This window comes from Etheostoma spectabile, unplaced genomic scaffold (assembly GCF_008692095.1).
Source record: "Etheostoma spectabile isolate EspeVRDwgs_2016 unplaced genomic scaffold, UIUC_Espe_1.0 scaffold00569355, whole genome shotgun sequence".
In the NCBI taxonomy this organism is placed as follows: domain Eukaryota; kingdom Metazoa; phylum Chordata; class Actinopteri; order Perciformes; family Percidae; genus Etheostoma; species Etheostoma spectabile.
Window position 1 is genome coordinate 210,090 of NW_022605082.1, and position 72,089 is coordinate 282,178.

Sequence of the window (72,089 nt, forward strand, 5' to 3'; positions counted from 1 at the left end):
ACTTTTGGGTTAGGCCTTGCCCAGTCCGAGTACAGATACGGATACAGATAATTCATGTGGTAAACAGATACAAATACAGATACAGATAATGTACTCGCTCATCCCTAGTATAAAGGTTGTGTAATACAGAGAAAGACAGAGATGACAGAAAGACAGACTCAAACGGTACATGGGTTTTATTGGTTTTATTTCTTTAATGTTTAATTCCTTATGTAATAAAGAGAAAGGCAGACTCGAACGGTACATGTGTTTTCTTAATTGATGTGAATAAGAGTCCAAGGAGACGAAAGGTAACGTTTTTAAAAAATAGAGTCATGAAGGGTAGTGACACTGAGGGTGATCACGAAAGTGCCTAAGGAGTGGCAGACCAGGGTGGTGGTTCCCCTCTTCAAGAAGAACAGCATCTGCCCATTCCAGGAGTATCACACTGCTCAGGCTCCTTGGTAAACTCTACTCCAAGCTGCTGGAAAGGAGGATTTAGGCAATCCTCAGCAAGGAGTGTACCAATGTATGTAACATTTCAGCAAATGGCAGTGGTGGGATTTGAACCCACGCCTCCAGAGAGACTGGAGCCTTAATCCAACGCCTTAGACCACTCGGCCACACTAGCTATAAAAATCAGATCCCCACATTGTGACAAACACAGGGAACGTAAATAACGGATTACAGCACAGTTGTTCATTTACCATTCAAAAACAAAAGTGCAAACATGAAACACATACTACTTATATATTGCAGCCATCCTGATCACAGCCACGGGGGAGGGGATCTGCATGTGCTTTCTTACCAGCAAGTTTCTGGAGGTCCAAATGGCATCTTTCATGGTGGCCAGGGTGAGCCACTGATTTGCAAAGTCACATGCTGGTATCTGTTTCTTTGGCCTCGCCCCATATAGCACTAGCTGTGCTGTGAGGACACTGAGTCTAGTTAAGGACAGCATATTTGTTTTTCACAAGTACAAAAGGCTCGGCCATACAGCAAAGCCCACCAAAACTAGTTTTAGCTCATCTGTGTTCCCCTCCAAGGAAGTCTTTAGTAAAAGGCAAAAGACTTATGTGTTATGAAGAGAAACCAGAGTGAGTACAGCCGTCTGCTCGAGAGCAGCTGAAAACCCTAGTCGACCCAGTTAAAACCGTCGCGGTAAAATTGACTTGGTGTGCCGCTTTCCAAACTAAAATGATAAGAGGCAACTTGGTAGACTCCTTACTGATGTTTATATCTGTACTCACAATGCCCTGTTTTTAAAACACCAGCCAGTCACAAGTGTAACATGTCAATAATCAATTTGTTAGTAATCAGGAAGTTCAGATTACCACAGCAGAGTGGCGCAGCGGAAGCGTGCTGGGCTCATAACCCAGAGGTCGATGGATCGAAACCATCCTCTGCTAATTCCTATGCTTTGTATCAGCATGAAGTCTATTTCCATGTTTAACAAAGCATCTGTTGCTGCAAATGTCTGAAGTGAAATGCCTCCACCTGCTGAAGAGTAAACTTAATTGCATGACAAGTTGATTTTCATCCATAAATATGAAAACTACAGTACTGATACCTGCTGTAACACCTATAAAAACTGGAGCATTACAAAATAAATATAGTGCACCACAGTACAGGTACATAACAAACTGGAGTGTGATGCCATATACTACAGTACAAGTACATAAATACAGTGAAACTGTAAAACATGTACATTTAAAGTGCTTGTTGGGCTGTCTGATAGCCTGAGGTATAAAAAACCACTGAGCTACATCCCCGGAAGATTTTCAGTTTTTTTTGGATTGTTTTCTGAGATATACTTAGACTTATCTTTATTAATCCTTTTGGGATGACTCCCGCAAGGAGATATAAATATCACTGAATAAAAGAAGAAACTGTGGTAAAACATGTAATGGGAATGTTGTATATGGCTTCAAAACCTATGGTATGAATTATAGTCGAAAAGTAACACACTACTGTTGCCTTTCTGCTGGACAATACAACATTCACTGCAAATCTTGTAACACAAACTGAAAATAAATGCTGAGAGATGCATTGGTGGAGACTGGTGGTATCCAGTAACTATAAGACAACACAATATTGTTCATGAAAACAAATCCCCAGTTTGGGATTCTGTGATGTGTCTTTGATTTAATACTATTCTCGTTATCGGCAGGATTCGAACCTGCGCGGGGAGACCCCAATGGATTTCTAGTCCTTCACCTTAACCGCTCGGCCACGACAACCTGAAAAGCAGTGATACACCTGTTTGCACAAATGTTCATAAACTTTGCAATTGGTTAGTAGTAGTAACCAGACACGGGCAAAGTGCAAATCGTAGTGCACTGCCTGTGTCTGTGGATCCTCGGGGAGGCAGCTTGATTGATTTATATGCTCTCTTATTTGTTCCATAACAGATATCTAATATTTCATCAAATCGGGTTGGGTAGGTAACCTTTCTGGTTACTTCTTGACAAATAAAGCAAGTAACCACTGTAAGAATTTAAAGTGTTATATGTGTTTTAATACATGGGTATGAGTTGCAATATAGATTATACATTTAAGCCAAAAGGCAAAAGCATTATTTCAAGATAAAGGAAGACATGTTGGTCATGCATTAAGTTGTTTGTAATACTCCTTTTTTCTAAGATAAGGTGATCTGTTACATTCCATTATAATCTAGCCCCTCCTAAATGTGTGTGAAGTGATTGATAGTTGGGGACTCTTCCTGAGTCTGTTTTCATTCCATCTTTTACAGCTCACTCATGTGTTGCTTTCTAAGTCCTAAAAAGGATTCACACATCAACATCTGAGATTCTGACTACTAATTGGCTGAATCCTGAGACCGGAGCAGGTTTTAGCTCAAACACCACACAACGATATCTTCTGCAATAGCTGGGAATTTAACCCAGGTCAACTGCTTAGACGGCAGTGATGCTCACCACTATACCACCATTGCTGGACAAGGTAGCTGGTTTCTGTAAAACTTGTATTTTTCCTTTTTGTAAATGAAGGCATTAAGATCAATTTCCAAAAGATGACTTTTTTAATTCCTCTTTTTAGTCGTCTTCAGCATGGGTTCCTAAACGCATGCATCCAACTGTACGCGTGTACTGTATACCTGCACGCATTTAAAAATGTAGGCCAAGTATGTACTTAAAATGAAAAGAAACAGAGCCGTATCGACACAAAAAAAAGAATTTCACAGCAGACAGCACCATTTTAAGGACACACAGTAGACTTAAAATGAAATTGTAATTGCACTGCTTTGAAAATAGTAACAACCTTCTTCATCACAAATCTTGGTGTAGTCTTGGACTCTGACAACAGCCACATTAAGACAATTACAAAGTCAGCCAATTATAACTAGGGTTATCGTTGGGCTGCTCTATGGTCTTCTGCAGAAGGATAAACCCCAGAGATTGCTCCATCCAGGTTACTTAAGCAACAAACGTCCCTGGGTGGACTTGAACCACCATCCTTTTGGTTAACAGCCGACTGCACTGACCTATTGCGCAACAGAGACTGCACCAGTCTGATGTTTTATGAGCGGGAGCTCGATCTTTAAGCCACAAGCATTTGCATCATGGCTTTTTGAGGTTGAGCTGCACATGTCTGCTTATCAGGATATTTTCCTGTTACTCAGAAATTGGGGAAGCTGACTCATGTGGAAATGTAGAAGCTGGACGTGCATTGTATTGTTCGTACATGTCAATTGGATTCTGACTTTTAATTCAAGTATTTGGCATCCAACAAAATTTCAGAACTGATGATGTATCAGTCATTTTGCTGGTGGTTTCTTGGTCACAGCAACAAGCTTGATCTTTGACATACAGTTGCACGCCACGTATCACAAAACTGTTGGGGGGGGCCTTATGTATTCGCATGTATTACATCAAGTGACCGGCATATAAATGACCATCAGTGATGGCAAAATTACTCACTGCCGTACTCAAGTAGAAGTACAGATAATTGTGTTAACAAATACTCTGGTAAAAGCAGAAGTACTGATTAAACTTCTTTACTCAACTAAAAGTAACAAAGTACAGGCTTAGCATTTACTTAAAGAGAGTAAGAAGACTCGCCCCAATGGTGCTATTAAAAACCTCCTTCACCATTCTGGCAGGGACAATGTCTAAGGGACAGTTGGTAGGTTTCATGTGTTGTACAACCTCACTAAGTTACGTCAGAGAAGCGGGCTAAAAATTCCTCAAACACAGCTGAGTGTGTAGGAGAAGCAGATAAAAATACCTTAAAATTAGCACTGGTAATTTCCCTGATAGATGCTACTTTGTCAATAAAATAAGCAAGAAATTTCTCACGTGTACTAATTGACACATCTGTCGGAGCAGAGGAGCATTGATTTATGAAAGAGTTAATAGTATTAAATAACAATCTAGGTTTGTGGTGATTGCTAGCTATGACAGAAGAGAGATGCTGCATCTTCACCACCTTCACAGCATTCTGGTATGTGATAGACTGTTCCTTAATACACCCAGTGACACGTGTAGATTGTCTTTCCATCTTTGTTCAGCTTGTCTGCAGTGTTGCCTAAGGGCCCTTGTGGTGTCATTTAGCCAGGGGTCCACCTTAGGTTTAACAGCTTTACTCTGGGCCCTGAGGCCATTTTTACAGTTTAATTTTCGTCTGGATTTATTTTATAAAAAAGCTTGTAAAACATCAACCCTGTTGTCTACAGTCAAGATATCAACATCATTTTTTTCAGGACAAACTGGGTTATTGGAATATTTGGGTTGCAGTGAGGTCACTTGCATGTTAAAAATGGTTGTAGGGCCTTAAAAATAAATAAATAAATAAATAAATGAATCTTCCAGATATGTATTGATATCACAGACATATAAGTAAAACCTAAGCCATTTTCCATTCTAAAACACTTGTCATATGTCTTGGGAGTCACACTGTGAAGAAAAAATCATTATAACGTATACAGTTGACAAAATACATGCATTTTTTCCAAAAAGAGTCAAGACGTTTTGCTCTCATGACATTTACTTATGCCAATAATAACATAATAATGTCATATTTATTGATATTACACCCACAGCAATGTTATACAAGCAAATATGTGTCTAAATATAGCATTATTTTGCCTTCAATAGAGTATAAAGGCATATTTGTCCCCTCTGGCCTTCCATACAAAAGAGGTGCCTTATCTCCCATATATGGGCATGTACTTCCTGAAACAATAGACGGGACAGACAGGGCAGATGCTGAGGAGGGATCTAGCGGCGGAAAATGAGCCAAAACGCGATGAATTATGGATATAAAGTGGATCAATCTTGGATATAACAGTATGGATTTAAAGCCCAAAGAGGCTGAAGTTCCAGGCTGGATAGAAAACCCCCTGTAGAGGCTAGAAAGACCCGGAAAAGACCACCGTAAAGCCGAAAACGTCAGGATTCAAACAAAACCGAAAGTGAGTGAATCGCTTGTATGGTTCAAAAGTTATTAAACTATGAATCAGAGGTACTTTTTAACTCGTGGGCGAGTGTCTCGGGCTCAGAGGGTTAACGTATCATTGCACTTACAATAATGATTGTAGCTGTTCTCAGTTTAGGTCATCCTGTATGTCACATCTCCAGTTTTTCCTGCATCCACCATGTGTGTCACATACTGAGACAAAGTCTGGCACGTGGGACTGCTGGGATTAGATAAAGTTGTGGGAGACTCCGGTTATTTTTCAAATTTACGGAAAGGTTGAAGTGATTGGTCAAAATTGGGGGTCGCACCACAGTCATGGTGATTGGTTGAATTTGTGTGAATTGTATAATTGCGAAATGCTGGAGGGACTGACACATGTATAGTTATAATAGCAGTGTTTAATAAAAGCAAAAAATGCTCAAAATGATCCTCAGAATAGCTTTTATTTCGATAATATCAATGCATTGGGAACGCTGCACATTCAATTCCAGATCAATTCCAAATCACACTTACGGTATGAACTGAAAAATGTCACAAGGGTTTGCTTTACTTTCAATCTCTGCACCAATATTAAGCTGCATAACCATTATTTCTGAGAACAGCTTTACATCTTTGTTGCATGGAGTCGACCAACGTCTGAACCAAGTTCTAGACTGCCACGGGGATTTCCTTCCATTGATACACTAAGCTGCTCTCTCCTCTTCCTATCCATTTGTGTGCATTCCGTCCCAGAAATGCCTGTTACTAACCTAGTTATCTTAGTCCTTATGTTTCCTTTTCGCCCAGCATATTAGCCTGGATTAGGATGGCATCAAGATCTTGGTTGCAGCTGTCGCTGTGGTCCTGCTATGCCCTGCTGTTCCACGCTGCATACTGTAACAGCTTGCAGCATCCTGCTAAGACATGAACTACTACTACTACCATTTTCTAGTCACTGTTGCATTTTCTTTGTCGTGATTATTTTTGCCACTGTGCATCACATCCCCAACCTGCACCGTCAGACACTGCCTACCAAGAGCCCGGGTCTGACCGAGGTTTCTTCCTAAAAGGGGAGTTTTTCCTCACCACTGTGCATGGTCGCACTGTCGCACCACGCTTGCTCTTGGGGGAATTGTTGGGACTTTATAATTATAGAGTGTGGTCTAGACCTACTCTATCTGTAAAGTGTCTCAAGATAACTGTTATGATTTGATACTATAAATAAAACTACTACAACTATAAATTAAATCGAATTGAATTAAGGGCTTGGCAGAGGGACTTTCAGACTTGTGACGTGAACTGGGTCAGTGGGATACCGTAGAGGCAGAAGACGTGGTGGACAGTTTCCATGGATGTAGGCAGCTTTGACAGTGCACAATGTTCATGTAAGCTTGCAAATTGAATAGTGGATTCTGGTCAGGAGTTCTCCTCCCATGCTGAACACAGCCTGAACCAAGGCCCGCTTTACCCCCATTGAATAGTCCAACACATTTGCTGGGACTTCCTCGAGGCCTAAACTGGTAGAAAAATCTCCCAAGCAGGGAATCGAACCCCAATCTTCCGCGTGAGAGACGGAGATACTGTCCATTATACTAACGAGGAACGCCGTAGCTTGATTTTTGGCACATCAATCGATAGGTGCCGCTATTCCAGCATTTATGCCACAGTAAATACATATAGATATATTTAGGTTCACTACATATTCGCTGCCACTCAAATCCATGACAAAGCATCTGTGACTGAATCCAGTTTAAAATCTCTATGTGTCAAACATTAACATGTCTAACAGCGTTTTAAACATTTACAGTAAAATATGAATGGTGCATTTCCCCACAAACATGCAAAAAATCTTTTTTCATCAGTTTTAGTAGTGTAGTGGTTATCACGTCCACCTCACACGCAAAAATATGTTTCCACCCTGTTGTTTGCAACAGGGTGGAAACATATTTCTTTGTTCATGTTGACTTCGCACATTTAAACTCTGCTAAATTGAACTCTGAATAACTTACACGGAAAAATATTCCTGACGTGAAATCATGGCCAGGATTACTGAAATGTCCATAGTGCAGTAGTCATCACATTCAGGAAATCTAAAATTGATGCAGAAAAACTAGTCCATGCATTTGTTACTTTAAGCTGGATTACTGCAATTCTTTGTTATCAGGCTGCTCGAAAGAGTCCATAAAGACTCTTCAGCTGATCCAGAATGCTGCAGCACGTGTTCTGACAGGAACCAGGAGAAGAGACCACATCTCTCCTGTTTTAGCTTCTCTGCACTGGCTTCCTGTAAAATCTAGAATATAATTTAAAATCCTTCTTCTCACCTACAAAGCTCTTTATGTTCCAGCACCATCTTATCTTAAAGAGCTTATAGTACCTTATTACTTTCTAAAAAATGCATATATTTTGCTATGGTTAGGCCTCATATCCAAACTACTTTGGCAGATGTAGTAGTGTCGATGTAGCCTTGGTAAATAATTAGCAGCTGGTAGATAAATCTCTACTTTTTGGAATTGTTTCTTTTTGCTGAGACTTGTGAAAACATAATGTGGCCATGCTGACTAATCGTTTTCAGTGGTACAATTTAGACCCAATCAAGCATTGGTGATTCAGTGCTAAGATTCAGGAGACATTGCTATGATTCCTGACCAATACAGCTTTGCTCTACTACTATTCGGAATTAGTCCTTGCACAAAAAGGGCATGTTTGTGTGAAGGCAAACAGCTCATTTCTGGTGACGTTAACTTCTAGATTTCAGTCATGCATGTTAGCTCCATTTTGGTTGTTGGTGCACTAGGCAGCCCAAGACACTGTGATCCGTGTTTGATGGAAAATGGATAAAATTACCTTTTTGCTGACACTTGTGAAAACATAATGTGGCCATGCAGACGGATTAGATAGAATTGTGTATCATAACAATGTTGCTGGTACGTCTAAATGAACAATGGGCAACCTACATCCATCTTGCTAGCACCCAAATCTCCGTACTCATCTCCCTGCTTGGATAGTATGTCCAAGGACATACCACATATGTTCTATAACCCTTTTCATTGGTTAGCTACCACTCTTAAATAATTCCTTTCATTGTATCAATCTCAGAAATAACCAAAGAATTAAAAATTCCATTCACGTGCTTGTGCCAGTGTTCAACCACCTGAATGTCACTGTATTTTCAGCATCAGTTGTGTTTTTCTTGTTTTTAAAAAAAGCTGCCCCGTGTGAGGGTTGAACTCACGACCTTCAGATTATGAGACTGACACACGGCCTACTGTGCCAACGAGGCTATGAAAGGCATTGCAATGGTTTGCAAAATTTCAGAAAAACTAACAATTTGGACGTCAATCTTAATAAAAACAATGTATGTGGAAGCCTATGAACTCACACAAAGGCTACGATTGACCCTAGATGCTTTGTCATGACCTCATTAAAAGGGGAGACAAAAGACTGTGAGCAAAGGTTGTACACATGTATGCAAGGTGTATGCATGGATGAGTGTGAGGTATGGTGTCAGAGATTTATGCTGGACAGTGTAAAACTAACAAAGATGAGAGGGAGAGGTGCTGGACTGAGAGACCTCTAGGGCAATCACAGATGCACAACCAATAATAAAACACTACTGGGTGAATGCGTTCATAAAATGAAAAACATTGTTCAGAAAGCTTAATGAAGCTTCATTTGACCATAACTATTAACCACCTGATCCTGGTAAAAGGTATGAGGTAACTTATTTTTCTAAATTGTCCGCCTACAGTGCCAACGAGAGCTCTTCTCTAATATTACCGGGTACGCAATAGCTATTCAACTTCGGAAGGTATTGTTGATCTCAGAAACAACGATAGACAGCACCATCTTATCACAACGCCCATGTTTGTGTTTCTTCACAGTTTGCAAAAACATTCACATTCGCAAATCAATTGATGAGATTTTGGAGGTCAAAGGTTCAATGTCAAGGTGACTGTGTCCTCATGTCTGTCCATCCGATTCTTGTGAATGCAATATCTCTGAATGCCTAGAGGGAAGAACTTTAAATATGGCATACATAACCATTTTGCAGATGAACTGATTTCATTTTTGGAAAGCAAAGGTCAAGGTTACTGTTTCATTATGGCTCGAGAACTGTATATGTATTTCTTCTGAACTGGTGAAATTGGTGCATGTGAAGCCTCAGTGACCTAATGGATAAGGCACTGGCCTCCTAATCCAGGGATTGTGGGTTCAATCCCATCTGGGGTGATTTTTCAGCAGAGTGGCACAGGGGAAGAGTGCTGGGCCCTCAACCCAGAGGTTGATGGATTAAAACCATCCTCTGCTAATATATTTTGCTGGTGACACAATGGTAGACACTCTGAAAGGGTGATGCGTCAGGAGATTATGACCTAATTTCCATGGTGAGATTGATCATGAAATCTCTGGACTTCTTGTCGGCAGAGATTTCAACTGTCAACAGAAGAAAATCATGGATCTGATGAGTGAAATACAAATGCTAAAGAGGCAAAACATTGAAAAGGACTGAAAGATTGCTTTTTAGGAGACTTGAGTTGCTGACCTCGAGCAATACGATGTGCTTATCAGTAGCCTGAGAACCAAACACCGGAACTATGCCAGGGTGGCCGCGGACGCTGAATACACCACTGCCAGGCCGAGTGAAGCTACCGAGGAGGAGAAGGACACGCTGGAACAACAGGTGTTTTGCTTTTTGGACAGCAAAGGCATTTATGTTGATGGCGGGGACATTGAGGATTGTCATACGAAACGGCCACTCCCTTGGTAATTGTCCAGTTCACCAAGATAAAGAAAAAGTCAGCACTCCTCAGACAAGGAAGGAAATAAAAAAGGCACCCACGTTTACATCAATGAATACCTCACCAAGAAAAACGTTGATATCGCCAAGAAAGCACTCATACTCAGAAAACAAAACAAGATCCAGGCAACATGGGCAAGAAATTGTAAAATATACATCAAACTTCATGGGTCGACGCCTGAGAGAGCAAAAGTGATTCTCATCAGGGACATCACCGAGCTGGTAACTACACACAAACTGAATTGGGCGTATCAAACTCAATGATCATGGCAAACTTGGAAACCTATCTGTTACATAAGATCAACTGAACTTGGAAACTTTCAAATACACAGAACATAAACCACAAGACATTGAAAACAACATTCACCCAGATAATAATTTCTACAGTGGTTCTCACTGCCAGTGTGAATATTACACAGTTAAACATGTAAGATTACTTTAAACTAGATGTGGAAAGTTGAAAGGTTGATCTTTTCCCCTGTGCTGTGGCTTAAAAACAGGTTCCACTGAGATTTGAACTCAGAACGCTGGATTCAGAGTCCAGAGTGCTAACCATTACACCATGGAACCTTTAAAAGTATTTCATGTGTTTGATTGGCAGTTTCTATCATAATATCCACAATATGTAGGATATTGAATGCACAACAATTACAACAAAGATGAAACAGCAACAATTATTAGCCAACTTAAGTCCTTTAGTTAGCTAATCGTTCAGAGGATGTGGGAAAAAGCAAGTCAAGAACAGGTTTTTAAAGGACTTGCCACAGACAGTGAATACAGCAGTAGATACGTCTACTGTGTACAACACATGGTGACTTTAAATCTGTTGACAATAATTGTGCTCAAAAAACATTGTACTTGCAATTGCGTTTCTCGTGCAAATTAATTTCATCTTAAACACATAGAACTGCTAACTTCTATATTCCCATTATAAACTCTCAGACATTAGTTCCAGATGAAAACACTAGTTGTCAGAAGTGGGATTTGAACCCACGCCTCCAGTAGAGACTGCGACCTGAACGCAGAAACTGTTTAAAAAACTATGATATAGTAAGTTTAACATGTCATGATATAGTAGGTTCTTAGTAATCAATGTCAGAGTTAAGAAGCTTCTTCATGTTCAAGAGAAGGCCTGTTTCCAGCCAGACTATGAATTGATTCATGAAATCCCTGTTATTAATATGTAGCCAGTCCCATATGGTCTAGCGGTTAGGATTCCTGGTTTTCACCCAGGTGGCCTGGGTTCAATAGGTATTTAGTCAGTGAAGGTCTGCAGAAAGCTCTGTACGATCTCTGACATTAGTCCTGTATTAAATCAGAACTGTAGTTACGTGCGTAAAAAGCTAAATAATAAAGATGAGCAAGTACAGCTGTGTCTGTATAATCATATGAGTTATCTGTATCTGTATCTGGCGGGGCCAAACACGGAAGTGTTTGCACCTGATCAATGAGTCCTGAAAACACTTTGGAACACATTTCTGCTGCTCTATATAACTGGCACAACTATGCTACCGCCTTACTTTTAGTCTATTACATTGACTGTCGACTGTATGCATAATTGCACATTTTTAACTTAAATCTTGATGCTCTTATTTTCCTCATTGTATATGTCTTCTTATTTTTACTTTTTATATTGTTAACTTGAATGTTATGTTTGTCTGTGGACCTAATTGGTTAAAAATGTCTTGTCTCCACAGTGGAATAGAGGGAAACGTAATTTTGATCTCTTTGTGTATTTTGACATGTGAAGAAATTGACAATAAAGCAGACTTTGACTTTGACTACAGAAACTGATGAAAAGAGCGTTTTGGCATGTTCATGGGGAAATGCACCATTCATATTTTACTGTAAATGTTTAAAATTCTGTTAGACATGTTCATTTTTGACACAGATTCAGTCACAGATGCTTTGTCATGGATTTTTTAAACACCAGCCAATCACAAGTTTTAAATGTGAATAATCAATGAGTGAGTAATCAGGAAGCTCACATGAAAGATAGTTTACCAAATGTTTAACTTTGCAACCCATGACCTGTTGGAACCTTGGTTACCACTGGGAAAGCAGAGCAGAGTGGCGCTACCCAGAACGTATTTGTCCACTTTCTCATCTCCTTTTCTTACCAATCAAACCCAAAGCTCCCTTCCATTTTTTGCCAATCAAAAAAGCGCCTCCTCTTGGCAACGCCCATCTCCATTTCCTACCAATCAAAACGCATTTTCTGCTTCGATGGCAGCTTTGCCGCAATCGCAAGAGAAGACGACTCATCTCGGTATTTTTCCGCGGAAAATAAAGTAAGTTATTACTGGCACCAAATCTCATGAATTAAACTTGTCAAAAGTTCATTTAATTGATGTATTTGTTTGACCGCAATGTCATATTGTTGTGCACTTTGCTAGCTAAGAACAAGCTTATAACGTTATGCTACTGTAAGCAGTAGTAGCTAGTGTATTAACGCTACGGTAACGTCACCGTCAACTGTTGTGCATTAAACCTGTTACATGTTCACGTAATGTATGTAGCTATGTATTTATTTGCCTGCGAAGTCATGTTGCGGTGCACTTTTCTAGTTGAGAAGAGTATAACGTTAGTCAACAGGATAGGCTACGTTAAGTGTATCACTTTATGTATAAAGTGACATCAATATGTTAAGTAACGTCAGTATCTTAAGTTAACGTTAGCTGTAATTTAATTTTTATTTTAAAATATTATTATTATAATATATTTTATAATTTTTAGTAGCGTTAGAGAGAGAGAGAGAGAGAGAGAGAGAGAGAACTGATAAATTGATTGAATTGACATCAGTCCCTTATAATTTATATTACTTTAAGATTAGCATTCAAACGTTTACCCCAACTTCAGTCCACTGTAGTATTTGTTGACAATAAAATATAATTGTAATATAATAATATTAATGTTGATAATGATTATAACAAGCCTCAATTATGACTCAAGCCCCTGTACTAGCAATGTTACAACATGCTTTACTATAAGATGAAGGTAGATAGATTTAGATGATAGAAATTAGCTAGTCCATGGTCATGCCTGTAATATATAATTATTTGATTAAATCTTATACTATAGTTTTGTCTTTTTTGGATACAATAAAGGGACCTTATTAAGTGCCTAACTATTGACATTATTACCCTATTGTCCTATTGAGTTTTAATCTCAGATGGCATCTAAGGCTAAGAAGCATCGTGCCATGGGGGACAATGAATGGCTGTCCCGGCTGAGGACGTTTGCCGCTACAGGGGTCTGGTCTACTGATGCTGGGAATAGACCAGCCCCGAGGCAAAAGAGATGGCATGAGCTCTATCTTAAGGTACAGCTTATTACATATATTTTTTAACAACTAGCAACAATTAATTAATGTCATGTAACATTCTGGTGCATTTTAATTTGGGTGAATTACAGATAGAGAAGTGTCCACTCCAGCAGCGGGGGCAGATGTCTCTTTTTGGTGGAGCACAGGTCTGCACGTGTGGATTTCACACTAAGAAGGTAAAGTTAAATTGGGATTGGGATCACATTAAAAAATCAAAAATGTAAATGTATAATGTAAATAGAAAATGTAAATAGTTAGATTTTACTATGCATACAATACTATGATGTATTGTGATTTATATGTTATGTGTGTTTTAATCTTTGTACAGAATTAGTTTGTTGATTCTCTTATTTTCTTCCCTGGTGTAAAAACCTTTGTATAGTCAGTCATTTCTTGTGCTAAACAATATTATTCGTTACCTAAAGACATATTGTTTTGTTGAGATCAATAATGTAATAAAGTAGGCATGTATTATATTATTGGCTTCATTTCAATATTATTCCAAATTATAGTGTACACACTGCTGAGCATATGACTTGCCTTTATACATCCTACTTCCCTGCAATGATTACTGTATGACATACTAGCTTTTAGAGAAAAGAGAACTAAAAATGCTTGGTTTTACCTGTCATACATTGTTTAAAGAAAAAGAAAATTATTTATTACTAAACAATGCTTATTATAAAGACTAACTTTTAATATTGACCAAATATAGCACGATTACTAAATGTATGCAGTACTAAAAACAGATATATTGTTCAAAAGTCAATCTAAACGTTATAAATTATTTGTTTAAATTGGTTCCCAACCTTACTAATATCTTATTCCTCCAAAACTTTGTTTAGTAGAACAATAAAGTTGTGGACAGTGTAATTGGATCTTCTGGCACTAGGTGGGGATCGAACCTGTGACCTTTGAATCTACGTTAAACTTCCCTTATTTCCCAGAAACATTCCAATTTCAGCAATTAAATTAAAATCTGACTTAATAGAAACTATAAAACTCTTACACTATGTGTGTAATTTAGCATCTTTCTCATCTTTTCTCTAATTTCTTCTTTTTTCCTCCTTTTTCCTCTTTTTCCTTCTTCCCTCCCTCTTCCCCTTTTTCCTCTTCTTCCCCCCCCCCTTACAGACTATCGTTCGCCAGCTTTGGCGCAGCGGAAGCGTGCTGGGCCCATAACCCAGAGGTCGATGGATCGAAACCATCCTCTGCTAAATCTCATCATTTGTATGAGCACTGAGTCTTTCACTTTTTACTGACAAAATCAAGTCTTTGTTTTGGTAAAATATTTTGTACCAAATGTTTCCTGTTGTCAAATGAGATCGTTAAGCTGAATCAGGCAGTGGAACCATGAAAAGACCCCATGCCAATCTACCTGACCATAGTCTTTCAAGTCAGTGACAAATCCAAGCTGCATTTCCTCTTTCAAACTGCATTTCTTTTTTACCAATATTCAATTTCTAATTTTGACAAAAGTAGTCTGTCGTCCAATAGATGGTGGAAACTAGGCTTATCTGCTGTCACTTTTGACCAAAAAATTCAAGTTCCAATGTTGGTAAAATGTTTTGCTTCAAAAGTAGTCTTTAGTCCAATATAACCAGAAAGCTCAATCTGGCAGTGGAGCCATAAAAACACTACATGCCAAACAAACTTCTTAACGGTTGGCTTTCGAGTCACTGACTGGTCACATTTACTTGATGGGAAATTGCTAATAAGCTATATTTACGTGGCTCGTTGGTCTAGGGGTATGATTCTCGCTTCGGGTGCGAGAGGTCCCGGGTTTAACTCCCGGACGAGCCCTGAAGCAAGGTGCTGTTCCAACCCTAATCTGTACTTTAAAATCCAGTTTATTGTTAAATTAACCCAGATTAGGAGCCAGCACAATTGTAGTACAGCATGTTGGCAATTTTCATATCTTGCTTCAACTGCACGCAATAGAAAAAAACTGGGAAAAGATATGAGGAACAATGAGCAGGACATGACTCTCCTTGTTCATTGGTCTAGGTTTATGATTCTCGCTTAGGGTGCGATAGGTCCTGGATGAGACTACTTTGCATTTAAGTAGAGGAATGGATTGAATAATCTGGTTTAGTTATTGAATATGATGGAAAAGAGTGTCACGCGCGAGGCAAATTTATCACAATACTACTATCACTTCTTAGTGGCAAAATCAAGTCGCTTTCCAGCCGCTGCATTTATCAATGTACGATCATTCTTACTCTCTGATTGGTGTGATACGAACGTTTCATGAATATCACGTGAAGCCTGTCGTAAAAGGATTTCTGCGCTCATATCTACCCCAACTCTTTTTTTTGTTTCATGTTATGTCCCGGCAAGAAGTATTATGCTTTTGGGTTGTCTGTCCATCTCTACATCAGAATCAGAAATACTTGATTGATCCTGGAAGGGAAACTCTGGAAAAAAACTTCTCCTTCGAGCCAGAGTTGAACCAGCGACCTAAGGATTTCAGCTTTATGCCTCTACAGTCCTCCGCTCTACCAACTGAGCTATCGAAGGTAGCCAGCACTGTCATATGAACTTCCCATTCCGTTGATTTTGATAACACAGGACCCCCCCGGAGGGACTTTCAGTGATAGAGCGCATTTCCAGTCTCAATACCCAGATGTATTACAAGATTTGAAGTGAAAAAGTGCTGTCCAGTGATGGTGGTATAGTGGTGAGCATAGCTGCCTTCCAAGCAGTTGACCTGGGTTCGATTCCCAGCCTTCACAGTAGCTTTCTTTGAGTTGTGTTACTTGCTTTATTTGTTAAGAAGTCAGCAGAAAGGTTACTTGCCCAACCTGGTTTGATAAAATCTCTTTGAGCTGCACGATTATGGCCAAAATGATAACGACAATTAGAGATCACGATTAACTATTGCAATTATTTGTTGATTTTCTACTCCAAAGTGCTGGAAAGGAAGGTTTCACGAATTGTTGAACCTCAGGTTAACAAAGAACAATCTCAGCAAGGTTAGGGTGATTGATGGATGATTCTAGTTACTTCACCAAGTTCAGGCCAAATGACACAGCTGTAAGACATCACATTGGTTAGCTTCCAGCGATGTAATATTTACATCGCTGTGGTGGGATTTGAACCCACGCCTCCATAGAGACTGGAGCCTAAATCCAGCGCCTTAGACCACTCGGCCACACTACCTGCAAACATCAGCTCTCCACATCGTGACAAACACAGGCACCATAACTAACGGTATGCTTGTAAATGTTATTGGGAAAAAAACCTTTGCAAGGAAAAAGCCAATACTTTATTAAAAAATGTTATCACACTTTGTCATTTTTCTCTGGCATTGTTGATTATTAGAATATTGTAACCAGCATTAAGTGAGTAGGTTTAGGTCTGTGTGAATATGGGCTGAGCATTTACCTGGGCTGAACTTGTGAACATCTTCTTTTGCATATTCACTGTAAAGAGCCATTACTCCTCCAACTGCCAACTATTGTTCCAGAGACAATAGGATATACAGTTTTAGATTGCAAGGTAACTGTCCAAGACCAAAGACTAAACAGAAATACCAGCAAGTTTCTGGAGGTCCAAATGGCATCTTTGATGGCGGCCAGGGTGAGACACTGATTGGCAAAGTGTATAGCTGTAAATCTACTCCCTAAAAACAATAACAGGTCCGGCACTCTTTCCCTCCTTTCTCTTTTGGCTTCTTCATCACTCTTTTTTGCACTCGTTCCCACTTGGACCTCCACAGTAAATAAAAGATGGCTCGTTCCAGGTCTAAAATCACTTCAAAAAAGAGCTGATGAGTAAATCAAAGCTAAAATCACTGCCTTTTTTAAAACACCAATGTGAATAGTCAGCAATCAGGAAGCTCACATAAAAGATAGCTGTTGGAACCTTGGTCCTTCCCAAACCTCCCCTCAAAATGTGAATCACAGATTTAACAGCTCCTGGGCAGGTTAAGGAGAGCAAGAGTGGCGCAGCGGAAGTGTGCTGGGACCATAACCCAGATGGGGAGATTTATCTACCAGCTGCTAATTGTTTACCACAGCTACATTTAGACTACTACTACCACTGCTTGGCCCATTTTCACACAGCCCTAAAGCTACTCACTACTCAAATCAACAATGCCAGAGAAAAATGACAAAGAGTGATAACATTTTTTAATAAAGTACTGGCATTTTTTCATCAACAGTTTCACTCTACCAATTGACAACTCCTTGGTCTCCCCTTCCCCTCAGGACAAGAATCTGGGCGTAATCCTCGACTCCTCCTTATCCTTTCAGTCACACATAAATAATATCTGCCGGTCTGCATACTTCCACCTACACAACATTAACAGCCTCATCACCTCCCGCCTTGATTACTGTAACTCTCTCCTTTTTGGCCTCCCTCAAATATCCCTCCATAAACTTCAACTTCTTCAGAACTCAGCAGCTCGTGTCGTCACCAGAACCTCCTCTTTCCATCATGTAACCCCGGTTCTTCAGCAGCTCCATTGGCTCCCGGTTCAATTCAGAATACAATTTAAAATCCTTCTCCATACTTTCAAAGCCATCCATAACCTTGCTCCTCCATATCTATCAGAACTCCTTCACATCGCCGTCCCCTCACGCTCCCTCAGATCTTCCTCCTCCATCCACCTCACTGTCCCCCCAGCTTGACTTGTCACCATGGGGACCAGAGCCTTCAGCTGCTCTGCTCCCCAGCTCTGGAACTGACTCCCACCTGTCCTCCGCAGTATCGACTCTCTCCCCCTGTTCAAAACCAGACTCAAAACCCACCTGTTCCAGCTTTCTTATTTGTAAATACACTCTTCCTGTCATTTTTTCATAACTGTTTATACCTTTCAGTTGCCTGTATCTGTCTTTTTTTTGTCTGTAAAGCGACCCTGAGTGCTTAGAAAGGCGCTGTTAAATAAAATTTATTATTATTTTTATTATTTTTCAATAAAGTATTTGTTTTTGCCTTGCGAAAGTTTTGTTCCAATAACATTAGAATATGTGGGTGTGGGACGCCCGGGTAGCTCAGTTGGTGAAGAAGGCGTTTGCTGCATGTCATTCCCTCTCTCTCTGCCCTTACACGTCTTCAGCTGTCCTATATAAACAACAGGAGTTGGTGGAGATTGAGGATATGAAATGTCACTCATCAATAGGAAACAATCAAAGGGTGGGGGGGTTGCATTATATATTGACCAAAGATATCAATGTCAAATAGTTACTAAAATGTCTTTTGTTTTAGATAGTGATTATTTACATGGAGTCTGGTGGAGATATGCTGCTCTATACACGCTAAAAATAGTGATTATTTACATGGAGTCTGGTGGGTTTGGTGATGTTTTATGATAAACTAAAATGATGATGATGAAACGGCAGGAAGGATAAATCCACCATATCAAGTCACAAATATTCAGCACGAGGCCTTGTTTAATTTTTTTTATGTATTTAATTGTTCCACATTACAAAACATTTAAAACAATTCAATCCTTGATGTTATTTACAAGTTTGCTTTCTATTATCTGATTTTGTAAAACATCATCAGTGTCTTTACTTTCAGTCTGAACAGACTTCAACAGATTTAAAACCACATTCAGTCACAGAAAATATGAAATGTCAGACAAAGATTATTAAATGAAATTCCACCAAGTTGGAAAACATGTTAAACTACAAAACAATAATTTGAGAGCGTACAATTCAAAATGGCTGACTTCTAGTATGTTGGTAATGAGGAGAGGACCAATTTACACAAATATTGAATTTGCGCTTATTAAACTCACAATGCTCAAAGGTTAGAGTTTTTACCAACTTTTGGGAGTTTAGAAATATATAAGGGTGACAAAAATGTATTCCTTAAAAGAAAATTACACTGACTTCTTGTCAGCCCAAAAATTTTTTTATATTTATAGAGATGAGAAGAAAGTTTTTACCAAAATAAAAGTTTCAAACATGCCTACGTTTTCCAACTAAAACATCTTTAAACGTCTTAATGTTTCTCCTTTGGGCCTTCTCCTTCCCACGGTGGGTACATTGTGGTTAGGGTTGGGTACCAAAACCTGGTTCTAGTACGGCACCGGTGCCTTAACACCCGGTATCTATCGGACGAATAGTAACGGGGATTTCAATGCTACTGAAACACCAGCGCTGCCTTTTTCCATATAGTGGTTATTTTTGTCATTGACCAGCAATTTACTGGAGAAATATTACATTTTTTTTTTACATTTCATTTGGACCATATTGTAATAAACAAGCAGTTCTTAAATTTTTCTGACTGTCTTTTTGTGCTCCTTTTTTTATTTAAATATATACATTTAAAAAAACTATTTTTAAAAGGATGGGTTCAGGCACCAATTTTGGTGCCTAAATGTTAAAGGGTTCTGAGGAAAGACAGAAAACAGTCCAGCTGATCCACAATAACATACATGTTAATCAGAAGATAAAGTTACTGCTGGTCAGCCTTCAATGAGGAGAGAAGATCAGAATATAACAACACAGCTATCAGGGCATGAGGAGGAGGAAACAGCTTGGCTCTGAAACATGTTCACAACGAGGCAGTGTGAATGCGCTGGTGTCTTTTAAGGTAACTACTACGAGAAAAGGTTTCCCCACATTGTTCACACCAGTACGGTTTCTCTCCAGTGTGAATACGCTGGTGAGATTTAAGGGTACTACTCTGAGAAAACGTTTCCCCACATTGTTCACACCAGTACGGCTTCTCTCCAGTGTGAATGCGCTGGTGTCTTTTAAGGCTACCACTCTGAGAAAAGGTTTCCCCACATTGTTCACACCAGTACGGCTTCTCTCCAGTGTGAATACGCTGGTGAGATTTAAGGGTACTACTCTGAGAAAACGTTTCCCCACATTGTTCACACCAGTACGGCTTCTCTCCAGTGTGAATGCGCTGGTGAGTTTTAAGGCTATCACTACGAGAAAAGGTTTCCCCACATTGTTCACAACAGTACGGCTTCTCTCCAGTGTGAATGCGCTGGTGAGATTTAAGGTTACCACTACGAGAAAAGGTTTCCCCACATTGTTCACAACAGTACGGCTTCTCTCCAGTGTGAATGCGCTGGTGAGTTTTAAGGCTACCACTACGAGAAAATGTTTCCCCACATTGATCACAGCTGTACGGTTTCTCTCCAGTGTGAACTATCTGATGAATCTTTAAATATCCTGATGTTGTGAAGGATTTGTCACAGTTCTGACAGCGGTGACGTTTGACTCCTCTTCCTCTCCGTTTCTATCAACAGAGAAAAACCAAGAGAGTGAGTTAGTGAGGTGCCATGCTGTAGAGCTCTATCTTAACCCGTTTGTGCCGGATGCTTCGCGACGACACATCTACCGCCGGTTACTGCGTTGCGCAACTCTGACCCTCCTGCCGGCTGCTGCGTGGCGCAGCATTTTGTACTGGTCGGTCTTTCCATGACGCGTGCGGCAGAGAACGCACTGTCATTGGTTCAAATACACATGAGGCGGGTCTTGTTGGCTATTTAAAGCCATGTGACCACCAAAATGTACCGTAGTTTGCTGAAAATCACGTCAATCAACCAGACAAACATGTGCGTTTGTTTATGGAGTTTTGAGAGACGAGAGAGAAAACGGCTCCGACAGAGGAAGTGGTCGATTATGATGAAGACATCCTCCCTCCCAAACTCCTCACTATCTTCCACCTCAACGTCCCCGCCCTCGCTGTCTAAATCCTCCTCTGATTGCCTCGTAGCCGTTTTCTCGCTCGTCTCTCAAACATTCATAAACAAACGCATATGTACGTCTAGTTGATTGACGTGATTTTCAGCAACCTACAGTACATTTTGGTGGTCACATGGCCAACAAGACCCGCCTCATGTGTATTTGAACCAATGACGTTCTCTGCTGCACACGTCATGAAAAGACCGACAAATACAAAATGCTGCGCCACGCAGCAGCCTGCGGGAGGGTCAGAGTTGCGCAACGCAGTAACTGGCGGTAGATGTGTCGTCGCGAAGCATCCGGCGCAAACGGGTTAAACTAGAAACAACATTTATGTCTATGGAACATTGTTTGACTGACGCAATACTTTTCTTAACCCTTGTGTTGTCTTCCCGTCAAAATTGAAAATCAACACTTTTGTTGAGGCTTTGTATGAATGTTTAAATTTTTCTTCAGTTTTTGTCACTTTTTTGACGTTTAACAATACATTACACCAACTTATTAACTTTTACTTTGTTACAGTTATTTTTGGAATTTATGGTCAATAAACCTCATTTATAGGAAATTATACCTAATGTTTGAGTGAGAAAAGCAGAAATTAGGAATTATTTAGAATAAAATTAGAGGAATGGATGTTGATGATAATCACAGACTGGAATATGTCAACTTTTACTCAAAACTATTTAAAAAACACTTTGTTTTCTCCAAATGCTATAAAATTGAATAAGACACCCCAAAATTAATGAAAGTAGAGATTTGTACTTGGCAAAGAGCGTTGTGTGGAATCAATCATGTTATTTTGTGTAATTAAAAAGAACATTGATAGAGGACAACAGGTGATTTTGACCCGAGGACGACATGAGGGTTAATTATCTGCCAACATCACTATTATGGAGTTGCATTATGGGAATCCATGCATCCATTGTTGGTTAGTTTGTGATAAATAAACTACTTTTGATCAATTTATGTGTGGCCTCCATTTTGTTGCCAGCCTTTAGCCAGCCGATAACAAATTGGGGATCATCCGGGACTCTTTGTGCCGGGAAAGTTGTAACTGTAACATTTTCCCACAGATTTTTAGCTTTCACTGGTATCTGTAGGGGTTACCGTGTTGTCTTCATGTTGCTGGAACAGCTCTACTCCAGTAAAGTAAATTGGAACCATTGTTCCTGATGGTATTAGCAATGAGGGGCACCAGTTGACCTTTGACCTTTTGTTTTAGGTTGTTTTTGCTAAATCAAACTTGTATAGCCAGCAGTATTGTGTAAGTAAGTAATATGGTAGTGTAATGTGGTATTGTCCACACAAGCTACATTTCATCAAGCATTTCTGAAGCTCAGCAGAGCTTTCTGCTGTGCTCTGGAATAAAACTGCTGAGCATCACTGACGCCTCTGAAAAACACAGGCGCATATGTCGTGGTCATGGATGTTTAAAAAATAGCTTTGATGTACAGTTGTGTTCAAATAATAGCATCACTAAACTCATGAATCATTTTTTGGGAAAAAGTGATATTTCTACATGGCAAATAATTTACTAGTAAGTGTTGTAGAGTCCTAGAAAACCAATAGTCATGGTATGCATGCTGCTCATTCTGTAGAATTTAATCTGTAATTGAAAGGAGCATGTTCAACTTAATAGCAGTGTTGTGTTCAATTAGTGAGCTGATTGATTCTGTGAAGAAACAGGTGTCAGTTATGGCCCATAATTAATCTATATACTGTATATATACATATTTAAGGAAGGAAGGAAGCATATGTTGTGCATGCTGGTTAAAGTGCATTTCACACTGAAATACTCAGCAAAATGGCTCGTTCCAGCCATTGCTCTGAGGAACAGAAGACTTTGATTAAAAAGTTGATATGAGAGGGGAAAACATATAAAGAAGTGCAGAAGATTATAAGCTGCTCAGCCAAAATTATTTCAAATGCCTTGAAATGGCATCCAACGCCTGACCGACGTGGGAAACAACCAAACGACACATTGACTGGTCAAAGGAGAAATGGAGCAACATTGTGGGGACTGATGAGAGGGAAACTGTTCTTTTTGGGTCTAGGAGCCGAAGACAGTTTGTCCTCCGACCCCCCTGCACTGAAATCAAGCCCCAGTCCACTGTGAAGACAGTAAAGCACGGTGGTTATGGGATGTTTCTCATATTGTGGTGTTGGGCCGGTATATCACATACCAGGGATCGTGGATCAGTTTCAATACATCAGAATACTTGAAGAGGTCATGTTGCCTTATGCTGAAGAGGAAATGCCTTTGAAACGGGTCTTTCAACAAGACAAGGACCCAAACACACCAGGAAGGACCAAAGTCGCTGTTCCAGATGAACCAGACTGATGTTATGGAGCGGCCAGCCCAATCCCCGGACCTCAATCCCAGAGAACACTTGTAGGGTGACATCATAACATCATCCGGGCTGGAGCTCTCTTTACCTCGTCTCTCTTGGTTTTGCTGTAATAGTTTTAGACAGCTGGGGACTTATTTTGATACACTGAGCTCCTCTCTCCTCTATCTTTCTATCTTTTCATTTATGTGCACCCATGTCCCAGAAATGCTTGTTACTAACCTAGCTCTGGGGAGTCATTCCCCGGAGTCCTTATGTTCTTTTTTCACCAGCATGTTCCCTTGGATCAGAGAGGCTCCGAAATCAGGGTAGCAGCTGTCGCCATGGTCCCGCTACACGTTCTGTGATGCCATGTTCAACTGCTACACTGCGGTGCCCTGCTACGTCCTGCTACGTCCTGCTACGTCCTGCTACGTCCTGCTGTGCCTTGTAATGCCGCACAGCGTCCTGCTATGCCATGAACTACTACAAAGAACTTCTACAAACTACTAATTTTTTCTATTTTTATTGCCACTCTTCATTCTAACCCCAACCGGCCCGTCAGACACCGCCTACCAAGAGCCTGGGTCTGACCAAGGTTTCTGCCTAAAAGGAAGTTTTTCCTCGCCACTGTCGCACTGTTGCTTGCTCTGGAGGAAACTACTAGAACTGTTGGGTCCTTGTAAATTCTGGAGTGTGGTCTATCTGTAAAGTGTCTTGAGATAACTCTTGTTATGAATTGATACTATAAATAAAATTGAATTGAATTGAATTGAATAAAGCATTACCATGGTTAAGCTGTGTGTGTGTTAATAAAGTTTGGATTAACTATCTGCGTGGCCTGTTTGTTTCCGGTCTAGACCTGCTCTTTGTTGTTGTGATTTAGCGCTATCTAAATAAAATTGAATTGATATATCTGAGTGGCCTTTTTGTTACCGGCCTTGAGCCAGGCGGTAACAACCGGTTGATGGTCTGGGATTGGTAGTGCTTTATCAGCCTCTCCGTCTCAGGGATTGGTTGGCACTCTTTGTTTCTTAATTAGATCAAAAATCTAAATTTGATCACAAATAATACTTTACATGAGAACCATAATCCAGAAAAACAAAGCATGAATATATTGTTGAATCTGTTAAGTTAAATTGGTAGAAATGTACATTACGATAAACGTGACTGCACATTATATGAAAGGCACCGAGGAGATTATCAAAACTGATTTTTCCCGGCCTTTATTTATCAGAGTTGCCCCCCCCCGACCACTATCAGAGGGCCGCAGTTTAATTGACTACTGGTTTTTCTTTTAGGAATTACGGTAAAATGTATAAATCCTAAAAGACATTTGTGAAACCCTCTGTGTGCATTCATTAATATTGAGATTAGATTTCTGGGACTCTTCAGTCTGGAGTAACCTCTTTCCTTCACTCACCTCCTCCTCCCTGACACCTTTCCTCTTGCCCTCCTTCTTCTTCTCCTCCGTCTCCTCGTGTTTCTGCAGGTACTCGGTGATAAGGTCCAGGTCCAGGTTTTCTTGCGGCTCCCATGTGTTCTCCTTACTGGAAAGGTGAGTGCAGACAGAAGAACATCTCCTCATACTTTGTTTTTAGACAATCCATTCTCACGCTAATTATCATTACTATTATTCCTTTTTTCTATTGCCATCTTAGGTTATTTAAGGTTATTTGTGGGTCTGCACTTTAGTGTCAAAATACCAAACCTTCAACTTTGAGGGCATGATACCAAGCTGACACTTATTTGCAATACGTAAATATATTATATATCTCAGGACCAAGAACACCAAGCATTAATATTCTAGACTCATACTTACTCTGAGAACCCCTTCCATTTCAGCAGAAACTCTACTCTTCCCTTCACCACTCTGCGGTCCAAAACCTTCTCCACCACATACTCCTCTTCTTCCTCTTCCACCTCCTCCTCCTTCTTGCCCTTCTTTCCTGCTCTGGTCGCCAGCTTGCCGTCTGCTGAAGGTGCCTTTAGTAGACCCAAGGGGGGGGCATGCAGAGATAATGATACAAGGGTTAGAAGAACTAATGGGAGGTGTGAGTGAATTATAGTTGACCATGTTTTACTAAATTAAAATCTTCTGTTTGAATGGAGAAAATGCAAGGGCTGATGAGGGGACCAATCCATAGGACTCCAGAGTGTCAAGTATCTCCTGCATTCAAACTGAAAGAACTACTAAAATGTAAGGCCCAAAAGTCATTAACTGGAGCTACAAGCTACATGCACAGTAGTCTGGACCAACCACACTTCATTTAGCAGAACATCTCCAGATGTTCCTGTGTGAAAATGGAAAGTTCAGAAAGACGTTTTGATGGTGCAACAAGGCAGACCTGGTCGCTTCTTTAAGGGAATAACTGTAAAGATTCCCCAATGATATGTTTACCATTAGTGAGGGCTGTGCAATTAATTGAATTTTGATTTTAATTTAGATTTTGACTCCAACGATCACAAAAATAGTATAATCGAGAGAGAAAAAATTCTGTATTGAAGAACACTCTTATTTTGTCTTGTATTCTGAATGACACACGCATGCGCACATCTGCCCTTCCCGAAGCCATAAAACCTCTCAGCAGTCAGGGAGGCGAGGTGTGTGCATCCAGTGGAATTTAAAAACTCAGCACGAGTAAAGATGTTAGAAGGAGGGCAGCCAGAGCAGCGTTTAGTCCGCAAAAAAGGCAAATCCAACTCCGTTGTCTGGGAAAGGTTAACGTTAGCTAACTCTGCGGTCCCTCTGCCTGAGCCGCACAACAACGTGTTGTAGATCCCAGGAGCCATGGCTCTTATCTAACATGTGTCTGTGTAAATAATATTTAAAAAAAAGACAAAAATTGTTTGACTAAAACTTGGCCATGATACCTGAGTTTTCTTTGGACTAAAACGATAAAGGGCAGACGCACAACAGGGTTTCTGCTATGTACACCGCCGCTCCATCAGCTGTTCATGAAAAGTCATGAAGTCGTAATTACGCAACTCTGCAGAGCCGTCTGCTCTACTGGACTCAAGCCAACTGTCATCCGCTCTCTTTCGCCGAAGCAACTGGAATTGCCTAGCCTTACTATTTTGCATGTTTGTAATATGCATGTCCATATTGTAATGACGAGAGTCATTTATATATAAATCCTAAAAGACATTTGTGAAACCCTCTGTGTGCATTCATTAATATTGAGATTAGATTTCTGGGACTCTTCAGTCTGGAGTACCCTCTTTCCTTAACTCACCTCCTCCTTCCCGACACCTTTCCTCTTGCCCTCCTCCTTCTTCTTCTCCTCCGTCTCCTTGTGTTTCTGCATGTACTCGGTGATAAGGTCCAGGTCCAGGTTGTCTTGTGGCTCCCATGTGTTCTCCTCACTGGAAAGGTGAGTGCACACAGAAGAACATCTCTTCACACTTTGTTTTCAGACAATCCATTCTCACTCTAATTATCATTCCTATTATTCCTTTTTTTCTATTGCCATCTTTTAAGGTTATTTGTGGGTCTGCAACTTATGTCAACTTTGAGGGCATGATACAATGCTGCAATCTAGGCTGTAGATTATTTGCATACACACACATATACAGTACAGGCCAAACGTTTGAACAAACGTTCTCATTCAATGCGTTTCCTTTATTTTCATGACTATTTACATTGTAGATTATCACTGAAGGCCTCACAACTATGAATGAACACATGTGGCATTATGTACTTAACAAAAAACTGTGAAATAACTGAAAACATGTCTTATATTCTAGTTCTTCAAAGTAGCCCCCCTTTGCTTTTTGATAGTGCTGCAAACCCTTGGTGTTCTCTCAATGACCTTCATGAGGTAGTCACCTGAAATGGTTTCCACTTCACAGGTGGGCATTTTCAGAGTTAATTAGTGGACTTTCTTGCCTTATTAATGGAGTTGGGACCATCAGTTGTGTTGTGCAGAAGTCAGGTTGATACACAGCCGACAGCCCTATTGGACAACTGTTACAATTCATATTATGGCAAGAACCAATCAGCTAAGTGAAGAGAAACGAGTGGCCATCATTACTTTAAGAAATGAAGGTCAGTCGGTCCGGAAAATTTCAATGTGTCCCCAAGTGCAGCGGCTAAAACCATCAAGCGCTACAACGAAACTGGAGGACCGCCCCAGGAAAGGAAGACCAAGAGTCACCTCTGCTGCTGAGGATAAGTTCATCTGAGTCACCAGCCTCAGAAATCACAAGTTAACAGCAGCTCAGATTAGAGACCAGATGAATACCACACAGAGTTCTAGCAGCAGACATATCTCTAGAACAACTGTTAAGAGGAGACTGAATCAGGCCTTCATGGTCAAATAGTAGCTAGGAAACCACTGCTAAGGAGACGCAACAAGCAAAATAGATTTGTTTGGGCCAAGAAAACACAAGGAATGGACATTAGACCAGTGGAAATCTGGGCTTTGGTCTGATGAGTCCAAGTTTGAGATCTTTGGTTCCAACCGCTGTGTCTTTGTGCGACGGAGAAAAGGTGACCGGATGGGTTCTACATGCCTGGTTCCCACCGTGAAGCATGGAGGAGGAGGTGTGATGATGTGGGGGTGTTTTGCTGGTGACACTGTTGGGGATTTATTCAAAATTGAAGGCATACTGAACCAGCATGGCTACCACAGCATCCTGCAGCGACATTCCATCCCATCCGGTTTGCGTTTAGTTGGACCATCATTTATTTTTCAACAGGACAATGACTCCAAACACTCCTCCAGGGCTGTGTAAGGGCTATTTGACCAAGAAGGAGAGTGATGGAGTGCTGTGCTTCCACAGTCACCGGACCTGAACCCAATCCAGATTGTTTGGGGAGAGCTGGACCGCAGAGTGAAGGGAAAAGGGCCAACAAGTGCTGAGCATTCTGGGAACTCCTTCAAGACTGTTGGGAAACCATTTCAGGGGACTACCATTCAAGAGAATGCCAAGAGTGTGCAAAGCAGTAATCACAGTAAAGGGGGGGTACTTTGAGGAAACTAGAATATATATGACATGTTTTCAGTTATTTCACACTTTTCATAATTCCACATGTGTTCATTCATAGTTTTGATGCCTTCAGTGATAATCTACAATGTAAATAGTCATGAAAATAAAGGAAATGCATTGAGTTATATGATAATGATATATATACACACAGTGTAGCAGGACCAAGAACACCAAATATTAATATTCTAGACTCATACTTACTCTGAGAACCCCTTCCATTTCAGCAGAAACTCTACTCTTCCCTTCACCACTCTGCGGTCCAAAACCTTCTCCACCACATAATCCTCTTCTTCCTCCTCCTCCTCCTTCTTGCCCTCCTTTCCTGCCCAGGTCGCCAGCTTGCCGTCTGCTGAAGGTGCCTTTGGTAGACCCAAGGTGGGGGGGGGGGACATGCAGAGATAATGATACAAGGGTTAGAAGAACTAATGGGAGGTGCGAGTGAATTCTAATTGACCATGTTTTACTAGATTAAAACCTTCTGTTTGAATGGAGAAAATGAAAGGGCTGATGAGGGACCAATCCATAGGACTCCAGAGTGTCAAGTATCTCCTGCATTCAGACTGAAAGAACTACTAAAATGTAAGGTCCAAAAGTCATTAACTGGAGCTACAAGCTACATGCACAGTAGTCTAGACCAACCACACTTCATTTAGCAGAACATCTCCAGATGTTCCTGTGTGAAAATGGAAAGTTCAGAAAGACGTTTTGATGGGGCAACAAGGCCGGCCTGGTCGCTTCTTTAAACGAATAACTGTAAAGATTCACAAAGAATATGTTTACAGTTAGCAAGGGCTGTGCAATTAATTAAATTTTTATTTTAATTTTGATTTGGACTCCAACGATCACAAAAATAGTACACACGCATGCGCACATCTGCCCTTCCCGAAGCCATAAAACCTCTCAGCAGTCAGGGGGCAAGGTATGTGCTTCCAGTGAAATTTAAAAACTCAGCACGAGTAAAGATGTTAGAAGGAGGGCAGCCAGAGCAGCGTTTAGTCCGCAAAAAAGGCAAATCCAACTCCGTTGTCTGGGAAAAGTTAACGTTAGCTAACTCTGCGGTCCCTCTGCCTGAGCCGCACAACAACGTGTTTTAGAGCCCAGGAGCCCTGGCTCTTATCTAACATGTGTCTGTGTAAATAATATTTAAAAAAGACAAAAATGGTTTGACTAAAACTTGGCTAAGATACCCAAGTTCTCTTTGGACTAAAACGATAAATGGACTGCTCTCTATAGCACTTCTCTAGCGTCAACGACTACTCAAAGTTTTTCTACATAATACAAGAACCATTCACACACATAAGTACACTGGGGACGAGGCTGCTGTACAAGTACACCCCACACTCAGGGTTCAGTGTTCTTGACTTTGACATAGGACTGCAGGGATTGAACCACCATCCTTCCAATTGGCAGGCGACCGCTCTACCAGTGAGCCACAGCCGCCGTCTTTTAGTGTTGATATGTTGATGGCGGCCCGCCACGGTATAGGGCAGACGCACAACAGGGTTTCTGCTATGTACACCGCCGCTCCTTCAGCTGTTCATGAAAAGTCATGAAGTCGTAATTACGCAACTCTGCAGAGCCGTCTGCTCTACTGGACTCAAGCCAACTGTCATACGCTCTCTTTCGCCAAAGCAATTGGAATTGCCTAGTCTTACTATTTTGCATGTATGTATGTATGTATGTATGTATGTAATATGCACGTGCATATTGTAATGACGAGAGTCATTTATATATAAATCCTAAAAGACATTTGTGAAACCCTCTGTGTGCATTCTTTAAGATTGAGATTAGATTTCTGGACTCTTCAGTCTGGAGTACCCTCTTTCCTTAACTCACCTCCTCCTCCCTGACACCTTTCCTCTTGCCCTCCTTCTTCGTCTCCTCCGTCTCCTCGTGTTTCTGCATGTACTCGGCTATAAGGTCCAGGTCCAGGTTGTCTTGTGGCTCCCATGTGTTATCCTCACTGGAAAGGTGAGTGCACACAGAAGAACATCTCCTCACACTTTGTTTTTAGACAATCCATCGATCCTTTGAGGGCATGATACAATGCTGCAATCTATGCTGTAGATTATTTGCATACACACATATACAGTACAGGCCAAACGTTTGAACACACCTTCTCATTCAATGCGTTTCTGACTATTTACATTGTAGATTATCACTGAAGGCCTCACAACTATGAATGAACACATGTGGCATTATGTACTTAACAAAAAACTGTGAAATAACTGAAAACATGTCTTATATTCTAGTTCTCCAAAGTAGCCCCCCTTTGCTTTTTTGATAGTGCTGCAAACCCTTGGTGTTCTCTCAGTGAGCTTCATGAGGTAGTCACCTGAAATGGTTTCCACTTCACAGGTGGGCATTTTCAGAGTTAATTAGTGGACTTTCTTGCCTTATTAATGTAAATGTGCTGTATTTATAAAGCGCTTTTCCAGTCTTAACAACTGCTCAAAGCGCTTTTACATCTACAGGAAACATTCACACACTGTGGCCCGGGCTGCCGTACAAGGTGCCACCTGCTCATCAGATAAACATTCATACACACGCAGCACCGGGGGCAACTCGTGTCTTGCCCAAGGACACTTCGACAATGACTGCAGGGGCGGGGATCGAACCACCAACCTTGCAATTCGCAGGCAACCGCTCTACCACTGAGCCACAGCCGCCCCACAGGAGTTGGGACCATCAGTTTTGTTGTGCAGAAGTCAGGATAATACACAGCCGACAGCCCTATTAGACAACTGTTACAATTCATATTATGGCAAGAGCAAATCAGCTAAGTGAAGAGAAACGAGTGGCCATTATTACTTTAAGAAATGAAGGTCAGTCAGTCCGGAAATTAGAATTTTTCCCCAAGTGCAGGGGCTAAAACCATCAAGCGCTACAACGAAACTGGCTCACATGAGGACCACCCCAGGAAAGGAAGACCAAGAGTCACCTCTGCTGCTGAGGATAAGTTCATCTGAGTCACCAGCCTCAGAAATCACAAGTTAACAGTAGCTCAGATTAGAGACCAGATGAATACCACACAGAGTTCTAGCAGCAGGCATATATCTAGAACAACTGTTAAGAGGAGACTGAATCAGGCCTTCATGGTCAAATAGTAGCTAGGAAACCGCTGCTAAGGAGACGCAACAAGCAGAATAGATTTGTTTGGGCCAAGTAACACAAGGAATGGACATTAGACCAGTGGAAATCTGGGCTTTGGTCTGATGAGTCCAAGTTTGAGATCTTTGTAAGACGGAGAAAAGGTGACCGGATGGGTTCTACATGCCTGGTTCCCACCGTGAAGCATGGAGGAGGAGGTGTGATGGTGTGGGGGTGCTTTGCTGGTGACACTGTTGGGGATTTATTCAAAATTGAAGGCATACTGAACCAGCATGGCTACCACAGCATCCTGCAGCGACATTCCATCCCATCCGGTCTGCGTTTAGTTGGACCATCATTTATTTTTCAACAGGACAATGACTCCAAACACTCCTCCAGGCTCTGTAAGGGCTATTGGACCAAGAAGGAGAGTGATGGAGTGCTGTGCCTCCACAGTCACCAGACCTGAACCTAATCCAGATTGTTTGGGGAGAGATGGACCGCAGAGTGAAGGGAAAAGGGCCGACAGGTGCTGAGCCTTCTGGGAACTCCTTCAAGACTGTTGGGAAACCATTTCAGGTGACTACCATTCAAGAGAATGCCAAGAGTGTGCAAAGCAGTAATCAGAGCAAAGGGGGGGGTACTATGAAGAAACTAGAATATAAGACATGTTTTCAGTTATTTCACACTTTTTTGTTCAGGGTATGTACAGCAATCCTTTAGTTAAATTTACTACTTTTTAATACCTTTTTTACTACCTTCAGAATTTTTTTTAAAACCATCACGACAATGAATTGCAAGTGTTAATCAGCAACCTTTCTATTATTTACACAGATTTTGACATTTATAACATACATAAATGAATAGATTTAGAGACAACATATCATTAACAACATATTGCACATATTTATTTCACTTAGTTAATAAAAGAAAAACAAACTACATAAATGTGCTATGGAGAGAATGGATAGTTCCAGCAGAACTGCTGGCATTCACTGCAATTTGATGCATTACAAAATGGCATCTTCTTACCACAAGTGAATGCCTTTGCGATGTCAGAGTCGGGAAACATTTCTTTGAACAGCTCTGAAATTCCTTCATTTGAGTTAAATGAGTGGTGTTTAACCGCAGTGTTCAGACACCACAGAGCCTCCGCGCGCAGTGTTGGTGTGGCGCCCATGGCCGTCCGGAGGTCAGACGTTGCTGGAGCCGTAGCGTTGGCCAGGAGGCCTAAAGTGGCACTAATTTGCGGCGGTGGTGGTGGAGGTGCAGCCGCACAGACAGCTGAGATTGGTCGAATAATTAACTGCTCTCTCCGAGCACGCATTCCATTTTTATGTTTAGTGGATTGCACATGCGACCGAAGTGCGTTAGCTCCCATCCAGTTGACATTGATGTTTTTTTTACACACCGAACAATAAGCCTGCCTGTTATTCCCTACTACAGGCCTGAGCCAGTCCTTAACCCGTTTGCGCCGGATGCTTCGCGACGACACATCTACCGCCGGGTACTGCGTTGCGCAACTCTGACCCTCCTGCCGGCTGCTGCGTGGCGCAGCATTTTGTATTGGTCGGTCTTTCCATGACGCGTGCGGCAGAGAACGCACTGTCATTGGTTCAAATACACATGAGGCGGGTCTTGTTGGCTATTTCAAGCCATGTGACCACCAAAATGTACCGTAGTTTGCTGAAAATCACGTCAATCAACCAGACAAACATGTGCGTTTGTTTATGAAGTTTTGAGAGACGAGTGAGAAAACGGCTCCGACAGAGGAAGTGGTAGATTATGATGAAGACATCCTCCCTCCCAAACTCCTCACTATCTTCCACCTCAACGTCCCCGCCCTGTCTTAATCCTCCTCTGATTGCCTCGTAGCCGTTTTCTCGCTCGTCTCTCAAACATTCATAAACAAACGCACATGTACGTCTGGTTGATTGACGTGATTTTCAGCAAACTACGGTACATTTTGGTGGTCACATGGCCAACAAGACCCACCTCATGTGTATTTGAACCAATGACGTTCTCTGCTGCACACGTCATGAAAAGACCGACAAATACAAAACGCTGCGCCACGCAGCAGCCGGCAGGAGGTTCAGAGTTGCGCAACGCAGTACCCAGCGGTATCCGGCGCAAACGGGTTAATCTTGGTTGTTCACCCAGCTATCAGAAAACTTGCATTTGCCCATTAAAAGATGACGATGGTTGTCCAGTCGTTGAAGATATGGCTTGAAGCAAGTCTAAAATAAAACGTAAGCCAGCCACTTCTGTTGAGCGCGCAGTGTTCTGAGATGTCGAACGACCACTGAATATGACGTCAGCATCAAACATCGACGGAGACGAAAGATCTTTGATTATGTCCCAGACACGCCAAAGCCCATATTTAAACGGACTAACGCCAACGCAGGATAGAATTTCAATCAGAATAGGACACCTGATAGTCTGAAAAAAATAACACCTAATTTAAAAAAATAATACCTCTGAGACTACATTTAACACTTTTAATGGCCTTAAATTTGACAATTTTGATTTATCACTTTTTAATACTTTTTAAAACCCCGCGGACACCCTGTTGTTAAATTCATAATTCCACATGTGTTCATTCATAGTTTTGATGCCTTCAGTGATAATCTACAATGTAAATAGTCTTGAAAATAAAGGAAATGCATTGAGTTGTATGATAATGATATATATGCACACAGTGTATCAGGACCAAGAACACCAAGTATTAATATTCTAGACTCATACTTACTCTGAGAACCCCTTCCATTTCAGCAGAAACTCTACTCTTCCCTCCACCACTCTGCGGTCCAAAACCTCCTCCACCTCATACTCCTCTTCCTCCTGCTTTTCCTCCTTCACTGCTGCAGGCTCCTCCTCCTCTTCCTCTTTCACTGCTGCAGGCTCCTCCTCCTCTCTCTTGCCCTTCTTTCCTGCTCCGGTCGCCAGCTTGCCGTCTTCTGAAGGTGCTTTTGTAGACCCAAGGAGGGGGGGGGACATGCAGAGATAATATTACAAGGGTAAGAAGAACTAATGGGAGGTGTGAGTGAATTCTAGTTGACCATGTTTTACTAGATTAAAATCTTCTGTTTGAATGGAGAAAATGCAAGGGCTGATGAGGGACCAATCCATAGGACTCCAGAGTGTCAAGTATCTCCTACATTCAGACTGGAAGAACTACTAAAATGTAAGGCCCAAAAGTCATTAACTGGAGCTACAAGCTACATGCACAGTAGTCTGGACCAACCACACTTCATTTAGCAGAACATCTCCAGATGTTCCTGTGTAAAAATGGAAAGTTCAGAAAGATGTTTTGATGGTGCAACAAGGCAGGCCTGGTCACTTCTTTAAGGGAATCAGTGTAAAGATTCCCAAAGAATATGTTAACGCCATCTTATATCTAACTGGGATGTTTTGAGAGTGATTGGAGCAGGATTGCTGAGGACGAAGTAATGTTACACAGACTGATAAGCCATGGATGCAGCACATTGAAATAGTGTGTGTGTGTGTGTGTGTCTGCTCTCTGTCAACATGCACATGTGTTTCTTCTATCAGGGTGAACAGTTCCTTCCTGAGACTATGTAGCAGAGCCAAAGTCGCTGCATCCAGAGTTTAGCCCCGCCCACGACTATTCTGATTGGTTAAAAGAAAACAAACAAGCCAGAGCGTTTCTTCTACAGTAAAATAACAAAGCAAAAAATCCCAGTTAAAGCTGTTTTTAACTTTAATAAATGGAAACATCTTTCAAAGAGACAACGAGGAATCCTGTTAAATAATCCTGATTTCAATAGAAACCAAAGTAATTGGGATTCATATCTCTTTCCCTAACGTACGACACAGAAAAGCTTCAAATGATCACATTTCAGAAACATAAAAATCAGCAATTGTGTGTTTGTTATAAAGAAGATATATTTCAGGCAACGCATTAAAGCTCGGTCTATTTGCTGGATTGTTCCAAGGTAACTGTTGGTAGCTAACGTTAGCAGATAAGCCCGTTGACAGTGTTGAGATATGAAAAGTTAAAAACAATGTATTTATGAATGTTAACTAGCATGTTGTTAGCAGTAATTAGCCTGTGTCTATGATAATTTTAACTAGCATGTTAGTTAGCAGTAATTAGCCTGTGCCTATTTTAATGTTAACTAGCATGTTAGTTAGCAGTAATTAGCCTGTGCCTATGTTAATGTTAACTAGCATGTTAGTTAGCAGTAATTAGCCTGTGCCTATGTTAATGTTAACTAGCATGTTAGTTAGCAGTAATTACGTACATACCGTTACAACTTTCACACAGGTTGCTCACGTCACATTTACGTCGTCAAGCTCAGTTGGAGACTGCGCAGTAACGCTCAGCATCACCGGGAAAGAGCTTCTAATAGACTTCACTGGTCTCTGTCCAGAGCAACGGGACCTGTTGGTCCACTTCTTTAACTGTCTATGGTTTCACTCACTCACTTAAAACAACTACTAACTGGCTCTATTAGCCTACAAGCTAATGCTAGCTTGTAGGCTAATAGAGCCAGTTAGGTCAGTTGGGTCAGTGTTTTCTTTCTTTCATTCCTATTTTAGGTCTGTCAGTCACAGTGAACACCGGGGACATTTCCGGGGACAGGTCACCAAAACCGGGGACTGTTTCCGGAAACCGGGGACATCTGGTCACCCTCCACAAGGACTTTAGCTTGTGCTACACTAACTGCTAACGATGCTAACGATGCTAGCGGGCTAACGATGCTAACAGCCGTTGGTATCATAACTTTTACCAACTGTATGGATGTAAAACAATACTAACACACACACACACATGTGTATGTTTTCCATATGTTTACATATGGAAATGAAAAAAAGTACACATAGTTTTCCATATATTTACATATGGAAATGGATGAATATATGGATGTTTACCTTCTGTCCGGTTCAGTGAGTCAGCGTTATAAAGATAACTGATTCTCTTCATCATCACGGATAACGGTCGTTCTCCACGTCACCGCCGAAGGCCCGCCCCTCTGCCCTCACATCGAAAGCTGATTGGACGGGAAGTTAACAGCAACCAATAGAATTAAAGTAGGTCAACAGATTTTAAAAAACTGTATTTTTACTGTAACACTGAACACATTCAAAATAAATTATTTAACGGTTACAAAAAACAACAACGGAAAAACTACAAAATAATATGTAATATAGAGTATACATAATTAAATCAACCTGACGTGTGTAGTAATAACAATAACTGAACTTTTCTTTCATAAACATTATTTTAATATTTAAAATCCTGAAAATGTAGAAAGTAAGTGTGTGTGTGTGTGTGTGTGTGTGTGTGTGTGTGTGTGTGTGTGTGTGTGTGTATGTGTGTGTGTGTGTTTGTATGTGTTAATATCGTGAGTACATTTCTTGACTTATGATTGTATGAAATTATGGTTTAAGTAATGATAAATGTTTATATTAACTCAATGTTCACATCACTCCACTTTGAAAGTCTTTACACTGTTTTCCTGCCCCTTAAAGAATGTATTTCAAAATACTACTGCATACAGAACCACAGGGGATAGATTTCAGGTTGAAATATACACAAGTTATACTTTAAATATCAACATAGTATTAAAATTAAAAATGGGCGTGTACAGAGAGGGATAATAGGCTGATTCACATGTGCACACTTGTAGGTAATATGTGATTTATGAACAGAATATTACATAGATGAGCATGCACACGGTTTTATAAATCTGATTTATTTTTGGCTTTTGGGTGTATGTACACTTTCAGCAAGGATCCTAACTGCAGTTTTATAAATGAGACCCCAGATTATTTACATTGATTATGGTGGAGATATGCTGCTCTATACACGTTAAAAGTGGTGATTATTTACATGGATTATGGTGGAGATATGCTGGCTCTATACACGCTAAAAGTAGTGATTATTTACATGGAGTCTGGTGGAGATATGCTGCTCTACACACGCTACAAGTAGTGATTATTTACATGGAGTCTGGTGGAGATATGCTGCTCTATACACGCTAAAAGTAGTGATTATTTACATGGAGTCTGGTGGAGATATGCTGCTCTATACAAGCTAAAAGTAGTGATTATTTACATGGAGTCTGGTGGAGATATGCTGCTCTATACACGCTAAAAGTAGTGATTATTTACATGGAGTCTGGTGGAGTTATGCTGCTCTATACACGCTAAAAGTAGTGATTATTTACATGACCTGAAGGCGGCGGCCTTCTGTCTTTTAGACTTTTAATCTGAAAAGCCCTGACTTAAGGTAAACCGGAAGTTTGGGGCTGGCGGCGGGATAGCTGTGTTTTGTTTGCTGCTGAGTTCCTAAGTGATTTTTTCGGAGACAGAGCTCCAGGTGAACCTGCACGTGTTCAGGTAAATATCTTAATAAGTGCTCTGTTACACGGCAGCCAGAGTGCGTGCGAACAATAAGCGAATAGAAGCCCGAGCGGCGCATGCGTTAACACGCTAGGCTAGCTCCGTTGTTAGCTCCGCAATTAGTTTCTTGGCTAACTGCTAGCTCCGCTATTAGCTTCATGACTAACTGCTAGCTCCTCTGCTAGCTCCGCAGTTACCTTCGTGGCTATAGCTTCTAGCTCTGCTGTTAGCCACGGAGCTAACGTCTAGCTCCGCTGTTAGCTTTGTGGATAACTACTAGCTCCGCCGTTAGCTTCGTGGCTAACTACTAGCTCCGCTATTAGCTTCGTGGCTAACTGCTAGCGTTAAAGTCTCATCTCTCTTCTAATTTGTGCTGTGTTGTCTGATTTAACGTAATCTTTCCGTGTTTTTAGTCAGTTTGAGAGGAGTTTTATATGCTAGCAGCCTCGGACTCGGCTTGTTTCTTAAAGCATTAATTCTTTTACTGTGAAATTCACTTCACAGTACTTCAATTTTTCATAAAGAAAATCCTGAAATAGTCCAAATTTTACAAGAAACTGGAAAAAAAATCAATAATAAAGTACAGTAACATAAAAAGGTCCAAAGAAGTGTTAATATTTTAAGAGAGTGCACTATGTGTATATGTGTGAATATGTGTTCATGTTATGTTGTCTTGCCACTAAATGTTCCTTCGGGATGAATAAAGTATATATCTATCTATAGTATCTATCTATCGTATCCACTATCTATCTATCTATCTATCTATCTATCTATCTATCTATCTATAGTATATGTCTATCTATAGTATATATCTATCTATCTATAGTATCTATTTATCTATCTAAAAGTACATTCAACCAATACTACGTTTCCTCCAGTCCGTTATGAATGCAGAACTCTGAGTTAGTGCTGCACAATTATGGCCAAAATGATAATCATCACGTACATCACGTACACTTATGAGCACCCTATGTTTGAACATGGTGTTTGTTAAGGACAATCCATGACTAACACAGAAGTCCAACAACAGACAACCACTCTGGTTCAGATCCGGCTGGCCGTTCCTCCCGATCAAGCCTCTCCAAGTATCTCCACCATTGCCTACGTGTGCGTTGAAGTCCCCCAGCAGAACTATGGAGTACTGGAGCCCCATAGAGAACTCTATTCAAGGTCTCCAAGAAGGCAGAATATTCCAAACTCTTGTTTTGGTGCATATGCACAAACAACTGTCAAAGTTTTCCAATAAGTCCAGTAATGTGGAAAAAATAATGTTCCTTAATAAAAATTGATGAGTGGTCCCTGTCCCACATACCCCCCGGCCATAGTTACACAAGCACACCCAACTTGTGCCATATTTTCCCAGCACATCCTCTGTTTCCCCAAGCACTCTTTACCTAATACCCAATAATACAATACACAAATCTATCAATCTTTATTTTAAAAAGAATGCTATCCCATTGTTAGTACACGTGAGTGTCCCTAGTCTAAAGCCTCCTGTCCACTATCTTGTCGGGATCATTTGGATGCAGCCTGGGCCCTTCACCAGGCGAGGTCTCTGTTACTGAAGCTTCTAGTAATGAACCCATTTTCAAACCAATTCCTCTAAGTGGTTCAGTGCTTCACCAAAGCGTCATTTGCCCTTCACTATCAACACCTAGTTTCTTTACTTTGTAATGCCTTATGTCTACTGTAATGATGTAAATTGAGCCATAATTCCTTTTTATTTATACCTTTGCTTTTCCTACTGTGACATGTCAAAATGTCAAAAGGTGTATTGTTTGAAAGCCCATCTCTACACATCCATGTTCCACTCCCACAGGTGGTTTGACACATGCTAGTTGTCCCTTAAATTCACAATTGTAATTTATTGGTGTTTATCTGTGTTTAAAAAATACAGAAGAAATCGGTGAAGTTAACAGGAAAATGTTTGTTAATTTACAGATTTTGTTTTTTAGTGTGTCAAGTCCTGACCATTCCCTGACCAGGAATTGAACCCGGGCCACGGTGGTGAGAGCACCGAATCCTAGCCACTAGACCATCAGGGAGTCACATCTATCAAATTTATCTTTGTAGATGTGAGTTTCCTTTTCACTTACTGGAATGACTCATATTGTTTTAGGCGAGGAATGGTTCCTGGCTAGAGCTTCCGAAGGCAGGACATGACAGATTGCACTAAAATGTCAAAATTTGGACCTGAATCCAACAATAACATTACTTGACACTCACATACATTGGTTTTCAGGTTACAAATGTTGGTCAGGGGTTTAGTTACTGCTTGAAAAAAGGGAAAGGTCATGTTTTTTATTGCAAATTCCAGCACATTTCTAAAACTATTCTTTAAAATATGTTCATTTACCATTCAAAAACAAAAGTACAATCATAAAACAAATACTACTTAGATATTATTATGACTGAAAACTGTGAGATATATTCTGACAAAACTACTCTGGCAGATGTAGTAGTGTCAATGTTGCCTTGGTAAATAATTAGCAGCTGGTAGATAAATCTCCCCATCAGGAAATCAAACCCCAGTCTTCCATGTGACAGGCGGAGGCGGTCATCCAAAGTTTACGTAGTATAGTGGTTTTCGCGTTGGAACAAGTTGCACTATTTGAAATATGCCTTTGAGATACAAGAACTTCTTCACTTGGGACAGCCACTGACTCCCAACTTGATGGGAGCAATCTTGCGCTTTCAGATTAGGAGGGGCTGACTTTCATCCCGACTGCTTGACACTGGACTTTAATCTGCCCCAGTGGGCACTATAGATTACTGCCTGATGAAGCCAACAGAACCACATCATCTGCAAAGAGCATTAAAGGAACTCTAAGGTGCCCAGACTTGACACTCTCCCACCTCCTGCTGCGCCTTGAGACGTGTTGTTCATGTCCAGGAGTTGTGCTCTTTCCATCGCTTGATGTGAATATTCACATTTAGGGGTCAGGAGTTCTCCTCCCATGTTGAACACAGCCTGAGCCAAGGCCCGCTTTCCCCTCATGAATAGTCCAACACGTTTGCTGGGACTTCCTCGAGTCCTAAGCTGGTAGAAAAATCTCCCCGTCGGGGAATCGAACCCCGATCTTCCACGTGACAGGCGGAGATACTGTCCATTATACTAACGAGGAACGGCCAAGCTCTATTTTTGGCACATCAATCAATAGGTGGCGCTATTCCATTATTTATGCCACAGTAAATACATGTAGGTAGTGCTGCACGATTATGGCCAAAATGATAATCGCGATTATTTTGATCAAAATTTTGATCGCGATTATTCTCACGATTATTTGTTGATTTTAACCAAAACAAATTTTATTGTCACATAGGCTATTTATAACTGCGAGAGGGAGTGTGATGGACGCTACTCACAGAGAGACGGCTGATCATTATGAACGGGTCGAACGGCGGATACACACGTCGTGTGTATTAAACGTCTGTATCTTCACTGCGCTGCATTTTTATCAACTATGATATTCTGGCCATGGGTCACATCTCTGGTCCTGGTCCAGGCTTCGGTCCAGCAGCTCCGTCTCCCACGCTGTTACTCTACCAACTGAAGTTAGTTGCATTCAAAAACTTCTTCTGTTCTTCGCCGTAGTGGCCGCGATAGCAGTTACCCGCGGAAACACTGGTACAAATACAGGTTTGCCCCCTCATACTTATTAATATACAGCTGTGTTAATGAAAAATTAAAACTGTAGACATATATCAGAAGTGTGGACCGGCGGCCGCTGTGTGGCGGGGCGCGGAGAGTAAGAGGAGAGAGAGTAGGACGAGAGAGCGTAGAAAGATCCAACACAGGCACGGCTTTACAGACGAAATGGGTCATGTAACGCAAAATTAAACCATATCCATATAAACAGCATTGCAGCGGATGCGAGGACAGAACAGTGACAGACGCTACTAGCTAACAGACGCTGACTAGCACTGGTCACTGCTGTTGTCTGAAAAACAACAAATGGGACAAAGTGTTGCGTTTACTGGTAAACTGGTAAACCTTGAGACTGACGTATTACCGACTGCTATCTGTTGAGTTTTCCTCCCGTTACTCTGTCCTCTGGGACTGTCTACATCTAGAAACTAAGCTGCACGGGGTGCAGTGAACTACTCTGACTGGCTCATGAGCAGACGGCTTTACGGAGCGGGAGATTGGCTTTGCAAAAAACCCGGAGCGCTCTATGAAATGATGCTTTATAAAAAATAATCGCTCGATCACGCAAATTTGATTGTGGGAAGTCCAAATCGTGATCGCGATTAAAATTCGATTAATTGTGCAGCCCTACATGTAGGTATATTTAGGTTTACTACATATTTATGGGGCGCCGTTTGTAAAGCGGCTCGTGCTGAAAATAACAACATTTTGTCACATTTAGCTTTAAATAATGTTTAAATAACTGGTATGAAATTTTGAGGGTCACTTTCTTGCACATTTACAACAATATTTGTCAACTTGGAAATATTTTAAATAGTTAAATCCAAATATTAAATGTTACACCTAAATGTTAAATGTTAAATCTATATGCTAAATCTAAATCTAAATGTTAAATCTAAATCTAAATGTTAAATCTAAATCTAAATGTTAAATCTAAATCTAAATCTAAATGTTAAATCTAAATATTAAATCTAAATCTAAATGTTAAATCTAAATCTAAATCTAAATGTTAAATCTAAATGTTAAATCTAAATCTAAATGTTAAATCTAAATCTAAATCTAAATGTTAAATCTAAATATTAAATCTAAATCTAAATGTTAAATCTAAATCTAAATGTTAAATCTAAATCTAAATGTTAAATCTAAATATTAAATCTAAATCTAAATGTTAAATCTAAATCTAAATGTTAAATCTAAATCTAAATCTAAATGTTAAATCTAAATGTTTCGGGTGAAACTAAATATTTAGCTAATATGCAAATTAATGTCGGTAACCGGAAGTACCAAAATAAAAGCTCGAGGAGGTCAGTGTATGTTTATAGTGTCAAATAACGAATAAAAATCCTCTCATTGGGAGATATGGACTCTTGAACTTGGATAACCGTGAAAATAACTACCTAAAATAATAAACACAGTTGGGGAAAACTGTATTTGAAGAGTACTTTGAGTTTTTAGTGTCACTTTTATGAATGGTGTGGGAATTATAGCCACTATAGCCAGCCACGGGGGGGCTCACTTTGACTGGTCTGTCACGTTCGCTTGCATTAAGGTCAGCAAGAGCCTATCCCCGCCCGCCCCCGACAAGGCACTGACAAGACACTGCGAAATGTCCAACGAATCAGCGTTAGCCGAGAACATCGGCAGAGCCGTCCTGGTGGCTGAACAAACTTATTCAACAGCGACAGCGACAGCCTCAGGGCCACCGCAGGCCACCTCGGTAAGCATGTTTTCCAAATCACGGAGCTAGCAATGTTGTCAAGGCTAACTTAACTAAACTAGCTAACGGTAGCTAGCCAGTAGAGATTTGCTACTACCTTGACAACAAGACAATGCTAGCTCCGTGATTTGGAAAACATGCTTACCGAGGTGGCCTGCGGTGGCCTTGAGGCTGTCGCTGTCGCTGTTGAATAAGTTTGTTCAGCCACCGGGACGGCTCTGCCGATGTTCTCGGCTAACGCTGATTCGTTGGACATTTCGCAGTGTCTTGTCAGTGCCTTGTCGGGGGCGGGCGGGGATAGGCTCTTGCTGACCTTAATGCAAGCGAACGTGACAGACCAGTCAAAGTGAGCCCCCCCCCGTGGCTGGCTATAGTGGCTATAATTCCCACACCATTCATAAAAGTGACACTAAAAACTCAAAGTACTCTTCAAATACAGTTTTCCCCAACTGTGTTTATTATTTTAGGTAGTTATTTTCACGGTTTTCCAAGTTCAAGAGTCCATATCTCCCAATGAGAGGATTTTTATTCGTTATTTGACACTATAAACATACACTGACCTCCTCGAGCTTTTATTTTGGTACTTCCGGTTACCGACATTAATTTGCATATTAGCTAAATATTTAGTTTCACCCAAAACATTTAGATTTAACATTTAGATTTAGATTTAGATTTAACATTTAGATTTAGATTTAACTTTTAGATTTAGATTTAATATTTAGATTTAACATTTAGATTTAGATTTAACATTTAGATTTAGATTTAGATTTAACATTTAGATTTAGATTTAACATTTAGATTTAAATTTAATATTTAGATTTAACATTTAGATTTAGATTTAGATTTAACATTTAGATTTAGTTTTAATATTTAGATTTAACATTTAGATTTAGATTTAGATTTAACATTTAGATTTAGATTTAATATTTAGATTTAACATTTAGATTTAGATTTAGATTTAACATTTAGATTTAGATTTAACATTTAGATTTAGATTTAACATTTAGATTTAGATTTAGCATATAGATTTAACATTTAACATTTAGGTGTAACATTTAATATTTGGATTTAACTATTTAAAATATTTCCAAGTTGACAAATATTGTTGTAAATGTGCAAGAAAGTGACCCTCAAAATTTCATACCAGTTATTTAAACATTATTTAAAGCTAAATGTGACAAAATGTTGCTGTTATTTTCAGCACGAGCTGCTTTACAAACGGCGCCCCATAGACATTACACCAGCTACGTTGTAAGCGCAATCCCCGCGAAATTCAAGGTCAAAATGACAGCAGCGGTGTCCCCCAATATCACAGCGGTGAGGAACTCCTCTAAAAAAGAACTAATAGCAAGAGGGAGGTCTACGCCAGCCTTAGATGGACTACTGCAGCAAAAGGGACAAAAACTCGTCCGATCGTTTTGAGAGAGAGAGAGAGAAAATATATGTCACCTTGAGTATTTGTCTGAAATCTTAACTTTGCGGGAGCACAACTGTCATTGCGGTCTTCAAATTAGCTGGTTTTAGAAGTCCCAAGGTCCGGGTATAAATGGAGGGGGGTTCAGGCTTTTGCGGTTGCTGCCCAGAGACCAGGAACAAGTTACCCCCCGATATTCGCACTTACAGATGTGGCTCTTTTTAGGTCCAAACTCAAAACATATCTGTTGAGTCATGCTTTTAATACGGAGCAGTGGTGGGACAGTTTCATTCAGGCAAAAACTAATCCAGAGCGAAAAAAAACAAGAAGAGGGAATCCAAAAAACAAGAGCAGAACCAGAAACTTGAGACCACTCAAGGGAAAACACAAGACAGGAACTAAAACTAGACATAGTTACCGTCTTGTCTAGTTGTAGTTCCCATCTTGCCTAGTTGTACTTTCCGTCTTGTCTAGTTGTACTTTCCGTCTTGGTGAACAGGAGTCTTGATGGTACGACGTGGAAGATGGTTCTGGTTCTGGTATCGGCGCACGCTTAGTGAACTATGGCATTTTATCACATTTTTTACTCTGACTTTTTATATTTCGACATGCTGTAATAGGACTTTAAAAAATATAAATTCTGACACACTATACTATGACTTTTTCACTTAAATAAAAAGTCATAGTACAGCAAAAAAGTTATAAAAAGTCAGTCATAAAAATGATATTGAAAATAAAAAACTAAAACGAAATACAGACATGAAGTTTTTTCATATAAGTTTCTCCCTCTTTTTAGTATTTTATATTTTCAAATTATTATTTTAACATGTTAACTTTGCTTTTTTGAATTATTTTCTTTTAAATTGTAATTATTATAAGTTTTCTTCTCAGGAGACAAAGTGAAGACATCAGATGATATTAATGCTCAGCTTATTATTTATTGTCTCATCAAGCAGATACAGATTCACACCTCCATACACATATATATATCTACATAAGAGTTTCACACCTCCACCAAACATCACCTGGCTGGCCGGAACTGCAAAGATCTGTTTCTACTTTTCATTTTAGACCCATGTTATCATCCATGCAGTGACCACCCCTGACCAGACTATATATGTGTTTCCATTTAAAGATCATGGGTTTTTCATCTGGAGACACATCGGACCCTAACCCTACTTCCTGCTGCAGACGCCCAGCTGGAGTCACATCAGACCCTAACCCTACTTCCTGCTGCAGACTCCCAGCTGGAGACACATCAGACTCTAACCCTACTTCCTGCTGCAGACGCCCAGCTGGAGACACATTGGACCCTAACCCTACTTCCTGCTGCAGACGCCCAGCTGGAGACACATTGGACCCTAACCCTACTTCCTGCTGCAGATGCCCAGCTGGAACCACATCAGACTTTTGCTGCGACTGCTCTAACCATCACAGACGGAAACAAGATTTACCATCAGCTGGCTTTCTTGTTCTGGGTCCAGTTTCAGGAAAAGAAAACCTGTTGTTGATTAAATGCTTAATGAAAGAAAGAGAAAGAGATGAGAAGAGATGAGGTGATGTTCTGCTGGACGTTGGTCCTGGAGACCTACAGCACGGGACGGACCATCATGCTGATGAACTTCAGGGAGTAGTCATAACCTTTCCAGGTGGACCAATCCACTCCAACAGCATAGATAGTCCCGTCAGCCCCCCAGCGATAGACACCGTTGGGATTTGCATGGTAACAGGCGTTGTACCAGAACCCACCCAGGTGTGATCTGGCACAGTTCACGGAAGCGGCATCCTGGTCTTTGTCGAAGGTGGAGAACTTCATTCCGTTGTGATGACCAGTCAGGGAGTCTCCTACAGAAACACAACAAGTGTATAATCACAACATTATGAGAAAACATAGACACCCGTTTGATTACATGGACTCATGCATTAGTCTCAGTTCTTAGACCAATTCTACTCTCCTTATATATGTGTCCTCTAGGCAATAGTTTTAGGAAACGCTCAATTAACTTTCACTGTTATGAAGCCACCAGACGCTCGTCAGCGAGTGCCTGGTGGCTGGGTTTGCCACGGAGCCCGGCCAGGCACAGCCCGAAGAAGCGACGTGGCACTTCTCCCTCCAGCCCATGGGCCCACCACCTGTGGGAGGAACCAAAGGGGTCGGGTGCGCTGCTACATGGGTTGCAGCGAAGGTCAGGGGCTTTGACGGACCAGACCTGGGCGGCAGAGGCTGGCTCTGGGGATGTGGGTGAGTACACACATGGGTGATGATGGAGATACTTGGAGAGGTGTGATTGGGAGGACCGGGTCCCTGATCTAAACCAGAGTGGTTGTCTGTTGGTGGACTTCTGTGCTAGTCATGGATTGTCCATAACAAACAGCATGTTCAAACATAGGGTGCTCATAAGTGTGTGTGGTACCAGAGCACCCTAGGCCAAAGGTCAATGGTCGATTTTATAATCGTTTCATCTGATCTGAGGCCGTATGTTTTGGACACTCGGGGGAAGAGAGGGGCAGAGCCGTCAACTGATCACCATCTGGTGGTGAGTTGGGTCAGGGGGTGGGGTAAGACTCTGGACAGACCTGGTAAGCCCAAACGGGTAGTGCGGGTAAATTGGGAAGGTCTGGAGGAGGCCCGTGTCCGAGGGACTTTCAACTCACACCTCCGGCGGAGATTTTTGTGCATCCCTGTGGAGGCTGGGGGCATTGAACCTGAGTGGACAATATTCAAAGTTTCCATTGCTGAAGCTGCGGCGGTGAGCTGTGGTCTAAGGGTCTTAGGTGCCTCAAGGGGCGGTAACTTTCAAACACCCTGGTGGACACCGGTAGTCAGGGAAGCCGTCCGACTGAAGGAGTCTTTCCGGGATATATCTGGTAAGGATGACTTCTGGGCGCCTCCCTAGGGAGGTGGTCCAGGCACGTCCAGCTGGGAGGAGGCCTCAGGGAAGACCCAGGACTAGGTGGAGAGATTATATCTCCAACCTGGCCTGGGAACGCCCCGGGATCCCCTAGTCGGAGCTGGTTGATGTGGCTCGGGAAAGGGAAGTTTGGGGTCCCCTGCTGGAGCTGTTGCCCCCGCGACCCGAAACCGGATAAGCGGATGAAGATGGATGGATGTTATGAAGATGACACCATTATATCTAAGGGAGAGGCAGGATGGATGAAACAGTCCAGTTTTCTTTGAGTGTAATGATAATAGACAGACATCCTTCTGTCAGAACATAGAGCATGATAACCTCCTCCTATCAGACCATAGAGCATGTTATAGAGAGGTCTAGACCTGCTCTATCTGTAAATTATAGAGTGGTCTAGACCTGTTTTATCTGTAAATTATAGAGTGGCCTAGACCTGTTTTATCTGTAAATTATAGAGTGGTCTAGACCTGCTCTAGCTGTAAATTATAGAGTGGTCTAGACCTGTTTTATTAGTAAATTATGGAGTGGTCTAGACCTGCTCTAGCTGTAAATTATAGAGTGTGTGATGTCACGAGAGGCTGCGTTCTGGAGGGCCGCTACGTACCCCTGAGATGGCTGCAGTCACGGGCAGCTTTGGCACCATCTGCTGGTGGAGTTGGGAACTCCACCCCTCAAGCACCCGGCATCCCAACACACCTGAGACCAATCAGGGCCTGATGAGCTGAAGGGCAGCTTAAAGCCCAGAGACACAGTTGGTGAGGAGTGTTGTTTGGGAGACAAGCTCAAGTTGTGCTCTCAGAGGATCTACAGAGGATCGAAGCGGCACTTTCCATGGGAAGGATTGAAAGACTGGAATACTTACCTGAAGACTGGAATACTTACCTGAAGACTGAGAGAGTTCTTACCGACAGATAGGCCACGGGCTGCGACGCTGTCTAAAAGTAAGGCTGAAGACCTGTTTTTCAAGAAGAGATTTACCTGAGGGAATCAGGTTTATGATTTTTGGTTTGAAGAGACATTGTTTAAGTTTGGACTGTTGCAAGAGCAACCATTATCCTGAGTTACCTTTTGAACTTGGCTTATCATTTTGTGTTAATTCCCAAGAACAATATTAAAAACCTTTGTTACACTCTAACTTTGTGTCCTTGCACTGCTGAACTGTCCCGCCGAGAGCCGTGTAGCCTCTCATGATATCACATATGGTGGAGAATGCGGGCACGTTCAGACGCTAACAGTGCATGTCAGAGAAGGACACCGACCGTTTGATATCCCGGTTTTCCGAATTGGCCATAAACCCCTCCCAGAGAAAAAAGATGGAGGCCGTGTTGGAAGCCCTGGTGGCCGGCCAGCAAGCCCAGACGCAAGCGAACATGGCTCTCCTGGAGGAGCAAAGGAGAGCCAACCTCCTGAAGGCGGAGGAACTACAATTGCAGAGACAGTTGGCTGTTTGTAAGGACCGCCCAATAAGAGCGAGTGACTTTATATCTAAGATGGGGGCCTCAGATGACGTTGAGGCGTATCTGTACGCCTTTGAAGCCACAGCCACTAGGGAAGCGTGGCCCAAGGTACAGTGGGTTGGACTGCTAGCCCCCTTTCTGTCGGGGGAGTCGCTGAATGCTGTCCGGGACCTGGCCTCCGACCGGGCGACTGACTACGATGCACTAAAGGCGGAGATCCTCAGCAGAAGTGGACTCACCAAGTTCGGCATGGCCCAGCGGTTCCACAGCTGGATCTTTCAACCCAACCAGCCTCCTCGTGCCCAGATGCACGAACTTGTCCGGATCACGCGGAGATGGCTGGTACCGGAGAAGAGTACGGCAGCTGCAGTAGTGGAGGCCGTTGTGGTGGACAAATACTTACGGGCCCTGCCTTATGAGGCGAAACGACTCATCAGCCAACAGGCCTTGACTACAGCGGACCTGACTGTGGAAGCCGTGGAAAGATACCAAGCCACGACAGAGATGCTTCAGGCTTCCCGGAAGGGGCAACAGAGTGCGTCCACGCCACAGATGGGAGGAGGCTGTCCAACGAACCCCAAGGGACCCAACCCAGCCACTTTAGGAGCTGTCCAGGCTCCAGGGAGAGCCCGACCCCCGCCGGCCCCAGGAAGAGGACTCCGGGAGAGCAAAACGCGCCAGTGTTACCGGTGTGGGGAGATGGGACACCTCTCCTGGCAGTGTGGGGAACCGGTGGATGAACCTATGCCCACGGCTGGGACCTCCAGCGCACCACCCACCCACCTTTTTGCTTCGCTCGTGGGAGTCATGGATGACGCCCAGGACCGACCCCCCACCTGCCCGGTGACGGTGAATCACCATGATGTAGAAGCTCTGCTAGATTCCGGTAGCCGGACCACCCTGGTACACAAGGATCTGGTGGACCCATCGGGTCGGACTTCAGGGAAAGTCCTCCCGGTTACCTGTGTCCATGGAGACACCAGAGACTACCCCACCACTGAACTCACAATGACCACCACCAGGGGAACCGTCCACACGACAGCGGGAGTGGTTGATTCCCTACCCGTTCCGGTCCTAATTGGACGAGACTGCCCCGCCTTTCTCCCGCTGTGGAGGGAGACACAGGAGAGATCGGCCCGAGTACCCCGGAAGCGGAGAGGCAGGACGTACTCGGAGAGAACGCAAACACAACCCTCAGAACCCCTCACACCAGCCTGTGTTCTTGCAGGGATGGCAGGTGCCCAGGCTGATTCGGAGTCTGGTCCAGACACGGAGGAAGAGAACATGGTCCCAGGAAGCGCTCCAAGCTCCAGTGAGGAAGACGCCCCAGGCACCCAAGAGCTTCCCCCTCTCACAGGCCAGTATGGTACCGCCCAGTTACAAGATCCCACTCTTGCAAATGCCTTGAAGAATGTGCAGGTGATAGAGGGAGTGGTACTAGGGGATAGGACAAGCCCTACCTACCCCCATTTTGCAGTAAACCGGGGGTTGGTGTATCAGGTGGTACAGAAAGATGGCGAGGTGCAGGAACAGCTCCTCGTACCACAGCCCCACCGGACCACCGTGCTCAACCTAGCCCACACCCACCCGCTAGGGGCCCACCTAGGGGTGGAGAAGACTAAGGAAAGGATCTTGCGACGCTTCTTTTGGCCAGGGGTGCACAAAGAGATAGAGAACTACTGTCGGAGTTGCCCTGAGTGCCAGAGGGTGGCACCAAAGCCCACATATAGAAACCCGCTCATTCCCTTACCCATTATCGAGACCCCGTTCGAGAGGATAGGACTGGACATCGTTGGACCCTTACCGAAGAGTGCCAGGGGACATCAGTACATTCTGGTCATCCTGGACTATGCAACCCGATATCCTGAGGCCATCCCGCTGAGGAAGGCTACGTCCAAACAGATTGCCAAGGAGCTATTCCTTCTGTCAACGAGTCTGGGGCTCCCGAAGGAGATATTGACAGACCAAGGGAGTCCATTCATGTCCAAGGTTATGAAAGAACTCTGTACTCTGCTGAAAATCAAGCAGCTGAGAACGTCGGTCTACCACCCCCAGACAGACGGGCTCGTCGAACGTTTTAACAAAACCCTAAAATCCATGCTGCGGAAGGCGATCGGGGAAGACGGGCGCAACTGGGATCAGCTGCTACCGTACCTCCTGTTTGCGGTGAGAGAGGTGCCTCAGTCGTCTACTGGTTTTTCACCCTTTGAGCTCTTGCTATCTTACAGGCCCCGAGGACTGCTGGACATTGCCAAGGAGGCCTGGGAGGAGCAACCGTGCCGCCAGCGGACCCTGATCGAGCATGTTGGGGCTATGAGAGAGAGAATGAAGGCTATCTATCCCATGATGCGTGAACACATGGAGGCTGCTCAACGGCAACAGCAAGCCTCCTACAACAGATCTGCTCAACCCAGAGAGTTTAAGCCCGGGGACCGAGTGCTGGTCCTGGTGCCCACCGTGGAGTGCAAATTCCTGGCCACCTGGCAGGGGCCCTACGAGGTCATTGAACGGGTGGGAGACGTAAACTACAAGGTGAGGCAACCAGATAAAAGAAAGCCGGAGCAGATATATCATGTCAACCTTTTAAAACAGTGGCACGCCAGGGAGGCGTTGTTCAGTTGTCTACCCCCCACAGAGACCAAGGAACCAGGGAGAGAAGAGGTTCAGGTGGGTCCAAGCCTGTCCCCGCATCAACGGCAGATGGCCCTGGAGTTGGTGGAACGCAACAGAGATGTCTTCTCCTCCCTACCTGGGCACACGGAGGTGGTTCAACATGAAATCCGCACCATGCCTGGCAAAACGGTGAACCAGCGCCCTTACCGCGTGCCGGAGGCTCGCAAGGCGGTTATACAAGAGGAGGTAAGGAAGATGCTGAAACTAGGGGTGATCGAAGAGTCCAATAGTGCCTGGGCAAGCCCCATCGTACTGGTTCCCAAGCCGGACGGCTCGGCACGGTTTTGCAATGACTTTCGGAAAGTAAATGAGGTGTCTGAGTTTGATGCCTATCCCATGCCTAGGGTGGATGACTTAATAGATTCATTGGGACATGCACGCTTCCTAACCACCCTTGACCTCACCAAAGGATACTGGCAGGTGCCCCTGACCCCGGCGTCAAAGGAGAAGACGGCCTTTGCCACGCCAGGGGGGCTTTACCAGTACACCCGGCTCCCGTTTGGTCTCCACGGAGCGCCGGCTACGTTCCAGCGGCTGATGGATCGAGTCCTCGCTCCCCACAAAAAGTACGCAGCAGCATATTTGGACGATGTGGTCATACAAAGTCCCGACTGGGCCAGTCACTTACCCCGAGTACAGGCAGTGGTGGATTCGCTCAGGGAAGCAGGGCTCACGGCAAACCCAGAGAAGTGCAGGCTGGCCTTCAGTGAGACAAACTACCTGGGGTACACCATCGGGCGGGGGTTGGTCAAGCCTCAGGAAGCCAAGTTGAGGGCCATACAGGACTGGCCCCGGCCCATCACCAAGAAGCAGGTGAGGTCGTTTTTGGGCTTAGCCGGCTATTATAGACGGTTTATAACGGACTTTGCTACCATTACTGCACCTCTAACAGAGTTGACGACGAACCGCCACTCTCGGATGGTGAGGTGGAATCCCGAGGCGGAAGCGGCCTTCATCGACCTGAAACAAGTTCTGTGTTCCGGTCCAATCCTGGTGGCGCCGGACTTCGAGAAGGACTTCATTGTCCAGGCGGATGCTTCGGAGGTGGGTCTGGGGGCTGTTCTTGCCCAGGCGCATAACGGTGAGGAACATCCCGTTCTCTACCTCAGCAGGAAGCTACTGCCAAGGGAGAAGAACTATTCCACTGTGGAGAAGGAGTGCCTCGCGGTTACCTGGGCCCTGGAATCCCTGCGGTTCTACCTCCTGGGACGACGGTTTACGGTGGTGTCCGACCATGCCCCTCTACAGTGGATGGCCAGGAACAGGGAGACTAACAGTAGGGTTACCAGATGGTTCTTGAGCCTACAGGCGTTTAACTTCTCTGTTGTGCACAGGGCGGGCAGGAGCCACGGCAACGCGGATGCCCTTTCCCGGCGCGACGCCTTCTTCGCCTCCTTCACCCCGACGAGGACGTCGGTCTCGAGGGGGGGGATGTGTGATGTCACGAGAGGCTGCGTTCTGGAGGGCCGCTACGTACCCCTGAGATGGCTGCAGTCACGGGCAGCTTTGGCACCATCTGCTGGTGGAGTTGGGAACTCCACCCCTCAAGCACCCGGCATCCCAACACACCTGAGACCAATCAGGGCCTGATGAGCTGAAGGGCAGCTTAAAGCCCAGAGACACAGTTGGTGAGGAGTGTTGTTTGGGAGACAAGCTCAAGTTGTGCTCTCAGAGGATCTACAGAGGATCGAAGCGGCACTTTCCATGGGAAGGATTGAAAGACTGGAATACTTACCTGAAGACTGGAATACTTACCTGAAGACTGAGAGAGTTCTTACCGACAGATAGGCCACGGGCTGCGACGCTGTCTAAAAGTAAGGCTGAAGACCTGTTTTTCAAGAAGAGATTTACCTGAGGGAATCAGGTTTATGATTTTTGGTTTGAAGAGACATTGTTTAAGTTTGGACTGTTGCAAGAGCAACCATTATCCTGAGTTACCTTTTTGAACTTGGCTTATCATTTTGTGTTAATTCCCAAGAACAATATTAAAAACCTTTGTTACACTCTAACTTTGTGTCCTTGCACTGCTGAACTGTCCCGCCGAGAGCCGTGTAGCCTCTCATGATATCACAAGTGGTCTAGACCTGTTTTATCAGTAAATTATGGAGTGGTCTAGACCAGCTCTATCTGTAAAGTGTCTCAACATACTTTTGTTATAATTAAATATTATCAATAAAATAAACTTGAATTGATTTGAAAGTGGCCTCAGACGTTCAGGGAGCTGAAGTCTACACAGATAACCCCCCCCCCCCCCCCAAGACTAAAGACACAGCTCTTCTGACCCTGATGAAGATACCCCTCCTGACTAAAGACACATCTCTTCTGACCCTGATGAAGACACCCCTCCAGACTAAAGACACATCTCTTCTGACCCTGATGAAGATACCCCCGCAGACTAAAGACACATGTCTTCTGACTGCACCTTAGACCCGACTATGTCATCTTTAAAGACTAGATGATGTGGAGACGTCACCTGCTCCTCCGTTGATGAAGCCAGACACCGTCAGTATGAACCCATCACATGGCCCCACGGAGAAGGACGTGTACCGAGCGAACGCTCTGTTTCCCTGGAAGTCCTCCATCTGGACCAGCAGCTCGGACGGGCGGTTCAGAGTCAGCTGGTAGAGATTCTCAAGACCTAGACACACAGAGACACACACACACACAGAGACACAGACACACACACACACACACAGTTACACACACACACAGACACACACACACACACACACAGCACATGATATAAATGAACAGCAGTTTTGTGTATTCCTGACCTTTAGTACTAGATGATCAGTGAGTTTTGTGTATTCCTGGCCTTTAGTACTAGATGATCAGTGAGTTTAGTGTATTCCTGACCTTTAGTACTTGATGATCAGTGAGTTTTGTGTATTCCTGACCTTTAGTACTAGATGATCAGTGAGTTTTGTGTATTCCTGACCTTTAGTACTTGATGATCAGTGAGTTTTGTGTATTCCTGACCTTTAGTACTAGATGAACAGTAGTTTTGTGTATTCCTGACCTTTAGTACTAGATGAACAGTAGTTTCATGTATTCCTGACCTTTAGTACTAGATGAACAGTAGTTTTGTGTATTCCTGACCTATAGTACTAGATGAACAGTAGTTTCATGTATTCCTGACCTTTAGTACTAGTTGAACAGTAGTTTCATGTATTCCTGACCTTTAGTACTAGATGAACAGTAGTTTCATGTATTCCTGACCTTTAGTACTAGATGATCAGGGAGTTTTGTGTATTCCTGGCCTTTAGTACTAGATGATCAGTGAGTTTTGTGTATTCCTGGCCTTTAGTACTAGATGATCAGTGAGTTTTGTGTATTCCTGGCCTTTAGTACTAGATGAACAGTAGTTTTGTGTATTCCTGACCTTTAGTACTAGATGAACAGTAGTTTCATGTATTCCTGACCTTTAGTACTAGATGAACAGTAGTTTTGTGTATTCCTGACCTTTAGTACTAGATGAACAGTAGTTTTGTGTATTCCTGACCTTTAGTACTAGATGAACAGTAGTTTCATGTATTCCTGACCTTTAGTACTAGATGAACAGTAGTTTTGTGTATTCCTGACCTATAGTACTAGATGAACAGTAGTTTCATGTATTCCTGACCTTTAGTACTAGTTGAACAGTAGTTTCATGTATTCCTGACCTTTAGTACTAGATGAACAGTAGTTTCATGTATTCCTGACCTTTAGTATTAGATGATCAGGGAGTTTTGTGTATTCCTGGCCTTTAGTACTAGATGATTAGTGAGTTTTGTGTATTCCTGGCCTTTAGTACTAGATGATCAGTGAGTTTTGTGTATTCCTGGCCTTTAGTACTAGATGATCAGTGAGTTTAGTGTTTTCCTGACCTGTAGTACTAGATGATCAGTGAGTTTTGTGTATTCCTGACCTTTAGTACTAGATGAACAGTAGTTTTGTGTATTCCTGACCTTTAGTACTAGATGAACAGTAGTTTCATGTATTCCTGACCTTTAGTACTAGATGAACAGTAGTTTTGTGTATTCCTGACCTATAGTACTAGTTGAACAGTAGTTTCATGTATTCCTGACCTTTAGTACTAGATGAACATTAGTTTCATGTATTCCTGACCTTTAGTACTAGATGATCAGGGAGTTTTGTGTATTCCTGACCTTTAGTACTAGATGATCAGTGAGTTTTGTGTATTCCTGGCCTTTAGTACTAGATGATCAGTGAGTTTAGTGTATTCCTGACCTTTAGTACTAGATGATTAGTGAGTTTTGTGTATTCCTGACCTTTAGTACTAGATGAACAGTAGTTTTGTGTATTCCTGACCTTTAGTATTAGATGTACAGTAGTACATGTGTCAAAGGTGGATTTTGGACAAATAATGTAAATGCATGAGAATTGCTGTAATGATTTGTTAATGGACTTATGGCATGTGTTTTTAGGATTTTAGCGCTTGCATGTTTTTATTCTGTTTGTTGCATGCGTAAGTTTTATTTACAGCTTTTTTATTGCATGAATTGTTTGTGTTTTTACCTTTTGACAAGACTGTAGCTCCTCCCTTTTTTACTCAGACTTAACGAGCTTGGGAAAAGACAAGTGGAGACACCTGAGCTTAATGGGGAGCAGGTGTGTTTGAGTGGGGCAGTGAAAAGGAAAGCAGGGATGCAGCAGAGGGGGGAAAAAACACGGGGCAGACAGAGGCGGCAGAGCAGAGGAGCTACGCAGCAGAGCAGAGCAGAGCAGAGCAGAGCAGAGCAGAGCAGAGGAGAGGAAGAAGGAGAAGAAGATGTGACGCTGAGGAGTGGCTGAAGCGCTGGGCCGGCTCATGCGGCGACAAAGCTCGGGCCGCGCCCAGGCGGAGGTGGCGGGGCAATGCCGAGAACGGAGCAAGTGAACCGGAGGCCAAAGGAACAAAAAAGGATAAATGAAAGCAGAGGGGACGCTGAGGAGCAGGAGCAGAAGAGTGGTGACAGAGCGGAGCAGAGCAGAAACAGAGCCCAAACGGACACGGAGGACAGTGGAAGCCGAAACGAGCAGACGGGCTGGAGAAGTGCCGGTGGGACAAGCCGTCCGAAGTGCGGGTGAACGTGTGGTGGTCCAGACCGGATTACGTCCATAGAGCCTGAAGCAACGGGGGACTGCAGCCACCCAAACAAGGAGTTCAACGCGAGTATACAGATGAGTGGAGGAAAGTCTTCCAGCTGTCCTCGGAGAGTGTGTGGGCAAAGAACTGCTTTGTGACTTGTTTGACTGAGAGCTCTCTTTGTTCTCCCCCAGTGTCAGCCAGGTGGAAACGTAACACGCAACGCGGACAAGTGAAAGGAAGAGCCTAGGCTTTCCGGGGCGGGATCAGCTGTTCTTAGGATAATCACAACTACGGACTTTAAAGAACACTGGGGACTAGTGACAATGACATTACTCTTAACTATTTAGCTTTTATTACATGAATCTTTTAACTTTTATATTTGTGTCTTTTGCTTAGCTGTTTTGCTAATTTTAACTTGTGTTTTAGAATAAAGTCACATTTTTTGTAAGTTGCTTGGGTTTTTACTCCATATTTTGTCAGTGGAATTATTGCTGGTATTTTAGTTTTGTTTTTTTAACACTCCCCCGTTCCTCAGTGGGGGTGTGACACATGTATATTGAGGTGTACTTCCTCACCGAGCCAGTACTCCCCAGCAGCGTTCCCAAAGCCAGTCTTGTACTGGTCCCAGCCCCGGTAGAAGTTCACTGAGCCGTCCATCCTGGTCTGGAACACCTGGAACACAAAGGTACCAACGCTGCACTGTCATCTCACTTTACTGGGAATACTTGGTTTCTTTTCACAGTCTGATAAAATAACACATCAAATCTCATCCCTCATATATACATATATATTTACATATTTAACAGGGGTATGTCTGACTGCACCATGTGGACTAGACGAGATCCGGGGGACAACCAGCCGAAATAGGTTTCTTCAGGAGGGGGGCCGGCGTCTCCCTTAAAGAATGGATGAGAAGCTCAGTCATTGGAGTGGGGGGTTTGGAGTAGAGCCGCTGCTCCTTCACGTCGAAAGAAGCCAGTTGAGGTGATTCAGGCATCTGGTGAGGATGGCTCCTGGGTGCTCCCCTAGGGAGGTGGTCAAGGCACGTCCAGCTGGGAGGAGGTCTCGGGGAAGACCCAGGACTAGGTGGAGGGTCCAGCTGGGAGAAGGCTTTGGGGAAGACCCAGGACTAGGTGGAGGGTCCAGCTGGGAGGAGGCCTTGGGGAATACCCAGGACTAGGTGGAGGGTCAAGCTGGGAGGAGGCCTCGGAGAAGACACAGGGCTAGGTGGAGGGTCCAGCGGGGAGGAGGCCTCGGGGAAGACCCAGGACTAGGTGGAGGGAAAATATATCTAACCTGGCCTGGGAACGCCTCGGGATCCCCTAGTTGGAGCTGGTTGATGTGGCTCGGGAAAGGGAAGTTTGGGGTCCCCTGCTGGAGCTGGTCCACCGCAACCCGATACTGGATAAGAGGATGATGGATGGATGGTTGGATGGACTTATAGCTCCATGTCAATCAGTGTGTAGTGTGTGATGAAATGCATTTTCATGTTCTTCTCAAGTCGTTCTGCATTAGGAGGCTTTCCAAGAAGGCAGAAAGACATGGTCCAGGTCCAGGAGGGGGGGAGGGGGGAATCTTACTGAGTGCAAACAAGTTCACCATGTCTTTGAAAAAGGTGACAATATTGCAGTACAGGTATTGCAGGTTATAGTTGTTAACTGAAGCTACCAATTGAACCTTTGACTATGTGTGGACTAGACACAGTGAAGACATTGCAGTAGACACGTCCACCTCTGCTATAGTCCAAACTGAGTGGAACCTTTGGCCTCTTGCAGTGGTTGTGGTCTTCTTGACTAAGCCTGTGTCTTTTAATCATCGGGGTATGGTTCTGGTCTTCTTGACTAAGCCTGTGTCTTTTATTCATCGGGGTATGGTTTTGCAGGTTAATGTGTCTGAAAGTATGAACCACATACTTCAAGTCCCCCAACTATGAGAGTAGTACTCCCTGTGTACCTGAAGTATTTGAGCGATTGGAAAGAACCTCAGAACCAAAACTGACGCTTAGTAAAAACTCACCGTCCACCGTCCTCCGACAGAGTCCATGTCGCAGTACACCTACACACAAACACACAACCATTAGCAAATGGCTTTCAAACACAATATATACAATATAATCACACAGGCTGGAACAAGTACTCTGATTACTATTACAACTAAGACTACTTCTATCTGGTGATCAGCATCAGTCCGAACTTATTTCTGTAAGACATGATCTCAATGGCCCTCATTTATGAAACGTGTATACAACGGGGGGGGGGGGAGGACTACACACGACAGAAAAAAGGTGTGCACCATTTTTTAGGCTGTGTGTGTCTGCACACCATCGCACAGGACAGGGTGCCAAGGATGTAGTGATAGAACCGCTGATTCGATGCCCAGAGAGCAGGGTCCAGCACAGCCCCGACTGGAGGAAACAATCCTAACCCTAACCCGGGGGTGGAGGAAACACGCTCTCCCTCACAGCTGTTGCTTGGCTCTGACTCACGAAAAAAACGAGTAAAATAAAAAAACATATACTCCGCTACTGTGTGTTCATTTAAATACTGGGCCGCCTATCTGTAGGACTAAGAATTTGCAGTATAATCCTTTATATTACTATTAGGAGTATAATCCTGTATATTACTATTAGGAGTATACATACGTCACGGATGTCTAAATTAAATAATCTTCAGATGGAGTCCGATTTAATACGGCGACCTTGTTGACCCCATCAGTGCATCATCTGCTTCTTAGCCGGATGAGGTCTGTCCAGGTCGTAAATAGTAGGGACGAGGCCTCAGTACCCAGAATATATCGGGGGTGATAAGTACGATGGTTTCATCATCATACCTATTCTAAATTAGGGGACCGATGGGGGCCACTGTCTCACACTATCATCATACCTATTCTACATTAAGGGGGACCAATGGGAGCCACTATCTCACACTACCATCATACCTATTCTACACTAGGGGGACCAATGGGGGCCACTGTCTCACACTATCATCATACCTATTCTACATTAGGGGACCAATGGGAGCCACTGTCTCTCACTATCATCATACCTATTCTACATTAGGGGACCAATGGGGACCTTTGTCTCACACTATCATCATACCTATTCTACATTAAGGGGGACCAATGGGGGCCACTGTCTCACACTATCATCATACCTATTCTACATTAGGGGACCAATGGGGGCCACCGTCTCACACTATCATCATCGTCCCAGAGAGGAGGAGGTCTACCTGGACAGGAGATGTGGAGCTGATGGGGTAGATGGTGTACACTTTGGTTCGGTTGCTCTGAAATTTATAAATGTCGCTGCAGTCCTTGGGCAGGACGGGGGGGTAGCAGCTGGTCAGCATTGGCGCCAGGAGCAGGACCACGGCTGGAAGCAGCTGAAACATGGAGGAAGATATAAAAGCTTCTGGATGTTTGAACACTTAGACCTGCAGATTTAAAGGAACTTAATGGGAAAGAGTACTAGAATATGATGAAGTATTTGTGTAAACGTAGGCCTGTAAATGTACTCGGGGGGGGGTCCCAAAAACACAACGTTTCCAGGTTTACCTTCATTGTGGGAGTTGTGCTGGAGTGAAGCATTAGAAGCTCTGAGGTCTGGATCTCTGAGGAGCTCTGAGGTCTGGATCTCTGAGGAGCTCTTCAGACGACAAAGAGGAAGCAAAACCTCAGTGGTCAGCACGTTGTTTTAGAGCAGATCCAAAACGGGACAGTTCATATTCATTCATGTTAAATCATAAATACCAAAGGGATTTGATAATGACTATGACACCAGAGGACATACACAATCAATTATTATATAAAATACACAATCAGTTATTATATAAAATACACAATCAGTTACTATATAAAATACACAATCAGTTACTATATAAAATACGCAATCAGTTATTATGTAAATACGCAATCAGTTATTATATAAAATACACAATCAGTTATTATATAAAATACACAATCAGTTATTATATAAAATACGCAATCAGTTAGGCCTATTATATAAAATACGCAATCAGTTATTATATAAAACACACAATCAGTTATTATGTAAAATATACAATAAGTTATCATATTGAATAAATGAAATATTCAGTCTGTCAGCATTGAAACAGCCATAGCTTGTTAATAGTGATAGTATTGCATTTTGTGTCTTTAATTTAGGACTAAAAACATAAAATCCCAAATTCTTATTAATATTAAGTAATTCTAATGTCTGCTAGCGGGACACTCACCTGTCTGGACTCACCTGCTCATCAAAGAGTGTCACTCCGTCACAACCTCACTCATTATGTATGTAGAGAGCCCTGTGATGTCACACCTATCCGACCAATCACAGACACCTTCATCACGCTGTGTTTAACTCTTTCCACCTGTACTGGGTTGTCTCCTTTGTCCTGCTGAATGTCCAGAGTATATCAGAGTATATCGTAGTATATCATAGTATATCATAGAATATCAGAGTATATCGTAGTATATCATAGTATATATATACACATATACATGTACATGGACTGTTCCTATAAATCTTTACTAGTCTCAACGACTACTCAAAGCTCTGTAACATAGAACAGGAACAATTCACACACATCTACACACCATTGGGAGAATCGGGTACGGGACACGTGGACTCTGGAAGACAGGGACATTGTTCTTGAACAGGAAATGTTCTCGTCATCAGATATGTAAAACACACACACACACACACACAAACACACACACACACACACACACACGCACACACACACACACACGCCAACAGCATATAAAGACATGTCCTCCATGTCCACTGTAGTAAACAGCATATAAAGACATGTCCTCTGTGTCCACTGTAGTCAACAGTATATAAAGACATGTCCTCCATGTCCACTGTAGCCAACAGCATATAAAGACACCTCCATGGGGGGGGGGGGGGGGGGGGACTATCACATGGACTCTATGAGGGTTTCTCTGAAGTATTAGGACTACGTGATAAGATGAGACTGAACAGAAGTCTCATCTGAGACCTGAGAAGACTAATGAATACACCGGCGTCGATTCTGGATGGAAATAAGAACCCAGCATTCCTCTGACTCTGCCCTGGTTGGGGGACTTCCTTGTTCCTGTAGAGTGAAGAACACGTAGACCAGTAGACACGTAGACACCTAGACACGTAGACATGCGTCTGACATGTGACAGGCTGAAAGACATTGATTCAACAGAATGTAGAAATGTAATAATATTACTGTAGACTTTATTAAATGTTTGTGTGTGCATGAGTGAGTGTGTGTGTGTTTCTGTGTGTGTGTGTGCGTGAGTAAGTGTGTGTGTTTGTGTGTGTGTGTATGCATGAGTGAGTGTGTGTGTGTTTCTGTGTGTGTGTGTGTGTGTGTGTGTTTCTGTGTAATGACAAGTGCTACATTAATAATGGCATGTGAATGGGACACATGTTGGACTATCACATGGACTCTCTGAGGGTTTCTTCGAAGTATCAGGACTACGTGATGAGATTAGAGACACAGGTGTGACTATCACATGGACTCTGGATGAAAGGGACATTGTTCCTGAACAGGAAATGTTCTCAATGAAAAATGTTCAGGCCGTCAGATGTGTAACCAGACACAGATACACACACACACACACACACACACACACACGCACGCACACACACACACACACACACACGCCAACAGCATATAAACAACATGTCCTTCATGTCCACTGTAGTAAATAGCATATTAAGACATGTCCTCCATGTCCACTGTAGCCAAAAGCATCTAAAGACACACCAATGGGGGGGGGGGACTATCACATGGACTCTATGAGGGTTTCTCTGAAGTATTAGGACTACGTGATTAGATGAGACTGAACAGAAGTCTCATCTGAGACCTGAGAAGACTAATGAATACACCTGCGTCGATTCTGGATGGAAATAAGAACCCAGCATTCCTCTGACTCTGCCCTGGTTGGGGGACTTCCTTGTTCCTGTAGAGTGAAGGACACGTAGACCAGTAGACCCGTAGACACCTAGACACGTAGACATGCGTCTGACATGTGACAGGCTGAAAGACATTGATTCAACAGAATGTAGAAATTTATTAATATTACTGTAGACTTTATTAAATGTTTGTGTGTGCATGAGTGAGTGTGTGTGTGTGTGTGTGTGTGTTTGTGTGTGTGTGTGTGTGTGTGCATGAGTGAGTGTGTGTGTTTTTGTGTGTGTGTGTGCGTGAGTGAGTGTGTGTGTGTGTTTCTGTGTGTGTGCGTGAGTGAGTGTGTGTGTGTGTGTCTGTGTGTGTTAGTGTGTATGTGTGTGTGCATGAGTGAGTGTGTGTGTGTTTTTATGTGTGTGTGTGCGTGAGTGAGTGTGTGTGTGTGTGTGTTTCTGTGTGTGTGTGTGCGTGAGTGAGTGTGTGTCTGTGTGTGTTAGTGTGTGTGTGTGTGTCTGTGTGTGTTAGTGTGTGTGTGTGTGTTTCTGTGTGTGTGTGCGTGAGTGAGTGTGTGTGTGTGTGTGTGTGTCTGTGTGTGTTAGTGTGTGTGTGTGTGTGTCTGTGTGTGTTTCTGTGTAATGACAAGTGCTACATTAATAATGGCATGTGAATGGGACACATGTTGGACTATCACATGGACTCTGAGGGTTTCTTCGAAGTATCAGGACTACGTGATGAGATTAGAGACACAGGTGTGACTATCACATGGACTCTGGATGAAAGGGACATTGTTCCTGAACAGGAAATGTTCTCAATGAAAAATGTTCAGGCCGTCAGATGTGTAAACACACACACACACACACACACACACACACACACACACACACACACACACACACACACACACACACACAGACTCACAGAAACACACAAAGACACACACAAAAACACACACTCACAGCATATAAAGAGCATGTCCTCCATGTCCACTGTAGTCAACAGCATATAAAGACATGTCCTCCATGTCCACTGTAGCCAATAGCATATAAAGACATGTCCTCCATGTCCACTGTAGCCAACAGCATATAAAGACATGTCCTCCATGTCCACTGTAGTCAACAGCACATAAAGAGCATGTCCTCCATGTCCACTGTAGTCAACAGCACATAAAGAGCATGTCGTCCATGTCCACTGTAGCCAACAGCATATAAAGACATGTCCTCCATGTCCACTGTAGCCAACAGCATATAAAGACATGTCCTCCATGTCCACTTTAACCAACAGCATATAAACAGGGTCTGATCCATGTCCAGGCAGCGTCGTCATTCTCAAAACTACTTTTACCTTTATACTTCAAGTGCATTTCCAAGCCTGTTCTTTGAAAGTTAAATCAGTATTTCTACTTTTACCAAAGTATTTTTCAACAGAAGTACCTGTACTTCCACTTAAGCACGGGACGTGAGTACTTTTGCCGTCTCTTGTGGAAGCCAAGCTACATCTCCCGTTTCTGTTCCACAGTCTGCAGACCAGCGGAGTAAAGTCCAGATTCTCAGTTTAACACCAGGTCTGAGCTGATTTAGGGGGGGGGGTTGTCATGACAGCTGGGAGCATTTCAGAGATTAGAAACACGTCACACAGGTGTAAGATGTCTTCCTAAGAAGACTAATGAACACACCTGCGTCTCTTCTTGTTGGAAAATAAGAACCCAGCATTCCTCTGACTCTGCCCGGGTTGGGGGACTTCCTTGTTCCTGTAGAGTGATGGACATGTAGACCAGTAGACACGTAGACCAGTAGACACCTAGACACGTAGACCCATGGACCCGTAGACACCTAGACACGTAGACACCTAGACACGTAGACACGTAGACCAGTAGACACGTAGACACCTAGACACGTAGACATGCGTCTGACATGTGACAGGCTGAAAGACATTGATTCAACAGAATGTAGAAATGTAATAATATTACTGTAGACTTTATTAAATGTTTGTGTGTGCATGAGTGAGTGTGTGTGTGTGTGTGTCTGTGTTTGTGTGTGTGTGTGTGTGCATGAGTGAGTGTGTGTGTGTGTGTGTTCTGTGTGTGTGTGCGTGAGTGAGTGTGTGTTTCTGTGTGTGTGCGTGTGTGTTTCTGTGTGTGTGCGTGAGTGAGTGTGTGTGTGTGTTTGTGTGTGTTAGTGTGTGTGTGTGTGTGTGTCTGTGTGTGTTTCTGTCTAATGACAGGTGCTACATTAATAAAAGTGACACATGTTGGACTATCACATGGACTCTGAGGGTTTCTTCGAAGTATCAGGACTACGTGATGAGATTAGAGACACAGGTGTGACTATCACATGGACTCTGGATGAAAGGGACATTGTTCCTGAACAGGAAATGTTCTCAATGAAAAATGTTCAGGCCGTCAGATGTGTAACCAGACACAGATACACACACACACACACACACACACACACACACACACACACACACACACACACACACACACACACACACACACAAGCCAACAGCATATAAACAACATGTCCTTCATGTCCACTGTAGTAAACAGCATATTAAGACATGTCCTCTGTGTCCACTGTAGTCAACAGCATCTAAAGATACCTCCATGGGGGGGGGGGGGGGGGGGGGGGGACTATCACATGGACTCTATGAGGGTTTCTCTTAAGTATTAGGACTACGTGATTAGATGAGACTGAACAGGTCCATCCAGGGGTACTGGACTATCAAATGGACTCTGGATGACAGGGACATTGTTTCTTATCAGGAAATGTTCTTACAGTTTTTCTCAATTGTTTACACACAAATACTGGTACTTGAGACACAATAACCACAACATGTAACTCAGTCACCAACCCCCTGAACCAATTCTGCCAAACTACAAGCTCAATTCCTGCTCTACACTCAGACTGCAGTTCTAAAACACACTTTTTTCAAAACACTCCACACAATTCTCTGCCTTTGGCACAATTTTCATGAAGAAAATCTCTTGTCTTCACAAGGAACACACTGCCTTTCAAATATGCACACTGACTCATCACAAGGGCAAACCCCCGTCACACAGCTTTACAGTTAGCAATCAGAGCTTTAGCATTCAACGGCAAAAGGTGAGCTCTTCTGTTTTGGAGGAATGGACGCCAACATTGGAAACAGAGTCAGAGCCAGAGGAGTGAGAGTAGTAGGAGGAGGTGGACGAGGAAGAGGAAGAGGAAGGACTGTAATCTCTGATGGGCAAAGAGTACAGCCAAAATGTGAGCAGGTACACTGTAGCATCCATCATCACAAATTTCCGAAATAAGAATAGGTAAGAAATCTACTCTCACTAGAATATTGCAGTACTGCACAGTATTCCTACTTTGTATTCCTTCACAGTATTTACAGTATTTTACTATTTGTTTGGCAGAACAACACAAGGTGGTCGGGAACGTCTTCTGTCTCTTTGACAGGAAACTGAACTCATGAATATGGTCCTAGAAAATAATGCCATACATAACACTACGGTAAATGCAAAGAAAAACAATGACATATTTCAAAATATTGATAGGGTAAGCTCATCAACACTGGACAATGTCTTGTTCAGAAATCATCTCAGGATGAAGCCGGTCTACAGGGCGCCATTAGAACGCAGTTCAGAAAGAGTCAAAGAATTGCAATATTACTAACAAACAAATTATATTTGGGACAACGCAAGTTTCCACCGGGCTGCTCTGGTTCATCACTGGTTCACTGCCCCCCCACCCAGGCTTTTAGTTGTTTATCTCCCTCCATATTCTCCATTCCTCAATCCTATTGAGGAATTGTTTCTGCCTGGAGATAGAAAGTGTTTGACCAAAATCCACAAATGCTTATACCTCTTCTCCGAGCTATAGAGGACACATGTGGACATATAGCAGCTGATGCTCTTCATGGCTGGAATCGCCATGGCGATATTTCTCCCGCTGCTTGGCCCGGGAAAACATTGCTTGTGATGTGGATGAGGTGCTGAGGCCAGACCGCATCAGAAGACAGGATGGAGCAGAGTAGTTTTTTTTTGTTTTTTTACTGTAACTGTGTACAGTAAACTCTTCTGGTGTTTTGTATGTAGTGTATGTGCAACTTTGTGTTGGTTGGGAATGGGATGTACACTGTGTACATTGTTTTTGTGGGACACATAACATATATTTGTTACTGTGTATTTGTGTTTTCTGAGTATAAAAACAATATTCTCAAATATTTTACAACACACTTATGTATGTACTGTCTGTAGTAAGTGTAACACTGAACAAAAAAGGCCTAATTCATTATAATGAATGGAGAATAAGTGTTTTCCATCCATCATGGTGTTTTACATTGAGCTCATCAGTGTTCAACTGCTTCTTATGAATGTCTGTTCATTTGATGGTTTGTGTGTGTCATTTGAAAACAAAATACCATTATGAGAAGAAATAACATTGTTTTGAATGTAAAGTTTAGTTTTGCAGGAGAAATGAGGGGTTTTACCCATTGTGTGTGTGTTTTTTGATTTGTGTTTAGTGTTCTGAGAATATGAGGCATTCTTTCAGAAAATGTGTGTAAACAATCGAGAAAAACTGTAATGTCTCCCATTCAGTTCTCAGCTCGCCGCCACAGGGGTCAGACCGTTCTCTTAATACATCCATGGGTCCGACCGCTCCCACACGTTACTCTTCTTCTACTTCTTTTTAATTGCGCCTTGCAACCAGAGAAGAAGAAGCTGCATACAATGTTTATTTGATCCAATGACACCGTGACATCTTCATAACTTCAGAGTCAGAGAGACGTCAGAACCAGTCCAGCCTGTTCCCAGAGCCAGTTAGTGTAAGAGAAGTCCCCCATCAGGAATCTTTTAGTTTGCCTATTTATTTTAGAGACTGATATATATATTTAAAAAAAAAAAAAAGTATTTTATTCATTAGCATGATGGTTGACGTGAGCTTTTACTTTGAAAAGTAAGAGAGATAGCCTAATTGTTAAATATTTTATTCCAGATGCAAGGTTTTATTTTGAAATTTAGATTTCGGGGACGGCACCGGGTGGGATGGCAGAAGGAATTTTTTTAGTTTGCCTATAATCTGCTTTTATTTTATAGACAGAAATGTATTTTGTAAGTATTTTATTCATAGCATGACAGTCGACATAAGCTTATTTTATTCCAGATGCAAGCTTTTATTTTGAAAAGTAGAAGCTCGGGGATGGCACCAGGCGGGACAGCATGACATGGGATGCTCCAGGCTGCAGCCATACACTCTTGGACCCAGTCAGTGTGAGAGCAGTCCCCCATCAGATGATGGAGTTCTACTATCTGTCCACTAGATGGAGCTAACTGACCATCTAATGAGCTAAAGATCAGCAACTTGTACAGCAGCAGGTATCTCTCCAAGTGGCCTCCGTGTGACATATACATCGACGTATACATTGTACTTTTAGCTTTTAATACTTACTACCTTGTTACTTCCCCCACAACAGCCCCTGTTCCTCATGTGGCCCCTTGGGTAAATGAATTGCCCCCCCCTTTCCCTAGGACAATGTATTTAGGAGACAGGCTAAATTAATTCTCATACATCTGCTCATACGGGCTGTTTAGGTGTGTAGAAGCTAGCTGCTAGTCTGGGCCTAACCCTAGTTAGCGGAGCGTCTGTTCCCTGGAATGTTGTCGTTTCTTCAGTTTTTTTGGAGCCGGCACAGCATCGTGAAAACGTTGATCTACTGTCAGCTGTTGTCAGAGGACGCAGGGGAGGGAAACAAGAAATAAAAACACAAACTCTCAAAACCCAAACTGCAGATCCGCTCACTGACAGTCATGAAGTTGTTTTCTGTATTTTGGTAGTTTAATGTAAAAGAAATACAGACACTTTAGGATCCTTTTCTGTGTGAAAGGGCCGCACACACCTCGTAAAAAACACAGACTGTCCTGTTTGTCCGCTTGTAGAGCAGATAGTTAAGTTCCGGCTGTAATAGGCCTGTGTGGTTAACTCAGCTGCAAACCCAGTAATAGATCTTTGGTTGGTCTGGAGTCCGGTCACGTCTACCCGGCAACACTGAAGCCCGGGATGGGATAGGAGTGCCAACCCTCTAATACGCACCACCACGCTGCTCTCTGGCCGCTGTCGCCAGTTTGGTGATTCTGGTGAAGCGTAGTGTTGAACATCAGCTCCTCTTACGTTACGCGTGCAATGGACCCGGCCAGCAGAGTTAAAACACTTCTATTGGAGGATTATAATATATGGTCTATTGGTGAAGCTTCATTGATCACTTTAAGGGGGGGGGGGCACATTTAGCCCCTACCGGGCATAAAATAATTCAGCAGAGTCACGGACATGTAGACCAGAAAGGGGGTAATCCCATACACCGATAATATTAATAATATAATCAATATCTATACAGTCTATGGGTAATCCCACGCATCCCGTTATTTCTTTCCAGCTAGAATATAAAGCTTTTTTTTTTACTTTCTTGAAACCTGGGTTAAAAAAAGTCGTAGTGTAGTATGTCGTAACAAGTCCAAATTTAAAGTTCTTGTTGTAAAACAAGAAGAACCTAAAGTCCTCTGGAGAATGCGGGCATTGATCCCGCTACCTCTCACATGCTAAGCAAGCGCTCTACCATTTGAGCTAATTCCCCCTTTTCAGAAATTGTCATATTATGTTGAAAAATCCATAAAAGTCATAGTATAGTATGTCAAAAAAATCATAAAAGTCATAGTATAGTATGACAAAAAATCATTAAATGTCATTAAAAAGTCATAGTATAGTATGTCGAAAAATTCATAAAAAGTCATAGTATAGTATGACAAAAAATTCATAAAAGTCATAGTATAATATTCCTAAAAAGTTGTAGTGTAGTATGTCTTAACAAGTCCAAATTTGTAGTTCTTGTTGTAAAACAAGAAGAATCTAAAGTCCTCTGGAGAATGCGGGCATTGATCTCGCTACCTCTCGCATGCTAAGCAAGCACTCTACCATTTGAGCTAATTCTCCTTTTCAAAAAAAGTCATAGTATGTTGAAAAAAATCGTAAGTCATAGTATAGTATGACAAAAATTCATAAAATGTCATAAAAATTCATTTTAGAGTATGTCAAAAAATTCATAAGTCATAGTATATAGTATGACAAAAATTCATAAAAAGGCATAAAAAGGCATAGTATAAGATGTTGAAAAATGTCATAAAAAGTCATAGTATAGTATGTCAAAAATTCATAAAAAGTAATGTAAAAAAACTAAAGAAGTCTCTTGGATGAGAGACAAAACATCTGCGGAGGACCTTTTACCAAGTCCAGTTGCCCTCGGCCTAGTTATGGACTTTTGGGGTAGTAGCATGGATCAGGAACCAAAATGGACACATCTGGACTCAATGTGGGCATTGTACGGCAATATTTGACACGTTTAGAGCAAAAAGACAATTATCAGTTTATTTCCCATCTGTCAGGTATATTTGTGGACTCAGTTGGACATTGTGGACAGAAACATTGGTGGATCTTGATTCCCACCACAGGATTTGGCCTGTATTGCACATTGCCTTCACATCCCGTGCAATGTATTGCCATTGTCAAGCACATTGCCACCCTGGTGACTTTCTTCCATGTCTCCATGAACGCCCATATATTTGGGCTGACAGTTGAGAAACCTTCCCTTGTTAACTATGACATGGATGACTGAGAAACTACCATTTCATGACGTTTAATTTACTATATCATAATTTTTCAAACAGGTCTTTCTGAACATCTGAAGGATCAGTCAGGATGGCCGAGCGGTCCAAGGCGCTGCGTTCAGGTCGCAGTCTCCACTGGAGGCGTGGGTTCAAATCCCACTTCTGACAATAATTGTTTTCCTTTGGAACTAATGTCTGAGAGTTGATATTGGGAATAAAGAACTTAGCAGTTCTTTGTATTTAAGAGGACATGAATGTGCACGAGAAACGCAATTGAAAGTACAGCGTTTTGTGAGCATCTTTATTGTCAACACATGTAAAGTTACTGCTGTGATTTAACTGAGGGATTCGGTGAAAGTTATCTTTTGTTTTTTTTTAAACTTTGGGTTGTGTACAGAACAGGAGAAAATGGTTCTTTGTTGCATCCAGATTTTTATGTGTTACAGATAAAAAGCGCAAATTGACATAATTCCATCCAATACGGGCCAGACGGGTATGACAGATAGATTTTTAAATCCTTACAGATAAACAGTCATCGTAGCTGTTTGCAGGATTTCCGCAAAGTTTACCGAGATTAAACTGGGCCGTATAGTGGCGATTATACGAAAAGAGAGAAGTACTTCCACTCGTTGTTAGCTGTCGTTGCTATGGGTAACAAGAGTTCACAGTCCCATGTTTCCTTAGGGGCCCGTAGTGGATGAAATGGTAAAACATTTGGCCCTGGATGCATAGAATGCCTGCCATATTGAACGACAAAATGTGGGTGTCCTGAAAAAAAGTTATTTAACTCTATCTCCCCCACCTCTTTCTTTTTGTTTCCTGTTATGTCTCAGCAAGAAGTATTATGCTTTTGGATCGTCTGTCCACCTCTACATCAGCATCAGAAATTCTTTATTGATCCCTGAAGGGAAACACTGGAAAAGAATGTTCCTTCGAGCAGGATTTGAACCAGCAACCTAAGGATTTCAGCTTTATACCTCTACAGTCCTCCGCTCTACCACCTGAGCTATCGAAGGGAGCTAGCACATACACACACACTTTCTATTCTTGTGAAAATGATAACACATGACCCCCTGGAGGGAATTTCTGAATCATCAGGGCCTGTAGCTCAGTGATAGAGTGCACTTTCAGTCTCAATGCCCAGATGTATTTCAATATTTGAAGTGAACAGTGTATTGCCCAGTAATGGTGGTATAGTGGTGAGCATAGCTGCCTTCCAAGCAGTTGATCTGGGTTTGATTCCCAGCCATTGCAGTAGCTTTCTTTGAATGATGTTACTTGATTTTTTTTACAAGAAGTCAGCAGAAAGGTTACTTTCCCAACCTGGTTTGATAAAACATTAGATCTCTTTGGGCTGCGTGATTATGACCAAAGTGATTGATCAATATGGAGATCACGATTAATTATCACAATTATTTGTTGATTTTCTAATCTACGTCCTTTAGCTTTGGAACCCCCCTTTCTCCACAGCTTTCAACTGACAGATATGGGTGGGGGAGTGGTCACTGTGTCCAACACTTTCTGTGTGATTCAGGTGGACATTGTGGACAGAAACATTGGTGGATCTTGATTCCCACCAGAGGATTTGGCCTGTATTGCACATTCCCTTCATATCCCGTGCAATGTATTGCCATTGTCAAGCACATTGCCACCCTGGTGACTTTCTTCCATGTCTCCATGTATTTGGGCTGACAGTTG

At 42.5% G+C, this 72,089-nt stretch overlaps 1 protein-coding gene, 1 long non-coding RNA gene and 9 other non-coding genes across 11 annotated transcripts; 4 read left to right on the top strand and 7 right to left on the bottom strand.

The window, feature by feature from the left end:
- Positions 1-528: 528 nt before the first annotated feature.
- On the bottom strand, positions 529-610 carry trnal-aag (transfer RNA leucine (anticodon AAG)). The gene has a single exon. It is a non-coding gene; the product is annotated as a tRNA-Leu (tRNA).
- Positions 611-963: 353 nt separating this feature from the next.
- On the bottom strand, positions 964-1,080 carry LOC116684843 (U5 spliceosomal RNA). The gene has a single exon (XR_004330856.1). It is a non-coding gene; the product is annotated as a U5 spliceosomal RNA (small nuclear RNA).
- Positions 1,081-1,316: 236 nt separating this feature from the next.
- Positions 1,317-1,388, top strand: trnam-cau (transfer RNA methionine (anticodon CAU)). The gene has a single exon. It is a non-coding gene; the product is annotated as a tRNA-Met (tRNA).
- A 9,305-nt stretch (positions 1,389-10,693) lies between these two features.
- On the bottom strand, positions 10,694-10,765 carry trnaq-cug (transfer RNA glutamine (anticodon CUG)). The gene has a single exon. It is a non-coding gene; the product is annotated as a tRNA-Gln (tRNA).
- Positions 10,766-15,251: 4,486 nt separating this feature from the next.
- trnap-cgg (transfer RNA proline (anticodon CGG)) lies at positions 15,252-15,323 on the top strand. Its single transcript has one exon. It is a non-coding gene; the product is annotated as a tRNA-Pro (tRNA).
- An 860-nt stretch (positions 15,324-16,183) lies between these two features.
- Positions 16,184-16,255, top strand: trnag-ucc (transfer RNA glycine (anticodon UCC)). Its single transcript has one exon. It is a non-coding gene; the product is annotated as a tRNA-Gly (tRNA).
- A 345-nt stretch (positions 16,256-16,600) lies between these two features.
- Positions 16,601-16,682, bottom strand: trnal-uag (transfer RNA leucine (anticodon UAG)). Its single transcript has one exon. It is a non-coding gene; the product is annotated as a tRNA-Leu (tRNA).
- A 23,355-nt stretch (positions 16,683-40,037) lies between these two features.
- On the bottom strand, positions 40,038-45,876 carry LOC116684840 (uncharacterized). The gene is made up of 3 exons (XR_004330853.1): positions 45,793-45,876; positions 41,383-41,384; positions 40,038-40,048 (listed from the first exon to the last, which is right to left on the bottom strand). It is a non-coding gene; the product is annotated as an uncharacterized LOC116684840 (long non-coding RNA).
- trnad-guc (transfer RNA aspartic acid (anticodon GUC)) lies at positions 41,007-41,078 on the bottom strand. Its single transcript has one exon. It is a non-coding gene; the product is annotated as a tRNA-Asp (tRNA).
- A 299-nt stretch (positions 45,877-46,175) lies between the features above and the next one.
- Positions 46,176-60,475, bottom strand: LOC116684839 (microfibril-associated glycoprotein 4-like). The gene is made up of 6 exons (XM_032510274.1): positions 60,396-60,475; positions 60,071-60,223; positions 58,860-58,898; positions 57,419-57,515; positions 54,246-54,410; positions 46,176-46,578 (listed from the first exon to the last, which is right to left on the bottom strand). The coding sequence occupies exons 1-6, from the start codon at positions 60,426-60,428 to the stop codon at positions 46,322-46,324; spliced, it is 744 nt and encodes a 247-aa protein (XP_032366165.1). The 5' UTR covers positions 60,429-60,475; the 3' UTR covers positions 46,176-46,321.
- Positions 60,476-70,476: 10,001 nt separating this feature from the next.
- On the top strand, positions 70,477-70,559 carry trnal-cag (transfer RNA leucine (anticodon CAG)). Its single transcript has one exon. It is a non-coding gene; the product is annotated as a tRNA-Leu (tRNA).
- The last annotated feature ends 1,530 nt before the right edge of the window (positions 70,560-72,089 follow it).

What these genes read in the sequence shown, in the direction of transcription:
- LOC116684839 (XM_032510274.1), bottom strand. Translation starts at nt 60,428, where the DNA reads ATGCTTCACTCCAGCACAACTCCCACAATGAAG. An exon ending in GCTCCACATCTCCTGTCCAG is followed by an intron (nt 58,899 to 60,070) that starts GTAGACCTCCTC and finishes GTTTGTGTGTAG; the next exon opens with GTGTACTGCGACATGGACTC. An exon ending in TGCTGGGGAGTACTGGCTCG is followed by an intron (nt 54,411 to 57,418) that starts GTGAGGAAGTAC and finishes CTGTGTGTCTAG; the next exon opens with GTCTTGAGAATCTCTACCAG.